The 72,089-nt window shown below is 43.5% G+C and overlaps 1 protein-coding gene across 1 annotated transcript; it reads left to right on the top strand.

Annotated features, from left to right (window-relative positions):
- Window positions 1–14,873: 14,873 nt before the first annotated feature.
- On the top strand, window positions 14,874–65,624 carry Kiaa1210 (KIAA1210 ortholog). Its single transcript, XM_037198799.1, has 13 exons — window positions 14,874–14,970; window positions 15,743–15,821; window positions 24,754–24,907; window positions 28,591–28,711; window positions 29,008–29,133; window positions 35,980–36,248; window positions 45,735–45,843; window positions 46,473–46,646; window positions 50,740–50,830; window positions 54,462–58,979; window positions 59,903–60,090; window positions 61,981–62,077; window positions 64,009–65,624. Exons 2-13 carry the CDS (start codon window positions 15,761–15,763, stop codon window positions 64,173–64,175), a joined length of 6,075 nt encoding a protein of 2,024 aa, XP_037054694.1. The 5' UTR covers window positions 14,874–14,970; window positions 15,743–15,760; the 3' UTR covers window positions 64,176–65,624.
- The last annotated feature ends 6,465 nt before the right edge of the window (window positions 65,625–72,089 follow it).

The raw sequence follows: 72,089 nt of genomic DNA, 5'->3' as shown, positions 1-72,089 counted from the left end.
CTGATATGGATGCTGGGAATCAAATCTGGGTCATATGTAAGAGCAGTAAGTGTTGTTAACCATGAAGTTGTCACTCCACCCACCATGGAGCTCTGCTTTATGGACATAGTCCAGTAGAACATTAGATTACGTCCACAATACCACTTCATAGCTTTATGGCCTTGGGTCTGCCACTTAAGCCATGTGAGTATCAGTTCCCCCATCTCTAAAACAGGAATTAGTCAAGGGACCCACTGTTGAGGCTTTTGAGTACCAGATGAAATGATGTATGAGATGACCATGTGTAGTACAGTGTCCAGTGCAGAGAGCTGTTGGATGTAATTGACAGAGATCTGTAATAGCGTTTAGCAGTTGGTATTATGTAAATGAAAGGCTTAAGAGCAAAATCTCCCCTGAGATATCATTTAAATGCTACTTTAGAAGCAGAGATCTGGCTTTTGGGCCTCACAACAACTCTAGAGGTCTTTAGACCTTGGTTGGTGCCTCTCTTTGTGGGAATAATGAACACTGATACTCACAGAAAGGCCATTTGCCCAGTGGTCCACCACTCAGAGTTGCAGGGAAGCGGAAGTGCCTCGCAGAGGGTCAAACCCTCTTTGAGTTTCAGGCTTATGCTGGGAGTTTGTGCACAACACTGCTGCCATGTTTCCGTGGCATTATCCTCAATCTGGTCCTCAGCCCTCAATAAGAATGTCTGAACTGGGAAGACGTGCTGGAGAGTAGCAGGAAGGCAGATGCTGCTCACAGTGCTGGCCTGGCAAGTAGTGTGTCAGGACAGCTCACACACCTGGTGTTTGGGGCTAGGAGACCAGAGCACTGTATGGACTGAAGGGATTCCAGGCTTCTAATGAAGAATTAAGACACCTGTCCCAAGGGAAGAAAAGAGGGCATCTCACAGCAGCTCCTTAGCTAGGGAACCACCATGCTGTCAAAGGCCATAACTACCCAAGAGCTCAGCCACCTATCTAAACCAAGAGACATTCACTTACACATGTACCTACTTACACATACCAAAGTATTTTGGCTTCATGCAGAGGAAGGAGCTTGAGACTCAGAGTCAGACTTGGGTTTGAGTTCACACAATGATACTCTTTAATGGCAGTGAGCAAATCCCTTGGCCTTTCGGGGGCCTTACTTTTCTTGTCTGTAAAATGAGGTGATTCTTACCTAATAGAGTCATCACAATGTTTAGATCAGATACCATAGGTTACCCTCCCCAGAGTTCCCTTGTCCCCTAATGTTGATGACCCATGAGCAATCACTAATGGATAAGTAATTCATGACCAGGCTCTGCTCCTTTGAGACAGGAAAAAAGAAATGCAAGTTTCTGCTACTGGCATGGGGCTTTTGTATAAAGAGAGTGGGGTGGCTGGCGATGTACTTCAATTGATAGAGTGTGTATATGTCATGCATGGACCCCTCGGTTTGATCTTACTGTATAAACTGGGCAAAACTGGGTCACACCTGTAATCCCAGCACTTGGGAGCTGAATGCAGAAAGACCAAAAGTTCAAGGTCATCCTCAGCTACTTGATGAGTTTAAGGCCAGCCTGAGATACATAAAACCCTGTCAGAGAAGAAGGAGGAGGAGACAGGGAGAGAAATCTCTTAGAAACAGACCAGGGTGAACTATACATCACAGAGCTTGGAAGTAGTTTCAAATGCCGCTTATGAGGATCCTCAGAAGCCTTTTTGGGCTTTTAAAGTTCCCTCCAAGAGATTATCTCAACTCTGTACATCAAAGACAAGCTTTCTAGAGAAAGTGGATTGCCCAGGATTCCACCATTGAAGCTTCAGCAATATCTGTGCTTTTGTGAATCACTTTTAGTGGCAGACAATGAACCAAGGGCATAGGCTGGATCCTGTTAGCTTTGCCCTCACTGATTCAGAAGCTTTCAACTAACCCTTTGGTTACCAGGCAGCTCCTGGTGAAGAGCTGTAAGATGTCACATACCTTACTTTGGAAAACCAATGAATAGAAGGGAAGGGAAGGGAAGGGAGGGGAGGGGAGGGGAGGGGGGAAGGGAAGGGAAAGGAAGGAAGGAAGGGAAGGGAAAGGGAAGGGAAGGGAAGGGAAGGGGAGAGAGGGAAGGGTGGGAAAGGAAGGGAAGGGAAGGAAGAGGAGAGGAGAGAAGAGGCATCATTTCTCCCATGAAGAGGGGGTCTTTGAATGGGGAAGCAGAGTCAACATGTATGGACTGTCACTATATTGTCCCCATGCTGAGATCTTCCCATATGCAGAGATTCATCAAAGGATTTGTGATAGAAAGGCCCTTCTCTATTTTGACACTGTTCTGAGTTTTTCTTAGTACATAGTAGGGATTCAAATTACTGTTATTAAGTAAATGAGCTGCCACCATTAGCCTATGATATAGGTACTAAATGGCTCCATTTAACAATTCAGGCCTCAGTTCAGTGTTTTGCACAAGATCATGATACACAAAAGTGATTGACAAGAGGCAGGATTCAAACCTAGATTTTTCCAACTTCATAGGTTTGCAAATGTGTTATACTTCCTCCCCCAAAGATCAATGTGTCTGATTTCTTTGTCTCTGAGAAACATCTTCCGAGAAGCTACTGGGTCAGGGAAGCAAGAGCACGGCCCAAAGATGTGATTTTATAATTTCCACACCTTCGTTCACCTACTCTCACCAGCTCCCAAACTCTCCTGCTAGACATGTCTATTTTATAGGACAGCAAACTGAGGTGTACAGAGATTGTTTGACTTGTCAGAGTCTACATCAGTGATTCTCAACCTTTCTAATGCTGCGACCCTTCAATGCAGTCCTCATGTCGTGGTGACCTCCAACCATAAACTTATTTTCTTTGCCACTTCATAACTGTAATTTTTGCCATTGTTATGACTAGTAAAGTAAATGTCTGACAGGCAGGATATGTTATATGCGACCCCAAAGGGACTGTGATCCACAGTTTGAGAAACACTGGCCTCCATCAACTGGAGCTTCTGATTGCTAAAAAGCCTTCAACTCTGTTAGGGAGACTTTCAGCCGAGGCTCGGTGGGGGAAAATCAGCAATAGACTTTGTATTGTTTGAGCCGTTAACAATTTTTGAAAGTAGAAACATAAAGTAGTTTATTCGTCAGATTTGAACTCAAGTATGAACACTCCGTGCTGAATTATCTGTAACAAACGATAGATTTAAACAACGGAACTCAGTTATTTGCTACAGCATGTAAGGGAGATGCTCCAAATGAGGGCTAGAAACACTAAGTAGCACAGTGAAGAGATAGGAGCATGGGAAAGTCTAGATATGGATAAAGAAAGAACAACGGTACCACAGAGTCATTGTTTTTCAGACGAAAATGACGTTACTGAAGACTGATTAAGTTGTGTTGTATTTGTATAGCCTTTGTTCCTTATTTCCCACAGTGTGGCCTTCATGGGCCAAAGAGCAGCTTTTTTTTTTTTTTTTTTTTTCCAACAAGCTGAGGGCATGGTGCTACTTCTGCATCCTTATTTGGATTTTGTTTTCCATAAACCTACCTGTCCTGGGAAAATGAAAAAATAAGTCAGAGGAAAACTCTGTGGAGACCCATGGGGGTGGTATGGAATGAGACTGTGACCCCAGGACTGTAGAGGTGGGGAAAGGGACCCGTGGGGTTCTCTGGCTAGATAGCCTAGCCTACCTGATCAGATCCAGGCTAGCAAGGGATTGTATTAGAAAACACTGGGGTGGTTCCTGAGGAAGAACGACATCTGTAGCTGTCCTCTGGCCACCATGTTAGAGTGCACCCACACACCACTGGATTAAAGAAAAAAACAAAATAAAGTCTCTTTAGAAGTAGAGGAAAGAGTTCGATGAATTTTTACCAAGTCTGCAACTCTATACATTTCTAAATGGATATAGTCACTTAAATTTCTGAACACCTGGAAAAAAAGGAGTTGTGCCGCAAATATAGCAGGCTATCAGAAGGCCCCCCCCCTCACTGTCAGGCCTGGCTGCTCAACTCGGGCAGAGCTGCTAGTGAAGCTGCAAGGTGGGACCTTGCTAAGAGGAACTGGGGGCTTGGGAAGAGAGTCCCAGCAACTACAGAATCCAGGTTGCCTGGATGAAAATGAACCCCAACCTCCAAAGCTAGCTCACCCTCTGAGCACTGAGAGGAGGAACCGAGGCCCGGGTTTTGAAAAGACTTGATTTCTTTAAATGTCTTCCAACTAATTGATGGCAGGGTTCAGGTTTGTGTTCTTCAAAACGTCCTGGAGTCCTCCCTGCAGACTCGAGTCTTACACATATTTTTTAAAATAACATTCTGCTGGGGCTTAGAGGTGGCTCCCTGATTAACAATGCCTGCTGCTCTTCCAGAGGATCCTAGTTAGGTCTGAAGCATCCCCTGGTTGGGCAGCTTACAATAGCTGTAACTCCAGCTTCGGGAGATCCATGTCCTCTTCTAGCCTCCACTGGTAACTGCATACACATGGCACACACACACACACACACACACACACACACACACACACACACACACACACACACCTACAAATAAATCTTTTAAAAAATACCACCCTTCTCCAAACCAAAAGCCATTTTCCCTTTTGGTCACAGTTATGTCTAAAGATCATTCAAATATATTTTCTTCACCTCTCTCGCCTTGTCACCTGTTTTCTTAGGACTTGTGATGTTTGCTGGTGATTTACAGGCTTCTCTTTGAACCCTGACTTCACACCACCTCCCTTATCTGCAGTCATAGTTTGGAAAACTCAGTGGAGTTCTTCTGTATGAGCACAGGCGACCATACACACATGATCGAATTTATTCCTCATGTGCTCCCTTCACTTGCAGTGGACCACACAGTAGTCTGGACTGGAGCAGGCCCATCATTCGAGTGTTGTTGCTGTGAACTATGAAGACAGTGGAGACTCTTCTTCCAGTGTGGCCTTTTTGTTACTCAGCCCCTAGTGACTAGGGATTCTTGAGCCTAAGACACACAACAGTTTTCAGCCCTCCTGCTTCTCATGACCACTTTTCCTTGAGGGAGTGTCTCCTAGTGGAAAGAGCTTTGCAAGTATCAGTGATTTCTTAGAGTGGCAGTCCATCCTGTTTCTTTTCTTGCTTAGGAATGGTGTGAAGTAAATTAGTATGAATTGGCATGCAGGCCCTTGGGTTGGGTGTTTTTGGGAGAAGGAAGAAACCAAGAAACTCCTTTCTGCTCTTGGCTTTGGGCTTTTCCTCCCTCCCTCCCTCCCTCCCTCCATTCCATCCTTCGTTCCATGTTTTGTTTTGTTTTTTAAACAGCATCTCACTATATAGCCCCAACAGGGCTGTATAGACAAGGCTGGCATCAAGAGCCACCTGCATCAGTCTCCTGAGTCCTGGGATTAAACACACAAGCTACTGTGCCTGGTTTTCTTCCTTTGTTCTAAAACAAGAATTCTCTATGTAGCTCACACTGGCTTTGAACATGAAATCCTCTGTCTTGCCTCAGCTTCCAGGGTGCTGGAATTACAGATACGTTACCATGTCTAGGGTTATGGGCCTTTCTCTCTTTTCTAGCTAGCTGCCCTATATCCTTGCCCAGTTCTAGGCCATGATTCAACTAAGACAGTTTTTCTATTTTGTCCTGTGGAGCCTTAGGGCCTCAGGACATTCCATTTCCCAATCCATTGCTCTGCTGCCTCCTTCTGTGCTCTGCCAATATTGTTCCAGAAGCTTTGAGATTTTGCTCCAGTCCCAGAACCAAAAGGTCTATCTCCTCCACCAGACCTTCTGACAAGTCCCTTTAGTACTGTTGCTTTAAAAGGTGGTTGGTTACCTTGAAAATACTCATGCCACTATTTAATGAGCGGGCACATCTTTCCTGGCTGGTTGATATTTTCACGCATAGGAATTGCATCTAGGAAGACCATCAATGACTTTTCTCCCCCAGCAGCCTGAATAACATCTGCCCCTGCTACAAAAAATAGCTAGTGAGGAAGAAGCTTCCAGATAAGTTGCAGCAACACAAGTGTGCATGCCTTCAACAACAGAATCTTACCATCCAGTTCTAGTGGCAGACCAAGAGCAATGAAAACGGATTGTATTGCTTTGGGTGTCCCAGGCCTGGCATTGGGATTTTTCTTAAAGAATACGGCTTCTGGGAGCAGTATGATCTACTCACACAGGGTGCACACTTCAATCTTTCTTTTTTTTTAAAGTTGCATTTTTAATTAGCTTACCAAAAGGTTTCCACATAGCTTTTTTCATACAAGTTTCACTTTGTTTAAACCTTCCCCCAGCTCCTTGTCTCCTCCAACACCCACTCCCCATCCTCACTTCAACCTTTCCAACACCATTATTCCATGATTTTACATTCATGTCACATATGTTCTACTGTCCTTCCCCCACTAAAGCCTCTCCTCCCCCCCCCCACCCCCGCCTACTGGTCCCTTTCTAACGTACTGGCCTACACAGGCATGCCAAGTTAAATACCCAAATTTAAAATTTAAAGCTGAGATTCACATGTGAGAGACAATATGGCCCGTTTGTCTTTTAGGGCCTGGGTTATTTCACTCGGTATTATATTTTCCAGTTCCATCCATTTATCTGAAAATTTCTCATTTTCATTTTTGTTTACAGCTGAATAAATTCCATTGTGCATATGTACCACATTTTTATTATCCATCCACCAGTTAACAGCCATCTTTGCTGACTCCATTTCATAGCTATTGCGAATAGAACAGCAATGATAATGGTTGTCCAAATATCTTTGTCATAGGATATAAAGTTCTTTGGGTATATGTATAAGAGTGGTACAGCTGGGACATGCATATGGTAGTTTTATTTTTAGCTTTTCCGAGATTTCCATGGTAGCTGAATCAGTTTAAACCTTCTTCAATAGTGAATAAGAGCTCTCCTTTCCCCACATCCTTGCAGAAAGTTCTTGTCACTCATTTCCTTTAGGGTAGACATCTAGGGTAGATTGAACTTCAAAGAAGTCTTGATTCTTAATTTAATAGACTCTGTATAATTCTGTATATTGTTTTGCCATTTCTAGTTTAGTAATTTCTAGGACTATCTTGTTTCTTTACACCTACCTCTTTTGTGTTTGGATTTTTTTCCAAGGACCTAAGGTGCATCTTTAAGTTGCTTATTTGAAACCTCCCTGAATTTTTGATTTAGGCACTTAGACCTATGGACTTATGTCTTAAGACTTCTTCCATTGTAACCCATAGACTTTGGTATTTTGTGTCTTAATTTTTATTCAGTTCTAGGAATTTTAAAATGTTCTTGACTTTTGCAGTGACTCATTCAACATTAAGTAGTACATTGTATAATCTCCATGATTTTGTTATTTTTTTTTTGTGGTTTCTCTTGCCTTTGATTTCTAGATGTAGTCCACTGTGATTAGATAGTATGCAGAATGTTATTTCAATTTTCCTGTATTTTTTTAGATTTTTTTTTTTTGTGGCCTGATACATGATGTATTTTAGAGAAACTTCCGTGGGCTACTGAGAAGAATCTGTATTGTGCAGTGTTTGGATAGAATGTTGTGTAGATATTGGTTAAGTCCATTTGATATGTGTCTTAGTGTTCTATTGCTATAAAGAGACACCATGACCAAGGCAACTCTTATAAAAGAAAGCATTTAATCGGGACTTCCTTACAGTTTTAGAGGTTAGTCCATTATCATGATGGTGGGAAGTGTGGCAGCAGGCAGGCATGGTGCTGGAGAAGTAGCTGAGAGCTTTGCATCCTGATCTGCAGGCAGAGAGAGACTGAGTCTGGTGTGATCTTTTGAAACCTCAAAGCCCATCTCCAGTGACACACCTCCTCCAACAAGGCCACACCTCCTAATCCTTCTCAAAACAGTTCTACTCTCTGGTGACTATGCATTCAAATATATGAGCATCTGTGGGGGCCATTCTCATCCAAACCACCACAATTTATATAATGCCATTTACCCCTGATATTTTTTCATTTTATTATCAGGGTGAACTTCCTCTTGGTTGAGAGTGGGATATTGAAATCACCCACTGTTTATGTACTATGATTAATGTGTAATTTTATTTATGAAATGTGGTGCACCTCTGTCAAATGAATATTTGTTCAGAATTGCAATGTCCTCTTGGTAGATTGTTCCCATAATTACTATGAAATGACCTTTCTGTCACTTCATCAGATTTGGTTTGCTATCTGTTTTGTGAGATATTAGATTAGTGACATCTGCTTGTTTCCCAGTTCCATTTGCTTGTAATAACCTTTTCCATCTTTGTAGCCTAAGGTAGCATCCATCTTTGAAAGCAAGATGTATTTATTAGAGGCAAGAAACAATAGATTCTGTTCTTTTTAAGTCCAATCTGCTAGTCTGTGTCTTTTGATTAGAAATTTGAGATCATTAGCATTCAGAATTATTATGGAAAAAATGTATATGATTTCTATCACCTTGTTGATTTTGTAGTGCTTGGTGTTTTTCTAATTCTCATTTGTTTAAACACTGTTGTCAAATATTTAATTTCATTTCTATAGGCTCTTGAATGTGTTTATCATTCTCTTCAATTCAAAGCCTCTGTAGAGGTGGCTTACTGTTTATAAGCTCCTTTAGTGTGCTTTGATTGTGGAACATTTTTATTTCTCCTTACATTATGGTAAATATTTTTGCTGACTCTAATAGCTTTGGTTGGCAGTGGTGACCTTTCAGAACTTGAAGTACATCTTTTCATGTCTTCCTGGCATTTATTTATTTATTTTTATGTCACTTGGCATGTTTTTTTTCATTTTTTAAATTTATTTATTAAATTTAATTTTACATATCAGCCACGGATTCCCTTGTTTTCCCCCTCCCATCCCCCACCCCCTGCCTTCCCCCCAGCTCACCCCCCATTCCCATCTCCTCCAGGGCAAAGACTCCCCCGAGGACTGAGATCGACTTGGTAGATTCAGTCCAGGCAGGTCCAGTCCCCTCCTCCCAGGCCGAGCCAAGTGTCCCTGCATAAGCCCCAGGTTCCAAACTACTTGGCATGTTTTTATTGCAGTTCTCAATGTGTTTTCTGTGTTCTTTTCTGTCCCTGCCTACTTGCTGTTCTATATGCCCCCTGTACTTGAACAGGCCTCTCTCTTCTCCTAGATATGGAGATTTTTTGAATTTTTTATTAATTAAAAATTTTCATTTACTTTACATCCTGATTGCAGTTTCCCTCTTCTCCTCCCGTTCTCGCCCTCGCCTTCCCTCTATCTCTGTTCAGAAAGGGACAGGCCCCCCATGATATGGGGAATTTTTTTTACTATGGTTGTAATGAAAATATTTTCTATGCCTTTTGCATGGAGCTCTCTGTGTCTAAAATTTGTTGATTTGGTCATTTCAAGGTGTCTCAAATATCTTTCATTTCCAATTCATATGTTTTAAAATATTTATTGTCAACTTGGATTGAGCGTACCAGTTCCTCTACCTTGTCTTCGTACTCTGATACTGTCACCCTTCACTCGTTCTCTTGGTGAGGCTTTCTATGGAGCATTTTGTTTGACTTACTAAAATTTTTATTTCCAGCATTGTTTCAGTTTCACTTTTTCCTCAGTATTTTTATCCTATTGTTGACTTCTGTTTTAATGTCCTGCATTGACTTTCTTATTTCATTCTGCTGTTCGTTTTCTCTTAAAATTCGTTCAACCATTTGTTTGTTTCTTTGAATATAGTTATCATTATTCATTTGAACCAAGTAGCTGGTCACATAACATCCATAATCAGAAAATATAGATGAACACACACATGCATGTTGCTCATTTTGCCTTTCCATTTCATACAGTTAGAGATCTTTTGCTCAGGGAATAGCCCTACCCACAGTTAAGATGGGTCTCTCTACATCAGTGACCATAATGAATGTAATCCCCCCCAGGAGTGCCCAGAGGTCCACCAGGCAATTCTAGAGTCGAAAGTTGAGAATCAACACTAGTAATCACAGGGAATATCTAGACTGCTTTCTATTTCCTTACTATCATGATTCCAGCGGCAATAAATATAGACATGCAAGTATCTCTGCAGTAAGATGTAGAATCTTTTGGGTATTTTTCAGGAGTAGTATAGCTGAGTGGAAAACTTAATGAATCAAATAAAACATACAGTGGAAACATCACAAATAGATTAGACCAAGCAGCAGAAAAAAAGATCAGACATTGAAGGTGGGCACTGAAGCACAGAAGGAATTTAGAGTCCCAGATAGATGTGCCCAGAGGAGAACCTCTCCCTAACTTAACATTGAAGTCAAGATGTCAAAGCCATGCAACAAAGAAATAATATTAGAAGCTGTAAGAGAAGAATGCCAAGCATTTGAAAAGATAGCAGATCGTCATCAGAGCATCCAGCAGAAAACTAAAAGCTGGAAACCCGTAGCATGGTAGATGTGAAAGCAAATAAGTGTTAGCCAAGGTTGTTAAATCCAGGAGTGCTGTCTTTGAGAATGTGTGGAGAGGGCTGGAGACATGGCTCATCACTTTAGAGGTCTCTAGTTTGAGTCCCAGCATATACATAGTGGCTCACAACAGCCTGTGACTCCGTTTCTAAGGGATTTGACACCCTCTTCTGGATCCAAGGGCACTGCATGCATATGGTGCCCAGATATTCATCCAGGATAAATACTCATACACATCAAATAACTTTAAAAAGATAAGTAAATAAATCTTAAAAAAAATTAAAAATGATGGAGAAATAAATACATTTCAAGACAAGTACAAAATAAAGCAATCCATGGTCACCATGCTAGTAAACAATAATCTCGGCAAGTCATGAGGCAAAAGGCAGTCAGCAGCACTTCTTCATGGTCTCTGCATCGGCTCCTGCCTCCAGGTTCCTGCCTTGAGTTCTTGCCCTGACTTCCCTCAGTCATGGAGTGTGGCCTGGGTGTTGTCAGCTGAAATTATCTCTTTTCTCTGCAAGTTGCTTTTGGCCATGGTGTTTAGAAAACAAATTAGAACAGGGTTTCCTAGAGACAGGGCATCACTATAAAGCCCAGAGGGTTCTGAAACCTACTCTGTAGCCTTGAACTCACAAACCTTCTGCGTCCACCTCCTTCTTACCAGGATCCCAGGCGTGTACCACTATGCCGTGCTCTCATGTGCTTTCTTTTCCTTTGTCATCAGGGAGTGGATCATTTTCTATAGCAGTCTGAAGTCCTAGGTTCTGCTCCTAACTTCGTAAGTTGTATGTGCCATATACTTACCATGTGAGCATGGGTAATTACTTAGCCTTTCAGCTTCCATATTCCTATGAATGAGGGGGTGAGAATAAATAGTACCTCCCTCACAGGAAAGCTCTGAGGATTCAGTGAGAAAGTTTCTGAGAAAAACCCTTCTGTGTCAGCACATACTCACTGTCCAGTAAACAGCAAACATACACTATTTTATTTTGCCATTGCCTCCATAGCATCTGAAACGGACCCGGGCATACACCATGCATTCACACAGAGTCAGGGTGTGGCTAAGGGGAGAGGCCCTGAGGAGTAATGTTCTGACTTGGTTGTATGGTTCAAGGTAATGGATCTAACAGTAGCTATTTCAGGTAAGGTAGACAGAAGGCAGAGCCATGGGTGGAGTAAAAGATGACATGAGGAGCCAGGGTACCTTCAGATGATTCTGCTCATATGTGAGGTAACAGCTGCTTCTTTTCACAGTTGAAGGGATGCCTGTGGATTTAAGATCTAAGGAAATTAGAGGTCCAAAAGGTTTGTAAGTATCACCCTAACTGAGAATCTTCAGGGATCTCTTTTCCTGGGAGGCATTGTTATTTCACTGGGTATGCACCCACCGGGGGAGAGAGAATCCCGGTTGAGAGGAATTTTATTCAGAGACCACTCTATTTCACACCAGACAGAACCGAGAGAACAAAGGGTATTTGTTGAAGCCATGGGGTGATCTGCAGACTGTGTCTTCCAACCCACACATTGTGGACCAAAGTGTCCCAAGATGAAACCCAAAAGTTACAAGTTGCCTTCACAAAGGTTAGATGATCCGGCATGAGAAGAGGGCATATTTTCAAGGCCTGGTTTCTCATCCTCCCATCCTCCTTATCCAAGGTCCAGGGAGTGCCATCCGGGTGCCTCCCCTCCCTAGTCCCTGTTGCTGACTCCCTGCTGGTGCCTCTGGAATTGTAAGGACAGGGAAGATCGGAGCCAAATCCCACAGATTCCAGCCAGCTAAGGGAAATTCAAATCCCACAGCAACATCCATTTCTGTTTCTTCTACTCTTGTTCCTGCTCCACTGTTTGAAGAGGGTCACTTCTCCCAACTAATGTATTATTGACTGTTAGGAACTGCAATAGCAGTAACCATGACAAAAATAATAAAAAAAATCTCAGGCACACCCTACTTGAAACGGAGGTGAAGACCAGGGGGGAGTTTGGGAATGGTACTCTTGACACATGCTCTCAGTAATACCCTCATCCAGACTTTGTCTCCAAATTTCAATCACCTCTCACTAATAGCATCAAATTACAAACCTGTCGGTGGGTGAATACATTTATTAGGTCAGAGCCCTTAAGTTCCACTTATTTATAGATAGGGTCTCTCTATGTAAACCTGGTACTCACTATGTAGACCAGGCTGGCCTTGAACTCACAGTAATCCCTCTGACTCTGTCTCCCAAGTGTTGGGATTGAAGGAGTGCGCCACCATGCCCAGCAAATCATCTCAATGATTATTTCTACCAGCTGGTCTTCAACAATGCCTTTGAAAGAACACTTCATATCCAAACTCTAACACTGAGGCTAGCCCAAACCCATGAGTTCAGGCCATCCTCCTGCCTCAGCCTTCTGAGTGCAGGGATTATAGGCATGTGCCACCATGACTACCTTTAAGGTCTCTGGTTTCTTGATGGCTGTCAACCAAAGGTTGCTCTCAGTTATAAGATGCTGCCCAGTGTTCTCTGCTTTTCTGGTCTTTACACCATGACAATTTGTTCTGACAAGGCCGTCAGAAAGCATCTGCTACAGCCTCAAATCGCTGACTTCCACATCTAACATCTAGACCCTCTTTTACTGGGCTCACACAATCAGATTAGGTCTATCCACCCCCAAGGGGAGGGAGCATATAGCGCAAGCATACTGGGAGTGAAAAGCTTGAGATCTGTTCATGAATTCTATCTACTGCTGACCCCAAGAAAATCATTTATCCTACCGAATGGGTTGTGGAATTTTTTTGTTGTTGTTAAGATTTCAGAATATAATTTAATTATTACATTTCTCCCTTCCCTTCTGTCCCTCCAAACCCCCCCTTATACCCCTTCCCACTCTCCTTCAAATTCATGGCCTGTTTTTTCTTTCACTAGTTGTTAAGGCATGCATATATGTGTGTGTATGTTCATACACATCCCTGAATATTACCCGCTGAGTTCATGGAATGTTACTTTTATACATGTTTTCAGCGCTGACTCTTTGGCACAGGACAACCAATTGGTGTGTTCTTCCCCGGAGAGACTATTGAATGGTTTTGAGAACACAGGGCTAACTGCTTCCTCAGCCGCATTCTCCATGCTGGAAAGGAGACAACGCTGGCAAGCAGTCTTCGGAATCCTCAACCTAGATAAGGCTGTGTGTAAACAACTTCATCAGCCCCAGAGTATGGCCTCTTGCCTTTGTTTTACCTTTGGACCCTTCATAGATTTTCAGCAAGACAGCAGGAAGGAGGAGGAGGCAGCTCTGGGGCGGCCCAGGGAAGCAAGCACTGCGTTTCCACTCTCATCCTTCTGTGTGTGCATGTGTGGTGCTACGATCAAACCCAGGGTTGCGTGCATGCTCCTCTTCTGACTGACATGTTTAAAGATGACTCAGTAATTCAACTTGATATTTCTGTGGGGCCAGCCTTGATGATGACCAGTTTACATGAAGGTCTCTGTATAAAAACATGTATTTTCTCATTCCTTAGTTGTCTTACCAGTTTTCCTCATAGGACTTCATGCAAAGAAGTCCTTTACTTGAAACATGTCTCAAACTGTTTCCATATATTTAAACAAGAGGACCACTTTCGTACTGACTCAGATTTTATGCTTCAGCACCCAGCTTTGTCTACTATTGCACCCACCCTTCTCAACCACACGTAGTAAGTACCTTGTGTGCTTAGTGATACTAGGTAATGATGCTACTTAGATAAGCAAAATGTTGTCCCTGCCCACCAGGTGATGCCACTTCTGCAAAGGGCCAAGAGCATGATAGGGGTAGACATGGGTGTTTGAGTCACGAAGAACAAGAGGGAACTAAGTGTATGGGCCTTTGGGAAGATGGCGTTCCAGACATAATGGACAGGCTGTGCACAGTTCAGATAGCAAAATAAAATAGTATGTTTATGGGATGGCTCATGATTCTAGGACACCACAGTGTGGGAATGAGAGTACAGGAGGCTGCTGGGAGACAGAGGGGAAAAGGAGCCCCCAAGTGTATAAAGAGGTAGAGTTTCAACCTTCAAGCAGCAGAAAGTTGGTGAGTAAGTTTGAGCAGAGAAAAGGGCTAATGTAACTGGTGTAACAGTTTAGTGTGACAAGAAAAATATAAAATATACTATTCACATTTTAGAATGATTCCATGTTGAAATAATATTTTATTTAAATCAGATTCAATAAAATACCTTATTAAAAATAATTTCACCGTTTTTCAAAGTTGCTCCTTTTTAAAGTGTTGCTGCTAGGGAATTTTCCTTTGTGCCTGTGGCTTACAATTGTGTGTCTGTTAACGTTTGCTGGGCCGGGACATTGTTGATAAAGAAGAGGGCCAAGGACAAAGGCCCGAATGCTATGTTTCAAAATCAGGGCTAGAAGAATGGGCCATTAGAGGAGCCTGAGAAGGACCAGCCAATAAAGAAAGAGGAAAATTTGGGGAGTGTGATGTTCTCATCAGGAACTGATACAAATGTTTTAAAAGGGAGAGTAGGAGAGAGAGAGACGCTGTGGGAAGGCTGGCTTTAGGCAGAGCAGTTCTGCTGTGAGGACCAAGCCAGGCGGTTCTGGAGCCCTCGCTGGGACAAGCACAGAGAATTCCAAGCGAAGTCACAGAATGAGTGAGTAGAGACAACTCGTGGATTTTGTGCTAACAAGCCCGAGAAGGATGAGGAAGTAACATGAAAGGATTTGCAGTGAAGGGGAGGTTTATTCATTTTGCTGTGATGGTGGGTTTGGTGAGGAGGGAGATGTTCCACAGGCCCCACCCGAGATGAGTGGTTGCTGGTGGTGATGTTCTCGGGGCATTTAGGATCAGTTGAGGGAAGGGGGGCATGTATTCCAGAGAAAATTTCTGACTGAACTCTGGGGTTAAATCAAATTCCTTCTGGTAGTGACAATGAGTTGCAGTGGTGTCCAAATACTCTTTTTTCTTCCTTTGTCTTTCATAAGTTTCTCTTTAGTGGTTCTCCTTCTACCACCGGCTATGGTGAGTCAAGGACGATGTGAGCCAAAGATGGCTGGGCATCATTTGGCTCCTTTGCCAGGGGTTTCTGAAGTTCAGACATAGTTTCTTTCCCTCTGTGAGGCATGAGTGCTGGGAAGGACTGCCATGTTCACTAAGATGGCCGTGAGTGTCACAGTGATTCCTCATCCATCACTTCCCCCTCCCCCAGCCATAGGCTGTATATCCATGTATTTGCCTCTTCTGGTCATTTCCTATTATTGGGATTACTGTCTTTTTAAGACATGATACCTAACCCTAGTCTCAATTGCATTTGTATGACTTTTCTTGAATAGTTTAAGAATATAACTTAAGGATAAGTAGCAAGGTGAAATGATTTTGTTGTCCTATATATTGAAGGAATCATCTTTTCCTCTTTTGTTCTGAAGGTTTTCAGTGAGTTTACCATGGCTGAGTCATTAAAGGAAGTGTCCAGCAGCATGGAAGCTTTGGAAGGCTCAGAGGAGGGTAAGTCACATGATCAAATCTCAATGACCAGTGCTAGATTTGCTGTGTACTGCCATCAGGAAAAAGAACGAGTCCTCTCAGAAAGGAGACCATTAGAGGGGGATAAAGGGAAAAGAGGTCTTAAAGGAGAAGTGAGGAATTAAAAATAAGTAATAGAATACACGTGACTCAAAAGCAAAATGGAGGCTACTAGGCCTAGGAAGTGGACCAGCAGGAGAAGATGGAGGGATGGAGGAGGGTGGGGCATGGGAGGGGAGGAGCAACAAGGCCTAAAATCTTTGCAGAAGCTTCTATTCACTACAGTAAAGTATTTCTGCTTAGTCATAAGTAATAACCAGAACTGAACCACAACATCATGAATTCCCCTAAGGTTTCATTGCAGATAGTAATTCAGATTCAACCAAGGGAGGGATTGGTAAAGGGGACAGAAACAAAAGAGGCCATCACAGGCATCTAAGTTCAGAGTATGAAACATCTCATATGCACATCCTAGCTTTGAATGTTTATGCATATGTAGGTGTGGTTGCAGAACAGGCAACCATGATGGCGGCGGGGAAGGGGTGCTGAGGAAGGGAGATCTCCAGAACACAGCAGCCATGATGGCGGCGGGGAAGGGGTGCTGAGGAAGGGAGGAGGTCTGCAGAACACAGCAGCCATGATGGGGCAGGGAAGGGGGGGGGGGGGGGGGGGGGGGGGGGGGGGTGCTGAGGAAGGGAGGAGATCTGCAGAACACAGCAGCCATGATGGGGGCAGGGAAGGGGTGCTGAGGAAGGGAGGAGATTACAGAACACAGCAGCCATGATGGGGCGGGGAAGGGGTGCTGAGGAAGGGAGGAGATCTGCAGAACACAGCAGCCATGATGGGGCGGGGAAGGGGTGCTGAGGAAGGGAGGAGATCTCCAGAACACAGCAGCCATGATGGGGCGGGGAAGGGGTGCTGAGGAAGGGAGGAGATCTCCAGAACACAGCAGCCATGATGGGGCGGGGAAGGGGTGCTGAGGAAGGGAGGAGATCTCCAGAACACAGCAGCCATGAGGGGCGGGGAAGGGGTGCTGAGGAAGGGAGGAGATCTCCAGAACACAGCAGCCATGATGGGGCGGGGAAGGGGTGCTGAGGAAGGGAGGAGATCTCCAGAACACAGCAGCCATGATGGGGCGGGGAAGGGGTGCTGAGGAAGGGAGGAGATCTCAGAACACAGCAGCCATGATGGGGCGGGGAAGGGGTGCTGAGGAAGGAGGAGAGAAGCAGATGCAATGCTGAGGAAGAGCAGCAGCAGCCATGATGGGGCGGGGAAGGGGTGCTGAGGAAGGGAGGAGATCTCCAGAACACAGCAGCCATGATGGGGGCAGGGAAGGGGTGCTGAGGAAGGGAGGAGATCTGCAGAACACAGAAGGAAGGGATAAGGAGGAATTGAGGAGACAGAACACAGAGCCATGATGGGGCGGGGAAGGGTGCAGGAGAACAGAACACAGCAGCCATGATGGGGCGAAGGGAAAAGGGACGTGCCTGAAGACGGCGAAGCAAGAAGAAAGATCTCCAGAAACAGCAGAAACCATGAAGGGCGGGGAAGGAAGGTGCTGAGCGAAGAGGAGGAGATCTCCGGAAACAAAGCAGCCATAGGCGGCGGGGAAGGAAGGTGCTGAGGAAGGGAGGAGATCTCCAGAACACAGCAGCCATGATGGCGGCGGGAGGGCAGTCTGAGAGAAGGACAGGAGATAACTGCAGAACACAGCAGCCCAGGGATGCGCGGATGGAAGGAAAGGTAATGTGAGAAGAAAAGGAGGAGAAACACAGAAACAACAGCAGCCATGAAATGGGGGGACGAAGGAAGGGTGAGAAGGGGTGCTGAGGAAGGGAGGAGCACTCACAGAACAGAACACAGCAGCCATGATGGGGCGGGGAAGGGGTGCTGAGGAAGGGAGGAGATCTCCAGAACACAGCAGCCATGATGGGGCGGGGAAGGGGTGCTGAGGAAGGGAGGAGATCTCCAGAACACAGCAGCCATGATGGGGCGGGGAAGGGGTGCTGAGGAAGGGAGGAGATCTGCAGAAACAGCAGCCATGATGGGGCGGGGGGGGGGGGGGGAGGGAGCGCAGCAGTGGGGGGGGGGGGTGGAGGAGGGAGGAGATCTCCAGAACACAGCAGCCATGATGGGGCGGGGAAGGGGTGCTGAGGAAGGGAGGAGATCTCCAGAACACAGCAGCCATGATGGGGCGGGGAAGGGGTGCTGAGGAAGGGAGGAGATCTCCAGAACACAGCAGCCATGATGGGGCGGGGAAGGGGTGCTGAGGAAGGGAGGAGATCTCCAGAACACAGCAGCCATGATGGCGGCGGGGAAGGGGTGCTGAGGAAGGGAGGAGATCTCCAGAACACAGCAGCCATGATGGGGCGGGGAAGGGGTGCTGAGGAAGGGAGGAGATCTGCAGAACACAGCAGCCATGATGGGGCGGGGAAGGGGTGCTGAGGAAGGGAGGAGCCCACAGAACACAGCAGCCATGATGGGGCGGGGAAGGGGTGCTGAGGAAGGGAGGAGGTCTGCAGAACACAGCAGCCATGATGGGGCGGGGAAGGGGTGCTGAGGAAGGGAGGAGATCTCCAGAACACAGCAGCCATGATGGGGCGGGGAAGGGGTGCTGAGGAAGGGAGGAGCCCACAGAACACAGCAGCCATGATGGGGCGGGGAAGGGGTGCTGAGGAAGGGAGGAGATCTGCAGAACACAGCAGCCATGATGGGGCGGGGAAGGGTGCTGAGGAAGGGAGGAGCTCAGAACACAGCAGCCATGATGGGGGGGAAGGTGCTGAGGAAGGGAGGAGATCTCCAGAACACAGCAGCCATGATGGGGCGGGAAGGGGTGCTGAGGAAGGGAGGAGATCTCCAGAACACAGCAGCCATGATGGGGCGGGGAAGGGGTGCTGAGGAAGGGAGGAGATCTGCAGAACACAGCAGCCATGATGGGGCGGGGAAGGGGTGCTGAGGAAGGGAGGAGATCTGCAGAACACAGCAGCCATGATGGGGCGGGAAGGGGTGCTGAGGAAGGGAGGAGCCCACAGAACACAGCAGCCATGATGGGGCGGGGAAGGGGTGCTGAGGAAGGGAGGAGATCTGCAGAACACAGCAGCCATGATGGGGCGGGGAAGGGGTGCTGAGGAAGGGAGGAGATCTCCAGAACACAGCAGCCATGATGGGGCGGGGACAACCGGATGGGGAGGTGAAATGGGAGGAGAATCAACAAGAAAATGTTATCTGAAAATGCCACAATGAAACGTAATACTTTGTATGCTAATAAATAAAAATATTAAATTAAAAAATAAAATAAATCTCATTTGCAAACCTTCTTCAAATACGTATTCATTAGCTAAATTGTGGCGCCATCTATGAGTGAGAGATGAACCTGAGAGGAATTCATAGAAATGGAGAGATAATTCACCAACACTGATTATATAAATAATGAGTTTAAACACTGAGTATAAAATAATGGGTTTCATTGTGAAATTGTAATATATGTGTGTAACTCAATTTTAATATGGTCACCCCATTACCATTTCTCTTCCCAAAGTATATTCAAAAGTGGATCTCTGAGGCACAAAGTGAAAATTGACTTTAAAGACAGAACCAAATGTAATAGCTAATTGGGTTGTTTTTTCATTGGTTTGCTGAGTTTTCTTCAGTCATGTATGGCTTAAAAGACTATCTAGGAAGCCCGAGAATAGACCCTCCAGAGAGTAATTGGGCACTGCAGAATATTCAAGAAATGGATGTGAATGAATGATGGATGGATGAACGAATGAATGAGTGAAATGACTCCTCACCAAAGCAGACCCAACAAAGCCATCAGCTGACTGAGCCTGATGCCTACAGAAGAGGGCAGCGGTGTGGTAATCTTGATGAAGGCTGGAGAGAGGGAAATGCTTTCGGTTTGTTCTCTAGAATGTTCAAAAGATCACATTTAAAAAAAATAAAATAAAATGGCTATTTGGTGATGGAAGGGAGGTAAAGGTTGTCATTTTATATTATGCATTTTAAAGCTAAATTCAATTCAGATGGAATGGACTGCCCATATGCATGATGGATAAGCAAACACAGGAAGAAGTAGCAACAATTTCTTCACTGGATTTAGTTGTGATTTCTTCGGCAGGTGGTGGGAGCAGCCTTTAAAGGGCTGTTTCGTAGCACGTGACACGCTCATTCGGGTTTTTGTTGAGTAATGATTTTGAAAGTTGCTTGCTGTTTGGAAATTGGTGTGGACACAGAAATCAATGGCTTTGTTCAAGAAAGCCACATAGCTGTCAGCAGTCAGCTGTCAGCGCTGTGCTCTCTGGCTTGTAACAGCGACACCTTGTGGTGACACGAGTTATAAGCCTACAGGTTACAGAAATACTGTTGGGTGTAACGTTTTTTACCCCTACCTGCCTAACTACCCTTTGTATTTTTAGTGGCTTTTGAAAACCAGCATTTTGTGGCTCATCTGCTGGCAATTTAAAAGCAACCCTTACAAAAAGAAACCCTGATAAGGCATATTTATATACTCATATCTGGCAAACATCTTTGATTGTACTAGGATTTCACAAATGTGCCTAGCAACTGGTTACTGTCTAAGGTGATGCCCTGCTTCCATGCCATGGCTCAGGATCACTGAGCATTCAACACAGTGTTTGCCAGTTTGGTCTTCTTGTGTTTTCCCAAATCCCTGCAAGCAAAGCTATGCAAACCCCATCCTCACAGCACTTAGCCCCCAAAGGCACAATGGAAGCATTCCTTGTCCTCTAGTGCCTCTGGTGGAAAGAGATATGCATCATTTCAAGTATTTTGCATCCTTCTGGGGAAATAACTTGTTCCTTCCCTTCAAAGAATGCAAAATGGGTGAGAAAAACTGAATCTGTGCATACTGAAATGCTAGCACACGAGTCATCTTGCTAATTGAGGAGGATAAAATGTGTGTGAGTGTGATTTTGTCTCCTCAGGTCAGGATTATGTGTGGTAAGTTTGGTTTTACAGCCTTATCAGTTTTTTTACCCAGCCATTCCATCTTTGCCGGTTGTGTTACAAATGGAGCTACCAGCTGCTGATGCGACTATCTTGTCTTTGCCGGTTTGTAAGAAGTGGGTTTGCAACTCCAAAACATCTAGCTTTGTTTTCCTGACACCCATTCCGGGATTTTGAAGCAAAGGGGGCAGGTAGGGTGGGGTGTTGGTGTAGGCCCTATATTTCTAAGCATGGTGAATGTTTATTAGGTCAATCCTGTTTTTCTTGTAATGGCTGAAATGTAGCAGGCTCTTTCCTGATTAGCCCAATTCTTCTCTGACGGCCTGCATTAGTGATCGGTGTGTTGGAGCTGGCTCAGACGGGCTCAGACTTGCTCAAACTGTCTCAAGCCGGTTTCAGAAACTGATTCAAAATGGCCACGGTAGGAGTGTTTCCACTGCACCAATAGGTGAAGAGTGTTGTAAACGGAGGCTTTTCTCTGTCTCACCCCACTTCCACATCATCATTCAGAGGCTTGTATTAATTATAAATATTTGGCCAATGGCTCAGGCTTATTACATTTAAATTAACCCATTTCTATTGATCTATGCATGGCCATGTGGCCCATGGCTTATTGGTCCTTTGGCATCTTGTTCCTTGGGCAGCTTGTTAGCATCTCCTCTGACTCCACTCTTCTTCTCCCTGTATCTCCATTTGGCTTTCCTGCCCAGCCTTATTATGCCTGGCTCTAGGCCCAATCAGCTTTTATTATCAACCAATGAGAGCAACATATATTCAGAGCATACAGAAGGGTCCTCCCACAGCAGAGTGCACACCAGGGCATTTCCCCACAAGGGGCTAACTGTGAAGCAAACTTTTCTGGCACAAAACTGCAATTATGACTGTAGCGATTAGCACTGCACCTGTAAACCTTAGTTCTATAGTCCCAGCACTCAGGGTAGAGGGCAGGAAGATTAAAGGTTCGAAGCTAGCCTCATCTATGAAGTGAGACCCTGTTTTTTTTTTTAACTCCACAATTACCTAGATTTAAGAAATTGGATGATTTTTAAAAAAGAAAGCCAAGCCTGGAGTGGTGGCACTCACCTGCATACCAGGATTCTTGGTGTCAAGGCAAGTGCATCAACAGTTTGAGGCGAGCCTAGGCTACATATCAAAACCTTTAAAAAAAAACAAAACAAAACAAAAAAAAAAACCAAACCTCACAGTTTCATAGATTTACAAAGTTAAAAGATTAAAAGATTGATGGCGCCGGCCTAGAATACCAGCACTTGGAGGTGGAGGCAGGAGGATGAAGAGTTTGGGGCCGGCTTCATCCACATAGTGAGACCCTGTTTTTTTTCCCCTCACAACTTTGATTTAAGAAATTAGACACTTAAAAAAGGACACCTGGCCTGGGTGGTGGCACAGGCCAGCAATTTCAGCACTCAGTGTGCGGAGACAGGAAGATTGTGAGTTCCAGGCCAACCTGGGCTTGGTTTTTAAACTCCCAAATTTTTTAAACTCCCAAACTCCAAATTTTTAATTTAAAAATTAAAAGACTAAAAGCGAAAGTCTAGGCTGCAGTGGAGGCCTACATCAACTAGGGTGTAGCCAAGCCTGGGGTGCTAGCAAAGTCCTACAATACAAACCCCAGGTGTGGAGGGAGAGAGATGAAGAGGTTGAAGATAGCCTGGGCTATAGAGTAAGACTCGGTTTTTTAACCACCACAGATTCCTAGATTAAAGAAATGAAAAGAGGGGCTGGAGAGATGGCTCAGAGGTTAAGAGCACTGACCGCTCTTCCAGAGGTCCTGAGTTCCATTCTCAGCAACCACGTGGTGGCTCACAACCATCTGTAATGAGATCTGACGCCCTCTTCTGGAGTGCAGGCATACATGCAGGCAGAGCACTGTATACATAATAAATAAATAAATAAATAAATAAATAAATAAATAAATAAATAAATAAATCTTGAAAGGAGTAAAAGATAAGGCCTGAGCTGGTACTACAGCTTGCTACACTGGCACTCTGGATGTGGAGGTAAGAGAATCCCAAATGAGAGGGCAGCCTGGACTGTAGTGCAAATTCTAATTGGTCTTAATAATAAAAACCCGGAGTCAGATATGGGGTAAATGCTGAAAGATCAGAGAAGCAAAGGAACCAGCCACTAGAAAGACCTCTTAACTCTACTGAATCCTCAGACCAAAAGAGGTTGAGCTCCTGTCTCCTCCCACCTTATATTACTGTCTCCACCTCCCTAGTGCTGGGATTAAAGGGATGAGCCTCCACTGCCTGGCTCTGTTTCTCTTTTAGACTGGATCAATCTTGTGTAGACCAAGGTGGTCTTGAACTCCTGATCCTCCTGCTTCCTCCTCCCAAGTGCTGGGATTACAGGTGTGTGCCACCACTGCCTGGCCTGTATGGTTAACTAGTGGCTGCTTCCACACTCTGATCTCCAGGCAAGCTTTATTTGTTAGAGCACAAACAAAATATCACAGCAAGACCCTGTTGTTTTAATACCCACACTTTCTTAGACTTAAGCATTTAAAAGGTTAAAAGAGATGGTCAAGCCTGGGGTGGTGGCATAGGCCTTCAACACCAGCCCTGAGCGTGTGGAAACCAGAGGATGGAATTTAAAGACACCTCTCATTTACACAGAGAGGCCGTTTTAGAAAGGAAACACACACAATGCCCTGGATTGAAGACATTAAAAGATTAAAAGTGAAGGTCAAGCCTTGGTAGGTGGCATAGGCCTGTAATAAAATCACTCGAGTTGTGGAGGCAGGAGGATCAAGAGTGTGTAGCCTGCTTAGGCTGCATATTGGGACCTTTCAAAAAAAAACCTCACAATTTCATATATTTAAAAAATAGAACAGTAAAAGAGAAGGCAAAGCCTGGATTGGGGGCACAGGTCTGCAGTAGCAGAACTTAAGTTTGGGACAGCAGGATCAAGTGTGTGAGGCTGGCCCCATTTTTCCAACCCCCTCAATTTTATAGATTGAAGAAATTCCAAAGTTTAAAAGAGAAGTCAATGCCTAGGTGGTGTTACAGGCCTGCGATTCCAATACTTGGGGTGTGGAGTCAGGAGAATTGAAAGCCTGAGGTCTGTTTTTTTCACCCCTAGAATATCCTACATTTACAACATTAAAACGTTAAAAGACAAAGTGAGGCCTGGGTGGTGGCGCAGGCCTGAAATAATGGCAGAGACAGGGGGACTGAGAGTTTGGGGCCAGCTTGAGCTACAGGGTTTTGTTTGTTTGTTTGCCTTTTGTTTTTGTTTTGGGTTTTTTTGCTGTTGTTTTGTTTTGTTTTTATCTCCCACACTTTCTGAGACTTAAGGAATTAAAACACAAGGCCAAATCCAGGGTGGTAGCGAAAGGTTGTAGTACCAGCCCTCTGGCTGCTCAGGCAGGAGGAACCCGAGTTTGAGGCCTTCCTGCTCTGCAGAATAAGACCTTGTGGGGTTTTTTTAAACCCCACAATTTCCTAGATTTGCAAAATTAAAAGAATAAAGATAAGGCCATATTTGGGGGTGAGTATCACAGGCCTGTAATATCAGCACTAGGGATGTTGAGGCAGGAAGATCATGATTTCAAAGCCAGCTGGTCTATTTATATATAGTGATATCCTGGGCCTTCTCTTCAACAACAACAAAAAGGTGAAGGCCAAAAAATAAAACGCAGATGGGCTTTCTCAGTCGTTGAAGTCATTGAAATTGACAAGCAAATGAGTACTTTATGAGTTTGGCCTAAATTGAGGTAGCCTCAAGACCCCAAACTATGACCTGGGTTGTTCCTTTCCACAACAATCCAGACACTTGCTTGCTGAGTTTTAAGGGTGTCACAAAGAAATGAGTGGTACAGTGGGGACCAGAGGTGAAATCTGCTCTCTTCCTGTCACTACAGCTCTGTCTCTCCGCCACCTTCACTTCCTCTCCCGCCCTCCGCCTCACAGCCATTTCTCACTTCCAGGAAAGAAGAAATCCAAGTTTAAAGCCTTTAGGAACTTTTTTGGCAAGAAGAAGAAGAAAGAGCCAGAAGGTGCCCCAGAAGGGAAAGAGCAAAAGCCGAGGTTTTCCAGCGGCAGTCTGAAGTCAGTGGCAGAAGTCCCAGCGGCGGAGCCCAAGTAAGCCGAGGGGGGGGAAAGGGCCGGGGCTGGAGCCGCATCCAGAACAGGCACCGCATCGAGAGCAGGTAGCACAATCAGGCTTCGAGCCGACTGCTCATGAGGAGCTCGTGGCCCGTTTCATAAAAGTCAGGACGGCCCATGTCATGTAGAGTTTTGGTCTTTGGGCCTGGTTTGCTTACCTCATCCCTAGGCTGCAGATCTGGAAAATGGAATCTAGATCTTTAAGGAATAAAATCTCAGGAAAAGGTACATTTTAGCATAGGGAGCTTAAGCATAATATCTTTTGTTGCTTTAAAGCACACAAACAAGCTAGCAAGTTCAATCCATCTTTCATTTCCCCTCGGGACACTGGGTGGTCACAGGTATTTGGGGAAGCTGTTTCTCAGCCACTCACTCATGCCCATTCACACTTCTAGATGTGGTGTTCCAATTTAAATATCATCTTTCTCTTTCCTTGGGATATCCTGCCTGTGCCTGCAGCTGTCCTTAGACCAATCAGATCTCCCTCTATGGAAGACTTTGGTCAATTCTCATGACGTTAAACTGCAGACATTTAGAGGTGCCACACAGAGTACACCATTGCCCCTAGCCATTCTCTGAGACTCTGCTGTGCTAAGATTCTCCCAATACTCCCCTCTCCTAAACACTTCCCATGACATTATGACATTAAAGTATCTATGGTTGTTTAATGAGTGTACCCACAATGAGGACTTTCAGATAGCTTTGCCAAGGGAAGGGTGTTGGACAAAAGGGCTTATTTCATACCTTACAAGCAATGCCATTGCAGAACATTGTCTCAGAGTTCAAAGTAAGACTAGAAGAAGCCTGTCTACACAACAGAGGGGTAGGGGATGGAGAGACTATCTGGTTTACCCTGCATTGTTTCTGCAAATTGGTAGTGGCTATTTCTACAAAAAATGGTAGCTTCTCACTCCAAAATGGTCTGTTTATTCTGCTGTATTTGCCACTGTCTTAGAGTTTCTATTGCCGTGAAGAGACACCATGACCATGCCAACTCTTATAAAGGAAAACATTTAATTGGGGCTGGCTTACAGTTTCAGAGGTTTAGTCCATTATCATCATGGTGGGACATGGCCGTTTGCAGGCAGACATGATGCCAGAGAAGGAGCTGAGAGTTAATGCATCTTGACCCACAGGCAACAGGAAGTGGTCTGATACTGTGTTGGCTTGAGCATGTATGAGACCTCAAATCCACCTCCACAGTGACACACTTCCTTCAACAAGACTATACCTACTCTAACAAAGCCACACCTCCAAACAGTGCCACTCCCTATGAGCTTATGGAGATCAACCACATTCAGACTACCACAGCCACACTAAGAAATGTTGAGAGAGACATAAGGGGGTTATTTTTGCAAGAAGTATAAATTAAATAAAGTATAACTGAAGAGCCTGAAGATCACTCCTGGCCTTTGTCCCTTGCTTAATGTGCTAGGACAAAAACCTTAGAGAACGCCACTCAAGTGTTTGGAAGAGAGATCAGGGTTTTCAGCCATGTAAACAGTCAGCCATAAAACTTATAGCCAGTTGGGTGTGGTAGCACAAGTTGCAATGCTCATACTCTGGAGGCAGAGGCAGGGCGATCTTTACGAGTTTGAGGCCAGGTTGATCTACATAACAAGTTCCAGGCTATCCAAGGTTACATAGTAAGATCCTGTCTCATGCAACAAACAAATAAAGAAAACCGAACATTTTAACACAGTACAACTCTAAGATATACTGGTTTGATATTTCCACGTTGAAGCACAATAGTATGAAAATATTGTCTTTCCTATAATCGAGCCATTGTGTTTCCATAAAAGTGGAAAACACTGTAAGTACAAGAAAAGCACTGCAACTCTTAGCATATACTAGTTTGGAATCTGAGCTGAGGTGTTTCAGTGTCCATTGGCCCTGGGTGACATGAGGAGTGTGAAGTGCATGTGTTGTGGGTTCAGAACCAAGGATGCAGCGAAAGCACACAACACAACAAGAATGAACATTGCCAGAAACACTCCAGATTCATCGTGCAGTTGATTCCGAATTAGTTTTCAATCATTGCACATCTCCAGTTATGTAAACCCAAATGGGATTGCAACTCACAGTTAAACAACAAAACAAAACAGGGCTTTACAGTCACCATTCCAGCATGGATAAAGGAGGGCATTCTGAGACTCTACCCCTAGTTGAGGATCTATTGGCAGTTGATGGCTACTAGAGAGTGTCAATTTTCTTAAGAGGGGTCGCCTTTGGTAGGTTTACACTGCCCCAATGAATGGCCCCACATGGGAAGCCCTAATTAGAGACAGTGAATTTAAAAAGGGGATGGAAGAGGAGAAGGAGAAGGGGCAGGTATAGGAGGAGTTGGAGGGGGTAGGGGAGTGAATACTATTTGGTTATTGAATCCCAAGTGGTCTGCCCTGAGAATATATGCAAATAAGCAACAGCGAATGGACTCAGCAGGCTATGCTAATATATTTATTCATATATTTATGTATATATGTAACAGTAATTAAATAAAAAGGTCCTGAATTTGAGAAGGAGGGAGGGGAGTATGGGAGGGGTTAGAGGGAAGAAGGGGGTGGGCAAAATGACATAATTATGTTTATGTGACTTCACCCAGAAACTGATGGAAACACACGCAGAGACCCACAGCCAAACATTAGGCAGAGCTCAGGGAATCCTGCAGAAGAGGGGGAGGAAGGAATGTAGAATTCAGTGGGGTCAAGGGCACCTCAAGAAAACTCATAGAACCAACTAATCTGGAGTTATAGGGGCTCACAGAGACTGAACCAACAACCAGGGAGCCTGCATGGGACTGACCTAGGCCTCTGCATATGTTACAGCTGTAATACTTGGTCTTTGTGTGAGATTCCTAACAGTGAGAGCAGGGGCTGTCTCTCACTCTGTTGCCTGCCTTCAGGACCTATTACTCCTTCCAGATTGCCTCATCCTGCTTTAATAGAAGAGGAGACGCCCACTCTCACTGCGACTTGATATCCTACAGCTGGCTGCTAGCCATGGGAGGCCCCCCTTTTCTGAAGAGAATCAGAGGAGGAGGAGTGGGGGAAGGTGGAGGTGAAGGGGGAGGGACTGGGAGGAGAGGAGGGAGGAGAAACTTTGGTTGGGATGTAAAAAAAAAATGAAAAAAAAAGAAGAAAAATCTTCAGGAAATTCTGTCACCAAAGAGGCCACCTCCAGAGAAGGCTATCCAGCTTTTATTTTGTGCGTGGATACTTAGGATTATTCCACATAAATATAATGCTGAGAGTTCTACATCTTGACTTGTAGGCAACCGGAAGTGAACACTGGGCATAGCTTGAGCAAAGGATACCTCAAAGCCCACGCTTCCTCCAACAAGGCCATACCTACTCTAATAAGGCCACACCTCCTAATAGTGCCACTCCCTTTGGGGGCCACTTTGTTTGAAACCACCGTATGTATGTATGTATGTATGTATGTATGTATGTATGTATGTACTATGTGTATAGACATTGCACATGTCCATACTTTTGATTTTGTGTTCTCACTCCACATCTCATAGACGGATTTCTGTTTCAGCACACATGCATCTCTGCCCTGCTTCCGAGCTGTCTCTGGTATCTATATCATGAACATACCTTGTCCTTTGATTCTTAATCCCTTGGACTGCTTTGAAAAGACTTTTCCTTTCCATGTAGGCCTAAGAGCACCATGGGCGCCAAGGCCATATCCCACGATAGTGTCTTCTGTTTGGAGCCGGAAGCATCAGCAAGCAAAGCACGCTCTTCTCCAGACTCCCAGAGAGGCAGATCACAGAAGGTAACAATGACTTGACCTCAGTCCAACTAGACACTATTCTATCTGACCCCTCCTCAAAGGAGGGACGAATTTGATCCTGATTATCAGCTCATTCTACTTCACAGCAGTATCTTAAACATGAAATAGTACAATATGTAAATAGGTGGGTAACTGTGCAGGGTGGCCGACACAGTGTTGACTGCTGTTGGTGTGCTTACTTGACACACTCTAAGGATGCCATCATTATGTTGATAGTGGAGAGTTCACGATTTCTGTGCTAGCATACCAATCCCCAAGCTTTTCTCTCTCTCCCACAGAGATCTCTTATCTCCAGATCTCTGACGAAAGTCGCAGGAACTGATGCCCTTGGAGCTTCGAGTGCATCTGTGAGCCACTATGAACCCAGAAGTGAACTCTGGGGCCCAGGTTTCAAGATTTCTGAGGTAACACCATGGAAACGTGTGGCGCATGGGCAGCTAAGCCAGAGAGACTGTCTTAGTCAGGGTTTCTACTGCTGTGAAGAGACAGCATGACTATGGCAACTCTTATAAAGGGAAACATTTAATTGGGGCTGGCTTACAGTGTCAGAGCTTTAGTCCATTATTGTCATGGAGGACAAACATGGCAGTGTGCAGGCAGACATGGTGCTGGAGAAGGAGCTGAGAGGTCTACATCTTGATCTGCAGGCAGCAGAAGGACAGATGGTGTGCCACACTGGTTATAGCTTGAACATATCAGACCACAAAGCCTGCCCCCATAGGGACACACTTCCTCCAAAAAGGCCACATATACTTCAACAAGGCCATACCTCCTAATACTGCTACTCCCTATGTGCCACATTCTACTCCCTGGCCCCCATACACTCGTGTCCCTGTCATAGTCCAACTTCAAAAGTCCCTGTAGTCTATTGCAGTATCAGCACTGTGTAAAAGTCAAAAGTTCAAAGTCTCTGCTGAGACTCATGCAATCTATTAACTATAATCCCTTATAAAATCAAAATGAAAAAGCAGATCACATACTTCCAATGTATAATGGCACAGGGCATACAGTTTCAAAACACAGGCAATGAAACATAAATGAGTAAATACTGGATCAAAGCAAGACCAAAAACCAGGTGGGCAAACTTCAAACTCTGCATCTCCATGTCTGATGCCCAAGTGCTCTTCAGATCTGCAACTCTTTTCAGCTTTGTTGACTGTAACACACTTCTTTCCCTTGGACTGTTTCTACTCCGTTAGCAGCTCTGCTTGGCAGGTATCCCATGGCTCTGGCATCTCCAAGATTTGGAGGTCTCCAAGGCAATCCAGGTTTCACCTTCATAGCTTCACACAATGGCCTCTCTAGGCCTCTATGCAGTGATACCCTGCCACACACTTGGCCTCAGCAGCTTTCTTTAGTTGTGGAGGGAGATTCCATAACCCCTTTCTTCTATTCTTGACTCTAAAGCCAGAACAATGTGGCTGAAGCTGCCAAGTTTTGCTACTTTGGGGCTGGAACATGGCACCATTGTTCAAATACATTTTCACCAGCTTTCTGTTTTCAATGGTTTCCTTCACAGCCTAAGCTTGGCTGTCCTGGAAGTAGCTCTGTAGACCAGGCTGGCCTCAAACTCACAGAGATCTGCCTGCCTCTGCCTCCCAAGTGCTGGGATTAAAGGCGCACGACACCACTGCCCAGCCCATAATTCTTTAATTTAGCCTTCAGGCAGATTTTTTTTTGTACAAGGGCAGAAAACAGCCACATTCTTCACTAAAATATCATAAGAATGATCTCTAGGCAACATACTAATATTCTACTCCTCTGAACCTTCTTGAGCCAGGCCCCACAGTTCAAATCACCCTCAGCACCACTGTCTTTCATGCTCCTACTAACATGGCCCATTAAAGCCCACTTAAAGCATTCAGGTACTTTTTAAATCCAAAGTCTCAAAGCTCACAATCCTCCAAACAAAAACATTGTCAGGCCTATCACAACAACACCCCAGTTCTTGGTACCAACTTCTGTCTTAGGGTTTCTATTGCTGTGAAGAGGCGCCATGATCATGACAATTCTTACAAGGGAAAACATTTTATTGGGGCTGGCTTACAGTTCAGAAGTTTAGTCCATTGTCAGCATGGTAGCATGTAGGCAAATAGGGCACTAGAGAGGGAATTGAGAGTTCAACATCTGGATTGACAGGCAGCAGGAGGAGAGAGTGACACTGGGCCTGTCTTGAGCATCTGAAACCTCAAAGCCTATCCCCAATGACATACTTCCTCCAATTAAGCCATACTTCCTCCAACAAGGCTATACCTATTCCAACAAGGCCACACCTCCTAATAGTGCCACTCCATATGAACCTTTGGGGGCCATTTTCATTCAAATCACTATACAGATCTATGCTTGAATTCTTGCCCTGAAACTTAATTGCTGTGGCTGTAGAACCACAGCCTTCCTCTGAGCCTTCCTTTCCTCATCTACATTGTACAGTATTAATAGCCTCCTCAAAAATTTGCTTATGGGGATTGAGTGAAGACTCTGAAAGGTTAAAGAAGTCATTCAAGGGACTAGAGAGATGTCTCAGTGGTTAAAAGCACTGAATGTTCTTCTGTCTGTACCCTGAAGCACTGCCCCTAGTAGGCAGAAGGTAACTGCTAGGTACCTGCCCAATACCCGGGGCGTGGCCGAGACAGGGACCCCTTAAGACCTGGGATGAGATGTGCTCACTCTCTCTTGGCTACCTCGTGATCTTGGATGCTGGATGCTGGATGCTGGATGCTGGATGCTGGTGCTGCGTAGCAAGGTAGAGTTCTCCAGAGAACCACGTTGGACCAACCCCCCCTGCCCTGGGGGGTAGGTACCTAGCAGTTACCTGCTACCTACTAGGGGCGGTGCTTCAGGGCACAGACAACCACCCCTACACAGAGGACCCAAGTTTGATTTCCAGCACCCCATGATAGCTTGCAATTATCTGTAACTCCAGTTCCAGGGGATCCAATACCTTCCTCTGGCCTCCATGGGCATCTGGCACAGGGTGCACATGCAGGCAAAATGCTCACATACATAAAATGAATGTAAATACAACTAATAAATATTTTTAAGAGAAATGATTCAGGACCACCCAGCTAGTACATTGTTGACTTAGAAATGTGTTCATGTGTGTTAACCTCAACCATGGGCTTCCTATACCCCACTTCCTAAGATTCTCTAATTCTTCATATCTGCCCAGATATGGCAGCTCTCTTATGGTCCCCACAAAATGTATCATTTACATAGGACAGCCCCTTACCTCCAGCTAATCCTAAACTTGTAAGATACATCCATTCTTCAGCCAGACACTTGTAGAACTCTGATCCAGGAGTGCTCTTCATGGAGCTGGTGTAAATGCCAGGGCATCAGTGTTTTAGCGGCTTGTCTCTCATCTACTGGTGGGTTTCTGCCTGAGCATCCCTGTGAACCTGGGGAAGCTGCACAAGGAGACCACCCCCCACTGGAAAGCTGTTTTGTTTTGTTTTCATTTGATTTTGTATTTGGCACAAAATCAGTTGAGTTTATTTCTGACACATCTGTTTGAGGTTTCAGGCGACTGACTCTGGTTTATGAAGCTTGTGCAAATCCTGCTGGGTGCATTAATCTTGAAGGGTGGGGAAGACAGCACTGAGGTATTCAGAGGAGGGCATAGCTCTCTGGTGGCAGTCCCTGGTGCCACTGGACTGTTGCCTTCTTGCAGCCCATTAGGGAAAGCATATTCTCCTGTACTTTCCAATACTCAGCCTGAAATAGCAACACCAGCTTTTGCATACCCATAGTTACACCCTCTACCCCCTCATGGCCATCCCAAGTGTCACAGACTGTTTCTTATATTTGGAATGGAGCAGCCTAGTTCCTAGTCTCTGTACTCTTTCCCTCTTCTCTTAGTCCCCAGAACAGAGAAACTTCTGTAGTAGAGTTTCGGACATTAACTGTACAGACATTCATTCAAAAACAAGAGCTACTTTTTGAGAGGATTGCAAGGAAGTAGTATTCTAGGGGCGTTATTTCTCATGATGAAGGGGATGGGAAAAACCACAAGAGTTCAAAGGCAAGTTTTCTTAAACGACCAGTGTGGGCCTACGTCTCATACACTGATTGGGCATGCCTGATCCTTTAGGCCTCCTCCTGTGAAACATGCCCAGGGACAGCAGAGGGCGCTGCATTAGTTTTTTTCCCTAGTGCTGTGATTAAAGGCAATGATCAAAAGCAACTTGGGGAGGAAAGGGTTTATTTCATCTTACACTTCCAGGTGAACAATCCATCACTGAGGGAAGTCAGGACAGGAACTCAAGGCAGGAACATGGGGGCAGGAACTGAAGCAGAGGACACGGAGGAACATTGGTTACTGGCTAGCTCCTCATGGCTTGCTCAGCCTGCTTTCTTATACCACTCAGGACCACCTGCCCAGGGATGGCACCACCCACAATGGGCTGGGCCCTCCTCTATCAAGCAGTGATCAAGAAAATCCCCCAAAGAGTTGTCTACAGGCAATCTGATGAAGCATTTTCTCAATTGAGATTTCTCTTTCCAGATAACTCTGACTTGTGTCAAGTTGGTGGGGGAAGCTAACCAGGATAGGTGATAATATGTCGTAAATGACCATTTTAACCACTGGGTAGAAAACTCCCTTCAAGTGCCAAGATGACAGCACTACATGAAGGTTAATTGATGGCAAGGGTCCCAGACGCCAGGTGGCTGGCATTTTCCTGTAATATAAGCATTTATGGTGCTGAGGCAGGAGGCCCTTCAGTTCAAGACTTGTTTCTTCTCCATAGTGAATTCCCGATTCCCCTGTTTTGAGGCCTTGTCTCAAAACACCAAACACACATACATACACAAAACCAAATGAATCAAGGCTCCTTACATTCAGTGGTCCATAGATCCTGGTGGAAGTATAGAATTGTCCAGTGCCTGCATCCCTTGAAGAGTTTGGGTTCATTTTTAAATAAAAAAAAAATCTATATGTGTGTGGGGTGGGGGTATGTGCACATGAGTGCAGGTTCCCACAGAGGTCAGAGGTGTTGAGTTCCTCTGGAACTGGAGTTACAGGCTATTGTGAGCTGCCTGATGTAGTACATGCTCCTAACCACTGAGCAATCCCTCCAGTCCCAGGGCAGGGCTCTTAGTGGATCATAAATGACCTTCATAGCACTTAAACATTGTGAGGGAGGAAATCCAGGTCTTCACTTGTGTCTGAAATGCTAAGATGGAGCCAATTTTATTCCTTTTCAGACCTTCACCTGATGTCCTCTCTGATGTGTTGGGAACATATGTGCTTAGACGAGGCTTTCTTTATTTGATTACAGTTAAGATATGAGAGTGTATTATTAGCACCTTCCTACTGTAAAATTCATCATTTAAAAAAAGGCCTGTAAAAAGCACTTTTCTTGCCACTCTCAGGCCCAACTCTCATTCTTCAGTTCTTCGTAAGGAGCAATAGACCATCGGCTCTGATTGTTGCCTGCCTGCTTCCTAATCATGGCCTTCAGTATGGGACCTCCATCCCAGGCACTTACTACTCACGAGGAAACAAGAGTGCACAGTGGTTAAGGACACAAGCTATCAATTGCCTTGCAACTGGTAGAATTCTGAGCAGTTACATCATCTCTCAAATCTCATTTTCTCCATATAGATAATGGAGAGCATTACTAGTAAACATTTGTGAGAACAGTGCTGTTTAAATGAGATACATCGGTGGAGTTTTCTCACTGCCTGGCATTTTATAACCCACTAGTGAAAGGTATCTGTCATTGTTTGTAATAATTATCATTAGACCTGGGCTTAGGGATGGTTGATTGTAGCAATAGTTGATTCAGGCTCAGTCCCTAAGTTCCCAATAGAGACTGGTAGCAATAAGGGAGCACTAGAAACCCTGGCCAGGAGTTATCCAGGAGTAAAATCTCGGCAAACTTCCACTGTGTCCATTTTTCTTTGGCTAGTGTCTGGAGGCTCTATGTCTTGAGCTATGCAGAACCTTAGACAGAAGCAAGCAATGTTAGTTCTAGAGAAGAAATAACCCACATTTCATGAATTATTGTAGGCCCAGTTCATAGGACTGGGCATGGCAAACTGTAGATGGTACAGTCTTGCTGAGCAGGAATTTCTAGATTTTTCTTCAACATTCCCAGAAAAATCAACCTTAATGATATGAAGACAAGAAATGAATACTGTCAAGATCCGGCCCAGACAATTCTTGGAGCAAAAAGACTAGAGATTGTAGTGTGGAAGCCAATCTCAGATCATAATCTCAAGATTTCGCTTTTGTAAGCACCAGGCTCCAAAGACATAGCCAAAATTCAAAGAAAGATAAAAAATGAAGCAAGATTTCTAGATAGAATCCAGAATGGGCTAAAACCAAGACTCTGGCTTTAATCAAATAAGAAATTAGGAGTTTCTGACTTTGTTTGGGGATTGGCAAAACTATGCAGAAACCCAGAGGCAAAAACCAAGACTGTTGGCCTTTGATTTCAGTAGGTATTAGACATGAAGGCAAGGAGGCAGGAGATTACTTCCTGAGCCTATTTTTCAGTTGTTATTTTATGTACATACATATGTAAAAGCGTACATACATACATACATACATACACACAGGCACATTCGTGTGTGTGTGTGTGTGTGTGTGTGTGTGTGTGTGTATGTGTGTGTATTCCCTGATGAATTAGCATTCAAATATATGAGTCCGTGGGGGCCATTCTCATTCAAAATACCATACAGCACTTTCAGCTTAGACTTTGATCTATGGAGGCGTCATGGGCATTGTACACACACACACACACACACACACACACACACACACACACACACACACTCAAGGCACATTTGTAGAAGTCAGAGGACAAACTCACAACCTCAGGTGTTTATTTTTACCTTTCAACCTCCTTTGTTTCAGCCAGGGTCTCTTGGCTGTTTTTCTGCTGTATCCATCAGGCCATCTGGCCTGCAACTTCCCAGAGAGTCTCCTGTCTCTGACTCCCATCTCGCCATCGAGCCAGTGGCATTACAGATGCTACTCACCCTAATTTTACATGAGTTCTAGGGATCTGAACTCAGATCCTCATCTTTGCATGGTAGGCACTTTCGCCTACAGAGCCATCTCCCAGACCTTATTAGCAATTTTTCATTTTACATAATGCTAGACTTCATTACGACTTTTTAATATATGTCCGTTTTTTTCTTTTTTTGGCTCATCAGTCTTTCACCAGTTAAGGAACAAAAGAACACCAGTAGCCTGGGAGAAACACCCAAGTTTGAACCTATTCCATTCTCCCTCTTAACAGATCCCACCTCTGCGCTTACGGAAACTTAGTATCAGCCCGAGTACTATCCGATCCCCGAAAGTCTCTAGGGACTCCAGCATAGCCTTTTCTGATGACAAGACACTCAAGAGCTGCAAAAAGAAGATTTCATCACACCATTCACCACCACCAAGAAAGGTGACTATTAGTTCTACTCTCAGGGACTGGTTCAAGGATGGCTGCCCATCAAAGACCTCATGTCTTGTTCTATTTTCTCTTGCCAAGCCCAACTCCAGGGACAGACCAGAGTGGTACTTTGTTTGGAAAAGAAATCGCCACTCTTGGCTTTTGCATAATGGTCTACTTTTTTCATTTAGTTTTACAAACCAGATAATCACCAGTTTAACTCATAAACAATGAAAGACATGGTTTCTGAAATACACAATAGTTTGTGATACGTTCAGTTATTTTATGAAAACTAAAATAGAGCTTTTTTAACAAAAGCAAACACTGTACACTTTTATTTTATTAAGAAGTCTTTTATTCATTTTGCATACCAACCACAAAAAAGTCAGAGGTTAGGTAATATAATATTATTTCCCAATTGTCTACTGAAATAAAAGGCAGTTGGCACACGAGTGGGAGTGTGCGTATGTGTTTTGTATGTTTAGATCTGCCAACCAAATAGTATCCATTAACAATTGGCAAATTAGTAGATTGTACTCATATTGACAGCTCCATTTTCAAATTAATTTGTGTTTATCTTAATTGGTGGTTGTGAACTTACTTGGATTTAGAATTTGGAGCCATTAGTACTGGGAACTAAAAGTAAACAGAAACACAATTTATACCAAAAATAACTGTTGGAACAAAACTATTTTGTTGTTAAAATTCTGTAAAGGCATCTGGGGTTATAGCCCAGTGACATTGTACTTGGTTAGCATTTGCAAGGCTCCAACTTAAAAAACAGTTTACATGAAGAAAAGCAGCCTTTGGTTAGAGCAAAGTTAAAGCACAGACTGATAGTAAGGGGATGGGAATCATTCATTTATGGAATTGGGTTATGACTATTTTCTGCAGAGCACCACTAAATCAGATGGATTGGAATAGGCAGTCTGAGTTGGTGGGAAGATTGAATTAGATACCATTTTTTATTGTGGGAAAATGTGGTTAACATAAAATTAATCATGAAAACTATTTTTAGAGTACAGTTCAGTGGGATTACATATACCCATCATCACTATCTAGGTCCAGAGTTTGTTTGATTCTCCTAAACGGAAACCCAGTACCTGTGAAGCAGTGACTCCTCTTTTCTATCTTCTGTCAACCACTGACAACACTAATTCAGTTTCTCTGTCTTTATTTTCATATTTGATATAAATGGAACGAATAATATGAGGACTTTATAGATAGCTTCTTTCACTTAGCATATTGGTTTTGAAGTTCACCCATGTTGCAGCATGTATCAGAGCCTCATTCCTGTTCATAGCTGAGTAACTGTCCTTTGTAGGTATCACACTCTGTTTAGTCATTCATCCTTTGATGGATATTTGTGCCTCAAAAACAGAACAGCCTCTCAGATCGAACTGAGTTGAGTCAGGTTAATATAAAGCAGAAGTTGAGTCTTTGGGATTACAGTGTAATTGTTCATCATCCCCAGACATTAGTGTCTGTGCTCTTTCGGCCATGATTCCAGATTTATCACTTTACTATGGTGAATCCAGGGGGCACTCAGTTGGCAGCACACAGTTCTAAGGAAGCGACTTTCATTGGCATCCCGTAGACAAACTGGCCTGGGTAGATGATTCTTTAAGCAGATAGGTGGCTCAGTTTACCCATTCTGGCCCCTAACTCTTATCCCCAAATGCTTCCCCACAAACCCAGTTCCCATTGTCTTCTCACCGAACAACAAGAAGGAAACTAAGCAGAATAGAAAACATCCAGATAGGTCAGAGTAAACAATGACTACATCTCTACGTTTTGGGAGCAATTTGCAGGTTTTTCCTTCTCTCAGCTGCTTCCCTCTACTGGCAGAAGGGGGAAATGCATGCCATCAATTACTGCCGTAGGTGCTCAGGCTTGCTTTCTCAGAGTCCCCTGGGGTTGGAATTGGGAGGCTTACTTAAGCAGTTGCCACCACAGTCTCTTTCTTCCACAAGTCCTTAGGTGGAGAGTGGGATTCTGGGATGTTTCAGTTTCAGTCTGAAAAGTACGTGGCTTTCTCCTAGATAACTCTCCCTCCTGCTGATTTAGACCTCTAATCTAGTACAGGGGCTCCACTTCTTTACATTAGGCAAGAAAGGCAGAGAGCATGAGTAGTTATCTCTGCACATCACATATGACATGTGACTCTGTGTCTGATCTCAGTGTTTGTCATGCAGAGGAATCCAAATATCCCCTAGTAGATAGTTGAACTGAGCAGGGTGTAATTCCCCTCACACTTTAACCAGGGGATCTCCTTGCCTAATGCTTCCCAGTACCCCATTATCCTCATAACTTTGGTCATCTTTAGCCACAAGGCAGTGATGGAACTCTTTTTTCAGTATTGTGTTTAAGAGGAAAAAATAATTGTATGGGAAAGAAGTCACACACACAGGACCAAGTAAATCTTCTCCCTTGTGAACAGGGTGGCCCAGGTTAAAGTCACAGCTGATTAAATACCCCATCTTAGTGGGGTTAGGTTCTTTACAGTTCTTCCATTATGTTGGCTAATGGAGTTCATTTAGGTCGCCGCACAGCTGCTTCTTTCAATCACGATTCTTGTGTTAGTTTTGGTGGCTTTCCTCATAATTAATTCACTCTTCATGTTTATAAGTAAGTCTCTGAAACTCAGAGCATCCTTTGTTAAATTCATGTGATAAATCAGAGGGGAGTGGAATAACACCTTCCAGTTATCATGTGGAAATTGGCAGTGTACAGAGCACTTGGTTTTCTCTCTAAGATTTTAAGATAGAAAAGGAAAGATACTAGCTGTCCATTTTAGGTGAAACAAGTGACTCAGAGAGGTGAAAGAATTTGGACAAGGCCACAGAGCTGATCAGAGATAAAGCTGAAACTTGAACCCGGGATCCCTACCCATGGTCCATAGCACTTTTCACTGAGCTATGTGACTTTTAGCAGCCCTACAAATTCTAACTGTCGATCAATGTGTGACAGTTGCAATGACATTGTTTATTATTAGCTAATACAACGGGGAAGCTGACACCTACCTCACCACCACCATATTAAATGTGGGCTACCCTATAGGAGGTGTTTCCTGGGGGAAAGGCATTGTGTTAAACACTTCTCATGTGTCGTCTTAGTTGATCTTTGCCAACAGCACAGCAACGCCTCTATTATTGACTGAGACTTAAAGGGGTTAAGAAACTTGAGTCAGGAAATGGTATGGCCAGAACCTCAAATTAAGTGCTATTTAATTTCACACAGGAGGAAACCCAGGGCCTCATGTTCCCGGAGAACATGCTTTACCCTGTGTGCACTCAGCCGCCATGCAGCATGTTCTGATTTTTAAGTGATTAAATGAAAAAGAAATGAAGTGATTGTGCTAGGCTACATCTGCACTTCCACCTCCTAGAATGTTGAAGTTGGAAAGGGCTGGCCTCAGCACTTTTTATGTACCAAGGATTTGAGCGAATCGGTAGCTGAGTGGGCACCATCAGGAATGGGGACATAGACTTCTTTAGCACATCCAGGGAATACACAGCAACAACAAAAACCTACCGGTAATAAGAACTCTTACAACCTGTGCCAGCATCTCTTAGCACAAACACCTTTTACTGGGAACAGTTTTTCCACCAAGATCTGTGATTCCTCTGGAGACATTACTAAGGCAGTGTACTTTACAGCCTCGGCTCACACAGACCCAGGCTCCACAGCATCTCAGTGTCAGATCCTCCTGGACACCTACAGAAATATTCGCCAACCTTCCCCAAAATATTTGATGAAACCTGGGCCTAATAGTCCCTAGGTTTCCAATTTTTAAAGGTTGGCTCTCACCATATAGCTAGCCTAGGCTGGCCATGCACTCCAAAACCTGCTGCAGCCTCTCAATTGCTGGGCTTCCAGACTGTGCCAAAGCACATGACTACTATTCTTACTTAACACAAGAGAAGAATTTTCTCTGTCCTGAGAAGCCAACCCATACTGTTCTCTATCTGTTAATCCCAAAGATGGGAAGAGAAAGACCATCGACTCAAATCACCATGGTCAAATTAGTTAAAGCAAGTTTTTGTATTCATGTACATGGGCTGCCTTCCCATAAGGCAAGGTGCAAGAGGTCAGCATTGGATGTAAGGAAGACAAGGCTTTTTTTTTTATAGCTGAGGGGTAGGGGTTACAGGAGTAGAATATAAGCATAACAAGTTAGTCCTAACAACCACCTGAAACAAAGACATGATTGCAAGATGGCATAACAAGGTAGTCATAACAACAGGTGGTCATATGACCTTTGGAAACAAATGCAGGTTGCAAGATGTTTTTGAAACAAAGACATGATTGCCATTCCTGGAACAGACAGTACAGAACCATTTGTAGTTAAGGTTACAGGTGGGGCATAATCCAACCCTTGAGAAACCGAGGTTTAATTATAAACAGGAATGAACCCAGTGTGTCTTTACTGTAAAATGGCGTTTTTTAAATTTTATTTTACAATACCATTCAGTTCTACATATCAGCCACGGGTTCCCCTATTCTCCCCCATCCCACCCCTTCCCCTTACCCCCAGCCTACCCACCATTCCCACCTCCTCCAGGGCAAATCCTCCCCCGAGGACTGCAATCAACTTGGTAGACTCAGTCCAGGCAGGTCCAGTCCCTTCCTCCCAGACTGAGCCAAGTGTCCCTGCATAAGCTCCAGGTTTCAAACAGCCAATTCATGCAATGAGCACAGGATTTGGTCCCACTGCCTAGTTGCCTCCCAAACTGATCAAGCCAATCAACTGTCTCACCTATTCAGAGGGCCTGATCCAGCTGGGGGCCCTCAGCCTTTGGTTCATAGTTCATGTGTTTCCATTCATTTGGCTATTTTTTTCAATAATTGAGTAAAACCGAAATTTATTATCAGCCACAGTCGTCCTAGGGACCTCCATGCTATATATATAGCCTCCATGGTTCTATGGGTTGTGGTCTGATTGTTCTTTATTTTATATCTAGAATCCACTTATGAGTGAGTACATACCATGACTGTCTTTCTGGGTTTGGGTTAGCTCACTCAGGATGATTTTTTCTAGTTCCATCCATTTGCCTGCAAATTTCATGCTTTCATTGTTTTTCTCTGCTGAGTAGTACTCCATTGTGTATATGTACCACATTTTTTTTCATCCATTCTTCCGTTGATGGACATCTAGGTTGTTTCCAGGTTCTGGCTATTACAAATAGTGCTGCTATGAACATAGCTGAGCATGTATCTTTATGGTATGAATCATCATTCCTTGGGTATATGCCCAAGAGTGGGATGGCTGGGTCTTGAGGTAGTTCGATCCCTAATTTTCTGAGAAACTGCCATACTGATTTCCACAGTGGTTGTACAAGTTGTAAAATGGCTTTTAAGCCTACTATGGAGGCAGGCTGGTTCTTCATATCCCTTCACCAGTATCTTATCAACTACAAAGAAAGAAAGGGAAGCCTAACACAGAGAGAAAAAGATGCAATCATTAAAAGGATGACCTAAGGGTGCATTTTTGACTGAGCTGCTTCCTGCTAGGTCTAAATACTTGATAGGAGGGAAAATAGAACTGAAATGTGTTTTAAGTTTTCAAAGCACCTCCATTAACCTAGCTAATAGTAAGAGTGTCTAGTCCAATCCCTACCAACCAGTACTGAGAGATCCCCTTGCTTTGCCCAAATCCCCAATCAGCTTTCTTTCCCAGGAAGGATGTCCATATATTCAATCCTCTCTTACACACAGAAGAGGGGAAAACACCTCCATCTTCCTTAACACTGTGCACATGGGTACAGATAGTGTGAGTTTGTCTGAGTTCAGATGGAGGAGCTGGGAAAAGAGATCTAGAGAAAGGAGTCCCTTTCCCTTTCCTCGCTTTTCCTTTCAGAGTCCTGCCAGAAGGGCATTTGATTTAGTGTTCCTAGGTAACTCATACTATCTTAGGATTGACTCCCTTGGTAAGTGTTCTAGGGAGATACTAAACAATATGGCTGAAAGAAGAGATGAGGCATAAGAAGGAACCAGAAAAAATCCATAGATTCCTCTAAGACAATTAATGGGATTATTTATGAACTCCATATGCTTTCATTTGAAAATGTGCTAGATCAGTTGTCAGTTCTTATTCTCTACTCTGGCCCTAAAATACCTAAAATAACAATCTGAAAGTCTGCCAAGCCATTCCCAGGCTCTTCTGATATTTTTATGCTCCAGCTTTGAATACTAGGGATTGAACTCAGGGTCTTTCACATGCTGAACACATGCTCTACCACTGAGCCATACCTCCAGTTACTGTCAGGTCTCACTTCTGGATGATTTTAATATGGGGCTCCCTGAATCCTATGTTAAGAAATACTGTTCAGAGCTCTAGAGTATATACAGTTTGTTTATCCCACTGGCAGATTATAGGAAATATGTAAATCCAAAGATACTCCATTTCCACATAACTTACTGTGAGCCGACAACAGAGCCTCTGGGGCTAGTTTGAACCGTATGTCTGAGTGCAAAGCCCCATAGGTGATTTTTCTGTGTAGTTTTTAGTTCAGATTGGAGGGTAGATGTAGGTCAGTGCTTGATCAATGAGAGTTGAACTGGTACAAGAAGACTAGCAGTTGAAGTTAAGTTTGATGGCTTCTTGGCTGTGACTGTGATGGGAATGAATTAACTCCCTCTTCTACACACCCAACCTGGAAATTGACAGGTTCTTGTTTAGACTGATCTTTCTGTGACACTGTAGAATAGTCACTGGAGCAAAAACTGCTATTATGTAGTGTTCATACTTGCAAGGTTTGGGAGGTCAATCAAATTAAAATTGCTCTTTTTTTTTGCCATTTTGGCATCGTATGTTGGCTTTTATACAAGACAAGTTGCATGGTATCGTTTTAGGGTTTCCACATCTAGATCTGTTTCATTTAACTGGAAATAGTGAGGTCTTAGATAAAATGACTAAAATGACACGGAAAACACAGGAGCTTGCTTGGCCAACATTTAGACCAGCAAATCTGGTAGAAGCTTTTAACGCAATTAATTCACCAGTTAAAATCATTGCTAAACAACAACTATACACACACACACACACACACACACACACACAGTGTATATAAAGAGTATACTCAGTCTAAAGAGGCAAAGCAAGGAAAGGGTAGGCACATTCAGTTGGCACATTTCCGGTCTTGTAATCACAAGGACTTGAGTTTGACCCTCAGAATTCACTTTAAAAAAGACAAAAGAAAATGCCAGGTATGGTGGCATTTACTTATAATCTTAGCACTGAAGAGGTGGAGACAAGTAGATCCCTGAAGCTTGCCAGCGACCCAAAATAGCCTACATCGTGAGTTCTAGGCCAATGAGAGACCCTTTCTCAAAGGGAAACGGCAGCTAGCACCTGAGCAGCAACATCTGAACTTGTCCTCCGGCCTCTGTGTGCATGCTTGTGCACACAGATGCACAGAACAAACAGACAAACTGAAAACATGAAATTTCTTCTTTATGGAGCTCAAACTGCAATGGAAAATATGGACAATGAAAGAGATTATGAGAGACAGTGATGAAAGTGTTAGGGGGAAAATGATGAAAGAAAGAGGTGGAGCTGGGGAGATGGTTCAGTGGGTAAAGCGCTTGCTGTACAAGCATGAGAACCTGAACTCAGAGCCTATGGAAAAACCAGTTGTGGCAGATCCAGGGGGAGGGGGCAAAGACAGATGGATCCCAGGGCCTCACCAGCCAGTCTAGCCAAAATGGCAAGTTCTAAGTTCATTGAGAGACCTTGTCTCAAGAAATAAGGTGGAGTGTAGCTGTTTTTTTTCTCGTTGGGGGCCTGCCACCCAGCTCCCAAATAAACACACGGAGACTTATTCCTACTTATGAATGCCTGGCCTTAGCTTGGCTTGTTTCTTGCCAACTTTTCTCAACTGTAAATTATCCCCATTTACCTTTTGCCTCTGGGCTTTTATCTTTTTCTTAGTTCTGTATTTCTTACTTTCACTCTTACTCCATGGCTGGCTGTGTGGCTGGGCAGCTGGCCCCTTATGTCCTCTTCCTTCTCTGGTTACTTCTTTTCCTCCCACATTTCTCCTATTTATTCTCTCTGCCTGCCAGCCCCACCTATCCTTTCTCTTGCCTTGCTATTGGCTGTTCAGCTCTTTATTAGACCAATTAGATGTTTTAGATAGACATAGTAACACAGCTTCACAGAGTTAAACAAATGCAAGATAAAATAATGCCACACATCTTTGCATCATTAAACAAATGTTACACAGTATAAACAAATGTAACACATTTTAAAATAATATTCCACGAGCCAGGGTGGTGGTGGCGCACGCCTTTAATCCCAGCACTCGGGAGGCAGAGGTAGGAGGATCTCTGTGAGTTCGAGGCCAGCCTGAGCTACAGAGCGAGTTCCAGGACAGGCTCCAAAGCTACACAGAGAAACCCTGTCTTGAAAAACAAAAACAAAAACAAAAACAAAACAAACAACTAATATTCCACAACAGTGGAGAGTGATAGAGGAAGACATCTGATATGTTGACCTCTGGCCTTCATGGGTGCACAAATGGGCAAGGCCACCTGCATACACATGCACAGCACACGGTACACACACACACACACACACACACACACACACACACACACACACACACACACACACCAATGATAAGTAGTTTGGCTTTGGAAGGCTTCCATGAGAAGACAGATTCTGAGCAGAGACCACACGTAAGTGAGGGAGCTTACATACATGAACATGGTAGATAACATGCCTATCAGTACAAAAGCCTCTGGAGAGCATGTTTAGACTGCAGAGCAGCAAATCAACAGTGTTTCTGGATCAGCAAATGGTAGAAAGTTTAGGACAGAGAAACAAGAAAGAGACACAGTCATGTGAGGTTGACTGGGGCATAGATCTTACCATATACTCCTAAGAGGCCAGAACCATAAGATGATCTTTACAAAGCTCAGAACAATAAAACAAGGGATGTCATTCCATGTGTTGAGCAGTCAATTAGTAATTGTAAGTGATGACACAAGCCAAATAAATTATCCTGGGAAGAGGTGTTTATAAATTAATGGATGACAGCTGCATAAAGAAGTTAAGAAAAGCCAGGCGGTGATGGCGCACACCTTTAATCCCAGCACTCGGGAGGCAGAGGCAGGCAGATCTCAGAATTTGAGGCCAGCCTGGTCTACAGAGTGAGTTCCAGGACAGCCGGGGCTACACAAAAATCCATGTGTCGAAAAACAAACAAACAAACAACAACAACAACAACAAGTTAAGAAAAGCTTGGGGCCTCTGGCTAGTGCTGTGTGGTTGACCCCTACAAAACAGCTGCAGTATCCCTTTAGATTAGAGGTGAAACCAGAAAGGTGATCTCTGTTAATCAGTACCCCAACCCATTAGCACTGCTTAGTTCCCTACACTGAAATTGCAGACCATAAAAGGATCATATTTAGGGCCATGATAAGCAGCTGAGGTTATCCCTGTATCAGCATACAGTGTTCATAGGTAATGTGGGACCATGTGAACTCTGCCTCTTGCCAAGGGGTCTCTGACACCATGCAACACTACTTTAAAAAGGACTTAGTGGCGTCATGTGTCCAGGAGTGAGATGACACATCACCTGCTATTCAATGTGACTTCTTTGCAGGTACTTAGGAGTAGGTGAGCTCTGGTATGTCTCTTGCCGGTGGAGCAAATGTTGTGCCCATAATCCCCCAGGGGACTATTTCAAAGTTCCCACCAAGGAATGGAACCAGGTATCCCAGAACCAAGTAGTTTGGGGAGATGGAGCCAACCATAGTGAGGACTAGGTTATAGCATCTGTCTATTCTTCATTTGAGGTGGAAAAAGTCAGTTCCCAGAGTCTTCCTATCAGCTTTGGATCCATGAACAGTATATATAAAGTTAGTGGGCTCTCTATGAAAACACAGCTTGCACATAGGCCTTCTTTCAACTGGATTTTCTCTCTGCACTTAAATCTCCAATACATCAGCCCTGAAACCCCATAGACTTTCATTCATACAAGGATGCACCTCGCTCCCTAGCCAGATGTCTTCTTGTCACTAATAAGTAAAGATGGGACACAAGAACAAACAAACATTCCACCTTGTAAACTCCACTACATGCTTGTGTTCTAATTGTGAGGGCAACAGGACACCCCTGGTTGCTTCCTGAGTGAGGGGGCACCCCAAATTTCTTCATATTTCTTGCTTTTCTTTACAAAGGAACCAAAGTGTGGCATTTATACAGAAAGGGGAAAGAAAGAGAGCAGTCATCCATGAAAGGTTTTCTTAGGCATTCCTTAGCAAGGGAGAAGCATTTTCGGCTTCAAGGGCAGTGGCAGCATCTGCATAGATTGATTCATGTATTTTTTTCCACACTACAGAGCGTCTCGGAAATGTCCTCAGATCTATCACAATCCTCTCAAAGCAGCACGCAGCAGCTCTTGGGGTTCAGTGCCCCAGCCACTTCACAAGGCTGTTTGGATTCTTCAGCTGCTAAATACAAGATAACTTTAAGTCCCCGGAAACTGAAGAGGAAGAAGACAATTTCCTTGTCTGTAAGTCTCTCAAGAGATTCTGCATCAAACTGTGAGAAAAGATGAGTTCTGGCCTGTGCCCACTGCAGTTAGGAAACTGTATGTGTATAGATGTGTCTGCCCTTCAGACCCTGGGCCATGGCATTGTTACCTACAAAGTTTATGCTTCAGAACCATGCAACTGAATTTTAAAAAAAAAAGATGCCCAAAATATCTCATCATGCTTTAAGTTTGTGGTTTTGTGTTGGGCCACATTCAGAGATATCCCTGGCCAAGTGTGGCCATGTGCTGCCTGAGGGCTACAGGCTGGACACAGCTGATGGGTGACACAGTAGGAATAGTAATGTTTATACCACATTGTCTTGACCTTGATGCATGTAGTGGGTGAGAAAGACTGTGTTGGTTGCATGAAATATCCTGTCTATTCGACACTTCTATAAAAGGGAAAACAGAAGCAGAGTTAACCCTATACAACCTACTTATTGGTCTAGTGCCTGGAAATCCCCTCAGTCCTCTCTGCAGAGGGTATTCAAGCCTAGTCTGGATGAAGACTCACTTATGTATTTATTTACTGATCATATGAGACCCATAAACTGCTGTGTTTCTCCACTCATTTTGAGACCAGGCTTTCAGCAACTCCAGTCATTCAGAATTCAGGTGATAACTGTTCCAAAGACCTCCACACGTTGCCACAGAGTTCTGTATGAGTTACTAGCAAGCAGAGCTATATTTAGGCAAAGCTAGGAAGTTAGAATCATGGCAGTGGGGTTTGGAGAGATAGCTCAACGGTTGATAGCTCATATGCTCTCAGTACCCATGTCAGGTGACTTACAGTTCCCTGTAACTTCAGGTTCAGTAATCCAATGTCCTCTTCTGGACTCTTTAGGTACCTGCAGCTACACATGCACAGACCCACACAAAGGCACATAATTAAAATAAAAGCATATTTTAAAAATATTTTCTTAAATATCACCTGTGTTCAAGGCTATTCCTCACTTTCTCTTCTATCAGGTTCAGTGTATCTGGTTTTATATTGAGGTCTTTGATCCACTTGGACTTTTTTGTTCAGGGTGATAAATATGGATCTATTTCTATTCTTTTACATGTGGACATTCAGTTTGACCAGCTTTCTTTTTTCCATTGTATAATTTTGCTTTTTTGTTGAAAATCATGTATTCATAGGTGTGTGGATTTACTTCTAGGTCTTCGATTTGATTCCATTGATTAACCTGTCTGTTTTTAAGCAATTTTAATTATTATTTCTCTGTAGTACAGCTCAAAATCAGAGATGGTGATTTTTCAGAAGTTCTTTTATTGTATAGGATTATTTTAGCTATCCCTGTTTTTTTGTTTTTCCATATGAAGTTGAGTATTATTCTTTCAAGGTCTGTAAAGGATTGTTGTTGTTGTTGTTGTTGTTTGCTTTTGCTCTTTTGGGGGGCCTGCCACTCAGCTCCCAAATAAATCACACACAGAGGCATATTATTACTTATAAATGCCTGGCCTTAGCTTGACTTGTTTCTTGCCAACTTTTCTTAACTGTAAATTATTCCAACTACCTTTTGCCCCTGGGCTTTTACCTTTTTTTTAGTTCTGTAATTCTTACTTTCACTCTTACTCCATGGCTGGCTGTGTAGCTGGGTGGCTGGACCCTTGCCTCCTCCTTCTTCTCTAGCTACTTCTTTTCCTCCCAGATCTCTCCTATTTATTCTCTCTGCCTGCCAGCCCCACCTATCCTTTCTCCTGCCTCACTATTGGCCATTCAGCTCTTTATTAGACCATCAGGTGTTTTAGACAGGCATGTAACACAACCTTGCAGAGTTAAACAAATGCAAGATAAAATAATGTGGCACATCTTTGCATTATTAAACAAATGATTCCATAGCATACAGAAGTAACACATCTTAAAATAATATTGTACAACAAATTGTGTTGTGATTTTAATGGAGAGTGCATTGAATCTGTAGATTGCTTTTGGTAAGATGACCATTTTTATTACGTTAATCCTACCTATCCATCAGAATGTGAGGTCTTTCCATCTTCTGATGTCTTCTTCAGTTTCTTTCTCAGAGACATGAGGTTCTCGTCATACAGGTCATTCACTTGCTTGGTTAGAGTTTCCCCAAGATATTTTATATTATTTGTGGCTATTGTGAAGGGTGTTGTTTCTCTGATTTCTTTCTCAGCCCATGTATTATTTGCTGAAGATGTTTATCAGCTATAGGAGTTCCCTGGTAGAATTTTTTGGGTCTCTTATGTATACTATTATATCATCTGCAAATAATGATACTTTAACTTCTTTTTTCCAATTCATAACTTTGATCTCCTTTAGTTGTCTTATTGCTTTAACTAAAACTTCAAGTACTATATTGAATAAATATAGAGAGAATGGACTGCTTTGTCTTGCCCCTGATTTTAGTGGAATTGCTTTGAGTTTCTCTTCATTTGATTTGATGTTTGCTGTAGGCTTGCTGTATATTGCTTTTATTGTGTTTAGGTATGTCCTTTGTATTCCTGATCTCTCCAAGACTTTTATTATGAGGGGTGTTGGATTTTGTCAAAGGATTTTTCAGTATCTAGCAAGATCATCATGTGGGTTTTTTTTCAGTTTGTTTATATGCTGGATCACATGACAGATTTTCATATGTTGAACCATCCCTGCATCTCTGGGATGAAGACCACTTGATTATGGTGGATGAATTTTTTGATGTGGTCTTGGATTTGGTTTGTGAGTATTTTTGCATCGGGCTTACAGAGACTAAACTGACAACCAGGGAGCCTGCATGGGATTGACCTAAGCTCTCTGCATATATGTTATGGTTGTGTAACTTGGTGTTCTTGTGGAACTCCTAACTGTGTGAGTGGGGGCTGTCCCGAATGCTTTGGCTCATTCTTGGGACCCTACACCTTATCTAGGTTGGCTTGCCCAGCCTTAATACATGGGGGAGGTTCTTAGTTTCACTGCAACTTGATATACCATGTTTTGTTGATATCCATGGGAAGCCTGCACTTTTCTGAATAGAAATGGAGGAGTGGATGCTGGGGGTGGGAGTGGAATAGAGGAGGCAGGGTTGTAGGGACTGGGAAGAGAGGAGGGAGGGGAAACTGTGTTTGGGGTGTAGAATGAATATATATAGATAAAATCACATGCATAAGGACCTAAGTTTGATCCCCAATACCCATATAAAAAGATGGGTACAAGGAAAGATTAGCCTCCTGCATGTTGTCCTCTGGTCTCCACACACTCTCTGTGGCACATACACATACATTTGTACATGAGTGTGCACACACAAACACACATAAATAAATGAATGTAATAAAAAACCTTTAAAAAAGAAAACAAAGAACTAATGCTTTTGTAAGAGATTTCCAATTAAAGTTAAGAAATCAAAGATACTGGTGTTTAAAAGGATGTGTCAGCAAAAACAATTTTGCCATTCAAATACCCAATTAATTCTTTGGGTATTCTAGACTAAAATAGATGGAAGAGACCCAAAGATTGGCTAGCACAAGTATTTTATAGGGAGAGCATGAAAGTACAAATAATGCAGGTACTCATCCAAAGTTGCCTCTGTCTTTCAGACGCTATACCTATGAAGTCTCACTATCATGACAGCCTAAACATGGGCTGAACAATGACACATTCATAGATAAGCCAAAGTGACTGAGAGAAACCCCATGAGGGCCCAACCCTACACAAAGAACTACAGGCAACTAAGGAATACTAAGATCGGGAGAAATAGTCTTCCTTGGGGAAAAGCATATCAATTGATTTATCAATACCAAATGGTCAACCCTGAAAACATACATAGAAGTAACATTATATATAATAATAATAATAATTAATATAAAATAGGCCATGAATTTGAAAGAGAACAAGAAGGAATATGTGGACGTATTTGGAGGGAAGAGAAAGAAGGGGCCAAGGCCTATATAGGTATTGGGTCCCTGGACACCTCACCACAACCCAGGAAGGCAGGCTCTCCATTATGGTAGACGACCTGTGACCCTTCTGACATTCTGCCTTCTGCCTAGCTCACTGGAATAAAGGTCTGAGAAGCATGCCAGTAGAATGATGTTCTTTGTTTTTTTTTTTTTTTAAACTTTGTTTCAGGCCAAAGAAAAGCAGGAAGAGTATCCTTTGCTGGGGACTAAAGAAAAGGCTAAACAAGCAGACGAAAAGGAGCAGAAGACGGACAACACAGGTTAGCATACCTTCACTGCCAGCCTGTGGATCTCTCTGGCTTTGATGCACAGTACAGTGTGGTGGGAGCTATAAACAAAAATGTTACCCTGGGTCCTCTTGGGATTTTCAATGTCCTGTGTACACAAGTGAGCTGGAGAGAGGGTTCTGCAGCTAAGAGCATATTCTGCCCTTTCAGAGGACCTCAGTTTGGTTCTCAGCACTCAAAAAAGGCAGCTCACAACTGTGTGTAACTCCAGCCCCAGGGGAATCTGACAGTGTGACTTCTGTGGGCACCTACTTGCACATACCCATAGACTTAATTAAAAAAATAATGAAAGCTTATGCATGCATTAGGCCCCAAGACACCCACCACAACCAGGGAAGCAGGATCTCCACTGTGGGACACTTTTTGTGTGATTCTCTGTCCTTCTGCTTTCTGCCTAGGTTACTAGTGAAAAGAGCTGAGGACCTTTTCTGAGGTAGATACCCATACACGAAGCTTTTAATTAAAAAAGAGGTTCATGCAAGCACAGTCCAAGATTCTCCAGCTAAACTGGCAAAAACGATGTTTGTACAGGCTTTGTGGAAAGGATTGCACATGGTTTTCTATCCGATCTAAGTGAATTTCCAACTGGAGAGGCACGTTCTTTGTAAATGTGGTCAATTCTTTCAAGTGAATATGCTTGCTGAGTGAGTAGAGCTCGTGACGGCCTCTTCAGTATTCTTCCCCAACAACATAAGAAGATAGGGACAACTGAACTGAACTGGCTCTCCCAAATCATTCTCCTAGGAATCACCTTTCTCTTCCAGTATAGAGGAGAAGGTTTGCTGTGCACAATGGCTTCACATATCCATGGCTACTAGAGCTCGTCTGCAGTTGCAGCCAATTTTCCTTGGCAGCCATCACCTGATCAATTTCCAAACGAATACCACCCCAGTGAAAACTCTGTGCATGTGTGTTTGCATGTGTACATGGATGGAGTTTAGCTTTAGCTAGATGGCAAGCTAATTTTGTGCAGTGTTTGACAAAATTAAATTTCAGTTCCATCACTTAAATTGAATGGTTGTCAGGGTTTTCTATAAGTGACTTCACAAGTGGTTTCAAAGATAGGGCTTAAGGCGTGTCCCAGACAAACAAAACACTAAAAAAGTCTTTCAAAGAAGGACAAGAGGGAGGAAGAAAGGGACATGGATTAAGAGCGTAATCTCATTTTTCACCCATGGAGGTAGATCTGAGTCAATATCCCTGGTCTACCTTGGTTGCTGTTGCACAGGAAAGACCTAATCCAGAAAGAGCAGAAGCTCTTCTTTGTGCTGTATGCTGCATATGCAACTACTAGGTGTCACGACAGACTCAATGTCTGTGAAGAAGGAGGACCCACAACTGGGTCCTTTACCACCTAGATCAAACTGCACAGAAAAAAATCCTGAAAAAAGCACTTGTATTCAGAAGGTTTCTCAGGTCCCACCTGGCCCCCTTGGACCTGCAGCTGCTTATAAAATAACCACGCAGAGGCCATTAGCTGAAACTTATTACTGACTAGCTCTCACACTTAAATTAGCCCATAATTCTTATCTATATTTAGTCACATGGCTTGTTACCTTTTCTCAATTCTGCCTTGTCATCTTGCTTTTTCTGTGTCTGGCTGGTGACTCCTCCTCTGCCCTTCCTGTTCCCAGCATTCTCCTCTTCTGCTTGTCCTACATATACTTCCTGCCTGGTTACTGGCCAATCAGCATTTTATTAAACCAATGTACAAGAGTATTATCTTACAGCATTTCCCCTTTTCTGTCTAATCAAAAAGGAAGGGTTTAAATTTATTATAGTAAAATTACATATAACAAAACAGTTATCAAGCAAGAATTACAATTACAGTATCTAGTCTATTTGTATTTGGCAAATTTAAAGAAAATATTCTGCCATCTATCCTATTTTGCGAGTCTAAAGTTTTATATCTAATTTATCTTTTATCATAACCAAGGAAAATTATAATTATAACTATCTCGTCTTCAACTACATCAAAGACCCTAGAAAGATATAATATTACCTAAGTAAACAGGAAGGGCATTGTAAGCAACTTCCAAAAGTCTAGAATTATGGAGACAGCTGGCTACCTGGACAGTCCCTCAAAGTTCCTCTGCAACGTTGGTTCATCCATCTTCAGCCTACAGGCCTAGTCTCTCAGTCATTTTTCCTGTGTCCTGTAGAATGTTTGGCAGTCTCCTCTGCAAAGCAGGAACCTAAAGAACCATTTTACCTTGTTTTGGCAAATTCAGTGGTCATTTTCCTATGGGTCCTGTATGTCCAGTTTATACAACATATTATCAGCAGTCCAGGCAAGAGCAGCCTCTTGCCTAATGGCTATTTTTGCCAAGAAGAAGATAAACTCCATATGGAGTGTCTTTGATGCCCATCATCTTCCTTGAAGTAATTGGTGCTGCCAGGAGCAGACGTGTCTCATTGTTCAGAAAAGTCTAAGTTTTTTAAAACATTTTAAATGCCATATTCTGTAAGTGTTTGAAGATTACCTACCTAATTGAAATATATCTTTATATACCTAAAAACTTAACTAATGTGACTATAAGTTTGATTGTCATAGCTAACTAGTTATTAATCAGTATTTCTTAATTATACATTACAATTTTAAATGAGTTGCATGAACATAATACCTGAAACAAGAGCAGAAATATATATAGTATAACAAAATTAACTTTAAATTTGTATCAATAAACTAAAATCCATAGCAATGTAAAATACTTAAAACAAGTTGTTGCTCTTTAAAAGTTGATTAAATAATCTACCCTTTCATCTTATCATATCTATATCAGAGCACTTACACAGATGCAATTGCTGAGGTGTGGGGAGTTCTGCGTTGAGGGTATTCAAAGAACTGCTTTACACGTGTGTTACACAGGACTGTCTTAAGGCAAGGAGGTAGAAAACAGAAGAAAAGGGGGCCATCATCTTAACCTCTCAAATAATTCCTTTGACATTTTTCTGAAAAAAAATCCATGAATCCATATAATACAGAATTTCAAGAAGTTTGAATAAGTACTATATAGAAAATAAGAATATTAATCAGAAAGTAAAAATTTCCCCTTGCTGGGCTGGAGAGACAGATCAGATGTTAAGAGCAATTGCTGCCCTTTCAGAGGACCCAGGTTCGTTTCCCTACTTGGAGGCTCACCAACATCTGTAACTCTAGTTCCAGTGGATCTGAGGCCCTCTTTTGGCCTCTCCAGACACCAGGCACATATGTGGTGCACAGACATACATGCAGGCAAAACATCCACATACATAAAATAATAATACGAAAGTCATTTTAAAAGAATTCTCCTTGCTCCTGCTCCAGTCATATTTCTCAAATGTAAACAGTGTTACAAAAAATACAATTTGCCTCTTTTTGAATCTCACACCTAATGGACAATCAGACTACTGATGAAGTGCTATCTCCTCATAGGATTGAAATTTCCCTTTGATATAAACATTTCCCATAACTTAAAGCTAATCGTGAACAGGAGAATGTCTTCTGCATAGTTACATCTTCATATCAGGGGATTTAGTAGTAAACATAGGCAGGGAGGAGTAGTATTCTTTTAGGAAGTTGAAAGCACACACATCTCTCCTTTCCTTTTTACATTTGGTACAGGGCCCACAAGCCAGGAGCAGAGCTACAGAACCGAAACTCAGGATAAGACAAGAGAGCAGGCTCCAAGTACCGATGGTGCCTCAAGCACAGGATACTCGACTTCAGGATCCCAACCAAGAAGACGTAGAAGAAGGGCCAAAAGTGAGTGGGGGATCATCGAAAGAAGCCTTGCACAGTGCACTCAAGACGGTGACGCGAGCAGCAGAGCTGATTCCTCACCTAACGAAGAGTTGGTCAGCAGGGACCACGCTTTCTTGAAGCTCTTCCTGGAGAAGCAAGGCAAAGAGCATACTACAACTGCAGAAATGCAAGTCACTACTCCTCAGGAGATGTCTGTAGATAGAAGGAATGTGAAGGGGGAAATGGCTGCCATGAAAGTTGAAGTCCAGAGAACAGCAGCACGACAACCTACACCTACAAATGTGGCAGAGTCCATGGCTGGCGGTCTGCCACTCAGCCGTGAAGACGACTCTTCTGAAGGCAGGCAGAAAAGGGATAGAGCTGTTTTGTTTTCACGGCTAAACAAATCTTCCACAAGCCAAGAAGAGGCCACTGCCTCGAGGACAATAGAGGTCCAGGCATGTGTACATCATTCTCAAGTCCGTGGAGAAAAGGAAGAAGTATCCAGCCTTGGTTTGCAAAAGTTTCAACCCAAAATGGAGAGCATAGCTTACCACAGAGAGAGGCATGCCAGAAGTTCTCTTCAGGCTTTTTCAAGCGCTAAGGCAGAAGATACTGTTCCTATGCAGAGATTGCCTCTTCCTTTCAGAAGGTGGCCAACTGAAAGGGAAATCTCCTCTGATACGAAGAGTTCTTCAGAGTATGAGAGTAGCTCTGAAGTGCAACCGGGTCCCACACATTCTTTTCAGCTTGCATGGAACCCTCAAGATGATGACGATGTCTTCCTCAAATCAGAAAATGTAGGTGCAGAACTGAGCAAGGTGGAGCGGCAGCCCCCTCTAGGCTATTGCTCCCAGTCATTTGGAAACCCCAAAGCTAGAGAAGTCTCCTTAGACCTAGACAGTTCAGAAGATCAGAGAAGCTGTGAGGAGATGACATCTGCCCACTCTTCCCAGTCCTTGGGGGAGTTTGAAGAATGCTCAGAATCAAGAAGTTTTATCATAGATTCAATCTCTCAAGAGCAGTTAGCTCCCAGGAGACATTCCCAGGCCTTGCAGGGGTCTGAAGAAAAGGAAGTCTCCACAGAGTCAAGTAGTTACGTTGAGAAGTACCACAGTTCTGAGGATCTTAGTAGCAGCACGGAGGAAGAGCAGCCTCCCGAATGTTCTAAACAGACCCGGGGTCAGTTCAGAGACCAGCAAGAAGTGCCTCCAGTTTCAAAGAGTGCTCCAAAAGAGTTGAGTGTTTCTGCTAAGCCACTGCGCCTCATGCACACATCTCTACCCATTGTGAGCCCTATTATTCAGCAGCAAACCCCCATTTCAATGAACATTTCTGTAGGACAGAACAGATCTGTGGCACCGCTGCCTCTCAGCCACACTGTCAAGCCGTGGGTGAGCCCTCAGTCTGAGCATCAAATGTTTGCAGGTCCAGAGGGCATTGCTGCTGACTGGGACAAATATATGCAGTCACCGTCCCCTAGAAAGGCTTTGATGCACCCAATGGGGTACAATGTTGAGCAAAATGTACCCTCGAGTACAGACATTTCGACCATGGGAGAGGTGGCTCCTATGGAGGCCCTGGTTCTCAGACACCATTCTCAGGCCCCAATCAGACAAGTACTTGAGAAAAATGTTTCTGCAGGCCCAGAGCTTGCTGTTTTTAAAGATCGTATTGCTTCACAGCCTCTCAGATACTCTTCCCAGCCCTTGGTGAGATCAAACATCAAGAAGGAAATACCACTGGGTGCAGAAAGTGCTGCATTTGAGGGAAGCCGTTTTATGGAGCCCCCGCCTCCTCAGCATCATTCTCAGCCCCTGTTGAAACCCTTCATCAAGCACCAGGCTTCTGCTTTTGAAAGAGGTGTTTCTATGGATCCAAGGCTTCGGGCACACCCTTTCCAGCCATGGACAAAGTTTCAAGGGAAGCGATCATTTTCAACTCCAGAGAGCACAGCTTTTGAAGGGAACCCTTCTACGGAGCATGGGCGTCCTACCCTTGCCCAGCCTGTGCAGCAGCCTTATCAAAATGTGCCTTTAGAATCTGAAGCTGTTGGTGCAAAGATAATTTCAATGGGCCCACTGCACACCAAATATTCTGCTCCGTCTTCACCAAATCCTCAAAGTCATCCAGCCTCAGAAAGTACCTCTGTAGAAGGTGCCACTTTGGTGGAGCTACTGCCTCCTCAGCCTTCAGTAAAGCCCAAATTCCAGCCACAGATGACCCGAGATCCAGTGAGCGCTTCCACTCAATGGGGCAGCCCTATGGAGCCAGTATCTGTTCAACGTATCTTCCAAACACAGGCTAGCCCTAAATTTAAGCAAGTGCCTACAGGTCTAGATAGCCCTGAAGCCCAAGGGAGCATCTCTGTGCAGCCAGGTTCCCCCAGATGCCCTTCCCAGTCATGGTTGACTCCTAGCTTTGAGCAAATGTCTGTATCCCCTGGCAATGTTCCTTCTGCATGGTCCACTCATAGTTATCCAACAGCTCCCAGAATGCCTTCTCAGCCCTTGATGGGGTCAGTAGTCCAACAACCAGTTTCCCCAGGATCCATGAACCCATCTGTACAACAGATCATCACTGTAGAGCCAATGTCTTCTAGACACCCTTTGCAGCCATGGCCGACTTCTCCATTTGAACAAGTCACTGTGCCCTCAGACAGTGCTCCAGTGGCAGCCTGGAGCATTCCTGTTGATCCACCAGCTACCAGAATGCTTTCTCAGCCCTTGATGGGGTCAGTGGTCAAACAACCAGTCTCCACTGAGTTAGTGAGCATTTCTGCACCACAGAGCAGCTCCATGGAGCTAATTCCTTCTAGATTCCCTTTCCAGCCAAGAGTAGATCCAGAGAGTTATACAGCAGAGGAGGGAGTTTCTGTAATGATGAGGCCTAGAAGACGTCATTCTCAGCCCCCAATAAGCACAGGATCCAAGGAAGAAATTTCCCCAGATTCAGTCAGAACTTCTGGAGAATGGGGCATTCCTATCAAGCCAATGCCTTCCAAATTTGCTACTCAGCCATGGCTGGGCCCTGCATTTGAGCAACAAACCTCAAATCTAGAAGGTTTTGCCAAAGAGGAGGAGGTTTCCAAGGAGGCATGGCTTTCCAGAAATCCTTCCCAAGTCCTCATCAAACAGCAAGTCCCGAAAACACCCTCAAGTTTTGAGAGTACCTCGGCTGAGGGAGGCGTTCCTTGGAAGTCACTGCCTCTCAAAGGTCCCACCCCATTCTTAATGAGACCGAAAATTCAGGAAATGTCCTCCAGCCTAGAGAGTGTTACTACTCAAGACAGCTCTAAGAAAGCACAGGATAGCAGTTCTTCTTCCCAGTCATTTGTGAAGTTTATGGCAGAGCAAATCTTTTCAGGGAGCTCTGCTAGTGAGGCGGACATTTATACGAAGCCTATGCTGCAGAGCCGAAGCCGCCCTTCCAGATCCTTATTGAAGCCTAAACTCGAGGAGCAAACTTTCTTATACAAGTGGGATGATGAACCCAAGGAAGACCCCGCTTTGAAGGCTCTGCCCGTGAAGCCGCCTTCACAGTCACTCGGAAGGCCTGAAGAGTCACAGGAAATCCTGTCATATTCTGAGGGTGCCCCTCCGAAGTGGAGCGGTTCTGCGGTGGATGTCTCTCAGCCCCTCGGAAAGCTTGAGTATGGCCAGAAACTCTCAGTTTCTGTCACTTTTCCCAAAGAGTGGGTGAGGTCTGAAGAACAGCTGCCTTCCACACAGCCTTCTCAGGCCTTCAATGCAGCTGGGCTGCAGCCACCGGTTTTATCAACAGGCTCTGCAAATGTTCCTGTGGACTGGAGCTATCCCGAGGGGCAGTGGGCTCCCGGTCAGCCTACTCAGGCTTTCTTGATCACTGACTATCAGCAACAAGTTTATTTAAGCTCTGCTAATGCTGCTGCCGAAGGGACCATTTCTCAAAATACTGGCAGCTGGTCTTGCCCAGATTCTCCAAAGAAAACCACGAAATACACACAAGGCTATGGGGACCTCATTCAAAGCACCCCAACTTCTGTTACCAAACCTGGAAAGCTCACTACTGGTCCTGCCCAGAAAGCATTTGTTTGCACAGGCACTTACTCCAAGGAGGAAGTTCCTCAGGGTCCTGATGGAAACGAGAGCCCTCCGATCGTATCCACCAGCAAGGCTGATGTCGAAAATGTTTTTGGAGTGCGACTTCGAAGAATTTCACAGAAGAGTGGGACTGAGAATCTAGATCCTTGCACACCGGTTGTCCCAGCAAGCAAAGAATGGATGGACAAAGGAGCTCCCCAGGGCTTCAGTGGAAGCCTAGGGAATTTCAGCCCAATACTTAGCTTTGCAGAAAAACGAGGGAGCAGGCCCAGATATGAAGGCCCTTTCAAGAAGCCAGCAGTTTACAGGCCTCCAGGTGAGAGTTTTGTCTTTCCAGGTAGAGGAAAGACCTGCAAGGCAAAGCCTTGGATGGATGGACTGTGAACTCTCTAGCCTCTAGGCTTCGTACTGTACTGTTGCTTTGACAGGACTAGTTGTGGGTTTAGAGGTAGGGCAGTGCCCCATCCTGGATGAATAGATTCAGAAGGAACTTCTTTGTAGTCTTCCAAGGATGCAGCAGTTCCAACATCCATGCACATTTCATTAATATACTCATAATCACCTCTTCTTCCTTCTCCATCTAACTCATGTATAGTATTCTTTGGGCAGACTCCTATGAGTTTCTAAAAAATAATAATAATAACTTTAATACACCATGTCACTTTAATCTGCTAAACAGATCTCCAAAACTCAGTTCATTGAGAGCAATATGTTTACACTCTTACCCTGAAATCATCTTAATTTAATCCAGATCAAGGTGACCTTCTGAGTCCTACTTTTTTCCAAAAACGTTGTGCCCTCGGTATCACCTGTGCCTAGTCTTGTCTCTGCCTCTGGTCACAGCTATTTCACCATGGCACAAGGGACAAAGAAGTGACAGACTATAAGAAGATGTTTCTTAGAGTTTGGGGGATTATATCAATGGTCTGAGTCTCTGGCATCTTGAGAATTTTCTCAGCCTACCTGTCAACCATTGTCTTGCCCTGATTTGGGATTGTGAAGAGGGATAGCTAAAGGAAAGAAAGGGTCCAGTAAGGGATCCACAACTATTTAACTATTTAATCTTGCCTTCCCAGTTTTTAGGAAGGGTACAAAAGAGAATGGCCCTTCTCTGCATCCTATCTATTTTTGTTTGACAACCAGAAAGGATCCCACTTGGAACACTATTGTGGGCAACCTCGCCCAGACTGATGACCCTCTGCCTAGCTTCTGTTCTAATTCTTTTCATTTCTTTTTCAGGAAAGACCTCTAATTGGAAGGCAGATTACACTACAGAACCAGCTTGGATCAATGTGGCAAAACAGAGGCAAAAGGGCTTTGTATCACACTTTCTCAAAAAAACAAAGACCAGAGTTGAAAATAGGGGTGAGACCAAGGAACCAAGATATGAGTCAAATTATGAGTCAGACTTGGAAGTTCCAGTAAAGGTTAGTGGAGCCACCGACTAAGCTTGCACTGGGAATTATGTCAGACATGCAGTGACCATCTCTTATTGGGAGCATTAATCAAGAACAGTTCTTTTTAAGAGTCTTTATTTGTATTCACACAAATATGACAGCCTTGGTGCTCTTGAAGCATTTATGAAAAGTATTGAATATGAAGATAGTCTATAAATCAAGCCTTGCCCTAAATATTCTAAAGCAGGTTTCCATGAAATTGGTTGCATAAAAAAGTAGTTAAAACAACAACAGCCCTATCACTACAAACAACAATAAAACAGAGATAACCAATAGGGTAAAAACTGAGCAACTATATATTACACCTTTAAGTACATGCATATGATTTTCATAAATGAGAATCAAACTATAAACACAGTAGGCCCCTTTCCCCACAGAGAATACATTATAAGAGTCTCTGTGGATGCCTGGAGCTGCACATAGTAAAGAGCCCTGTAAGTGAATGCCCTTTTCATTTTAACTCATTACTTACACGTTGTGACTATTAACTTTAAAAATTTGAGCTCAAAGCTAGCATTCCTCCCAATTTCAAAATCAGATCCTAGCATGTGTAAACACATTGATTCAGAACAGTTGTGTAGAGATCAACTTTAAAGGCCTAATCAATACAGTTACACCATTCCCTAGTGGAAAAAACACTTCTAGTCATATACCAACTAGTCTGGGAAGGTAGAAAATTGTATAGTGCTCACTGAAACCAACTGAGCAGATTTGTTTGTAACCATCACATTCTGTTAGCTCACAGCTAAGAGGTGGTACATGCTATAGAGAAGGTTGTTCTCCCATCCAAGTAATAACCAGGTCTTGCACTACTTAGCTTCTGAAAGCAGTGGAGATTGGGCACAGTTATGGACATAGATAAGAGAGAAGTTATTCTCCTATCAGTCTGTTCACACTATTTGTGTGACTAGATAGCTTTTATTCCTGATCTGAAAGGCAGCAAACTTGAGTCAGCTTGGGTATTTGTTAATAATTTAAGTTCTGGGACTGGAGAGATTACTCAGTGGCTATGAGGATTTAGTGCTCTTACAGAGGACATGGGTTCAGTTCCCAGCACCCTCATAGCGGCTCATGACCATCCATACCTCCAGTTCCAGGGATGCAATATTCTCTTCTGGCCTCAGGGGCAGTGCCTGTGGTGTACACACATATATGCAGCAGAATACTTGAACACACAAAATAGAAACCAATACATCATTAAGTAATACATATTCCAAATAAATCATTAAATATGTATGTATGTATGTATGTAGGTATTTATTTATTCTAAGCCCAAGGAGCTTTGTGCTATCTTTTGTTATTGATGTATATAATCAATTTCTATAGTTATATATTTCTATCTAGATGTATACTTCCGAATCAATATCTCTATCCTCTATCTCTTTTTTTCTGATTATTGTTGAACTTATAGCACCCCGACAGGGCTTACTGAAAGGATGATAATCGGCGCTGGTGGCAGCACTGGTTGTGGCGTGTGGTGCTGGTTACCACATGGAAAGGTCATGGTCACGACAGAACCCAATGTTAGTTTTCAGAGCTTTTTAGGAGGGAAGCGGGGAAGGGGGGAAGAGGGGAGCCAGGCCTGGAGAGAGAGAAAGATGGTGGGGGGAGGGGAGGGACCAGAGCAGAGCAGAGAGCAGAGAGAGAGGGTCAGCATCAGGTTTTTAAGCATCAGATTGTGTGACCATGCTGTATCGTACATAGTGGCGAGCACCCCCTGATGACATAAGACACAAGACCCTGAGCTGCACATGTGTAGGAGTGAGGGCAGGATCCTAACACACCATGTGATCCTCTGAGTAGTTTGCTGTCGTTATTGTCAGGACTTACAAAGGTTTTGTTTTCATTTTGGTATTACAGGAACATGAACCCATAGCTGATAGCCCGTCAAGAATGACTTTTTCCTCCACTGTTCCCAGACAGGAGATGTCAAAGCTGTATAAGTCTACAAAAACAGGTGAAAGCACACATTCTGATCTGTCAAAACTAGCCATGGAGGAATGTGGTGAAATGTTTTGCAATTTCAAGTTCACTCAATGTATTTCTCTTATTAATCAAATCAGCTTCATGATTCTTTCTTGTCTCTTCCATGGAATGCAACAGATTTACTTTAAGAAAGTCCAATTGTTATATCTGAGTGCAGTGTACAATTTCCATAGCCCTTTCTAGTCTCTCACCTCACTGAAGAAGCTGGCAAGGCAAGGCACAAAACGTTCTTGTGCTAGGTAGGAGAGGAAAGCACCAAGTCATTTTCTAGGTGTAGCAAAGCAATGTTTCTTCACCTGTTCTAACCTCAATGAAACTGTTGATAATCCACTGTAAAGGCCCAGTAGCACTGATTCATTGAAAAGGCTCACTTCATACACTCTATATTCTGACTAGCGGTGTGAGACATGGGGATATGTTGAATGCTGCAGATAAATGTGACAGGAAATGATAGACTGTGACCTCATCAGTGAGAGTTATGTACCAGAGGGATTTCCTCAGCAGGAGCTGGAGGAGAGGAGGATGGATATTTTTAAAGTAACATAAATCTTTTTTGATTCTTTAGGAATTTCACATCACACACCCCAATCCCACTCACCTCCAAGTCCCTCCACATCCTCCCCTCAGCCCTGCAGCATCCACCCAAAGAACACCCCCCCAAAATTTAATTAAAAACAAAAAAAAAGCAAAGAACCACACTTCACTCCTCTGTCGTTACCACCTCTCCAACACCTCTTCATTCATTTTAGTGACATTGAGAGCTGCAGTGTGTCACACAGTATATATACCCTTTTGTCCAATCAACCTCATCTGCAAATGTTCATTGCAACGAATCATTGGTCTGGTTCAAGGCCTCTGGCCTCTGGTACACCATCATCCCTGGACTCTTACTGAAACTGGAGAGGAGGATGGACTTACATTCAACTCAGGAACCCATTATTTCACTGTGAAAATAGCAGTCATCAGATTGATGCATGTCTTATGAGCTGTATATTCCTGAAATGTGGTTCTCAGCTCCCCTGAAGAGTAGATCCACCAGGAAGCTTGTTAAATGATAGATAGTCCTAACTGCTTCCCTACTGATTCAGTTGGTTCAAGAAATTGCATGGACACTGACAGTTTTTGTGTTCTCTTTTTTGTTTTTTGTTTGTTTTGTTTTTGTTTTTGTTTTCTGTTATTGTGGTTGTCATTTGATTTCAGTGATATAGCCCAAGCTAGAGCATCAAACTCCTAGTCTTCCTGACTCAGCCTCCCAAATGCTGGGATTACAGGCATGTCCTATCACACCCAGATACTCTGGCATTTAAAAAACATTCCTAGATGATTCCAATGTGTAGTTAGAATTGAGAACCACTTGTTTAGTTGAAGCTTTTAAGCTGTAGAGCAGGACAAGGGAGGGAGTGGAGTTGGGAAACAGAGCAGTCTGTCTGGCCACAGTAGTTGGCAGAGTATTATTTCTCTGGCTCTTATTACATAGATCTATTGATCCATCAGTTATTTAATTTCACAATGTTAGTGACTAGTGAAAAGAGATCTGAAATTTTAAAAAAAGGAATAGGTATAATATGTTTCCCTTTGGGTGTGAGTTCAAAAGTATAACAGAGTCAAATAGTAAATGTCAAAAGATTGGCTGCAAGAATCACCTCACATGCCTTGCCATGGCTATAATCCTATAGCCATTTCCAACTTGATGCTGCCCCCCTGGACATACATAACTACTGCACCATTCACCCAAGCTCTGATTTTAGAAGTCTAACTTCCAAGAGAACAATGGTTGGAAAGTACTAAGAACTGGGTGATCATAGAAAACGTGCAAGGATGGTGCATTTCACTTCATCTTTAAATATATTCCAGTGTCTCTGGGATTTCTGACTATTTGTATGTTGTTTGTTGTGATTCCAGTTGCATTTGATGATCAGAACTTGCCTCATCCATATATCAGTGAAAGAGAAACCAGACGCTCTTCAAGTCTGCCACCCAAATTTTCACCACCTGAGGAGCCTGTGTGGTTCGCAATGGCCAAGAAGAAATCTCAAGCATGGAGCCAAATGTCAGAGATCATGAAATAAATAGCTCCTGGACAGAGCATCAGCATTTTCAGTAATAATTGCCAGTAGCTGTGGTAATTTCATATAACATTTTTACTAGGGCTAGTTTTTATTAAGAAAAATAACATTAGAAATAGAAATTAACATTTTAATTGAGTGAAATAAATGCTACTAATGTCTAACCCTCAGTAAGTCACTACCAATATCCCCAAATCCAGCATGTTCTCCAGAAAAGTTATGCTATAGAATTGCAAAACATTGTACCTTAGAAGAAAGAAAACAGCTGCATTTTGCTCCAGCAGCTAAAAGATTGCTATTTCTTTCAACCAAATAATTTCAGTGGAAAGATTCAGGTAATTTAGCCCAGGGAATGGATGTACTTTCAACCAAGAAGATGGCAAGCCCACTAGTTAGACTGTGTCTGGGTCCTCTGGAGAGTGTCCTGCCTCTCCGGCTCCAGGCTTAAGGCAAAGAACTCTGTGTAACTCAGCATCTTAGTTACTTTTCCTATTGCTGTAATAAATTCTCTGATAAGATCTAGCTAAAGGAGAAAGGGCTTATTTTGGCTTAGAGTTCGAGTGTGCAGCCCATTGTAGCAGGGAATTCTCAGCAGCAGGAACTTGAGGAAGTTGGTCACATTGCTTTCCAGTCAAGATATGGAAAGTAGTGAATTACTGTGTTCAATTCACTTTCTGGAATGTATATATATTCCAGGATCCAAAGCCTATGGAATGGTGTCACGTATGGCAGGTGGGTTTTCCCCACCTAATTAACTTTTTCATGTTCAGTTTCTCCACATTTATTCTATCTCTCAAGTTTAGCAAACATTATGAGAGATCTACGTTTAGATGCCTTAACAGTAAACCTAGCTCCAAAGGACATCCTAATTCCAAAGGACATCTACTTTTGTCACATTGTGCTTACTTTGCTTAAACAGACATGCAGCTTTGACCATCTATGTTGGATGCTTCCCCATTCAAAACCAAGTTTAGAGAGGCAATGAGATTCTATAGCTAACTTAAATAATTGGTGCTGGGTTTTGCTGATGATGGTAAAATGACATGCTCTACAACATCATGCTGGATTTTTCATTTAATTTATAAGACATCTCCTTATTTTGATTCTCTAGTTTTGCTCTTTTGATAATGTTAAGTTTTTGATTGACTGGATTTCATTTCATTTATATTCCTATAGTGAATAGTTTATTTAAACCAATGCCTTTAACATAGGTAGTCCTGGTATATTAACTCTAACACTTCCCTTCCCCATTTTGCCTATGCCTTCATTACATCATCCTCACTATGAGAAGTCCCCTTTAATGATATCTCCCCAAGTACTAACAGACCTCAGTTTTTAATCATGAGCTTAAGTTTTTCAGTGCCTAGAAATGTATTCTGATAAGTTTACTTGTTTCTTTTAGCTTTCTTTCTTTTTTTATTAATTCAAAGCAAATAAATTCAATAAAGCTTGTTCTGTAGTCCATTTCTGTCTGGGGAATAAGGAAGGAAGGGCAATAGAATACTGACAACAGAGACTGAAGATTTTCAATGGACCAAACTATTTTAAGAGGTTGCCTTGTGTAGAAGTAGTCTCCACACTGATGTGTCCGACCAAGCCGATGGTCTCCAAGTGGGCCTTGGTGGGGCGGCAGAAGGGACACGGCCCATGGTGTCCAGGCAGCTTGAGGACTGCATCTAAATCGTACACAAAGATAAGCTTACAAACCAGTCATTTTCAAAATCATGGAGCCACTGAGCGCATGCAAAACTGTGTGGTGCACAATAAAGGAGGAAAAGGAGTTACAACATCAACTATTTATTTAGTCTGGCTAGCGAGACCATTAGCTGAGTTTCAGAATGGGAGCTCAGTTGGAGAAATCCACATTTGAGACAACCAATAAAACATGTTTTATATGATGGTTTATCTTTTTTCATGTATGTTAATAATGACTAGAGAGACTAGAATGGATTTGAGAACATTCAAACTACTAAAGACCTAACCAATGTTGTGGCCCTTACTTCCTACTCCTGTTCCCCCTCTAGGCCCTGGCCTATCCCCTAGACCAAGCCCCAGGTCCTATGCTAGCTCTGGGAGCCTATACCTTGATAGGACAGTCAGATTTACCAAGGCTGGCCCATCCCAAGGGCAGAGTGCCACTGCTAGAAGCAGACTGGAAAATAGTCAGAGATATTAACTACATGGGGCATATTCTAGCAGGATTAGGAGATCTTGCTTTCATAAGTTTCTGGCCCTCTATAGAGGAACAAGACAGTAAGATGGCCAAGGTGTGACTTAAGAAATATGGAGGTCAGGAAATGCATCCTTTATAATTAGATCTAAGAGCAATGTTATTTTAACAGCTCATACAACATAAATAATAACAAATCCTAACCAGCTTGGTGCACCAAACTACACTTTGTGAATACCCATATATTGGCCCACTTTGCCCTTTCAGTTTAAGTAATAGGGACAAGAGTTTCTGTGCTTCTGCTTCATTATGGAGTTCTAGCCATAAATAATACAATATGATGGACATTTTAAACATCAATATTGATGTTAATAAGATGGATTATAGAATAGTCAAGTCTACTTCACCATAATGGGTACTAAGACAGTATCTATTTAATGTAAAAATCAATGCCTAGAGCTTTGGGAGGGTAAGATAAATAAAACCATTTAATAGACCCGTAATGTTCAATGAGATTAAAGCTGTGATTAAGACTCCCCACAAGGAAACCCACAATCAGATGTATTCACTGCCAAAGTATAGTGACTTTTTGAAGAGCTAATATCAATGCTTCTCAAACTTTCCCACAAGTTGAAAAGAAAAAGATACCCACTAACATGCTGTATGAAGCCAGTATTACACTGGTGTGAAAACCAAAAAGAAAACTGTAGACCACTTTCCCTGATGGTCATAAGTGCAAAATTTCTTTTAAAAAATTCTTTCTCGCCGGGCGGTGGTGGCGCACGCCTTTAATCCCAGCACTCGGGAGGCAGAGCCAGGTGGATCTCTGTGAGTTCGAGGCCAGCCTGGGCTACCAAGTGATTTCCAGGAAAGGCACAAAGCTACACAGAGAAACCAAAAAAAAAAAAATCTTTCGAAGTAAAGAGGAAATAGATTTGAAAGGGGATAAGGAGGAGTATATGAAAGGATTTGGATGCAGGAAATGAAAGGGGGGAGTGATATAATTATAATCTCAAAAAATTAAAGAAATATATTTTTACATCGTTACTAGTTATAGAATACATTAAGAAGATTGTACATCAAGTCAACCAAGTTGGTTTCCTTCCATAGTTACAGGATTGGCACAACATTTTGTGTGTGTGTGTGTGTGTGTGTGTGTGTGTGTGTGTGTGTGTGTGTATTGATAGCATAGATACACTTAAGGACAGAAGTCACACAATCATCACAGAAAAAGCCTTTTCCAAAGTTGAATATCCCATTATGATACAGAGTCTGAAGAAAAGAGTAGAAGGAAAATATCTCAACATAATAAAGGTGACATGATAAACCTATAATAAACATTATGCTAAATGTGGAATAAAAATGAAATTGTTTTTCTAAAATCAGGAATAATGACAAGAGTGCATGTCTTAGTCAGTGTTCTATTGCTGTGAAGAGACACCATGATTCCAGCAACTCTTATAAAAGAAAACATTTAATTGGAGCTTGCTTGCAGTTTCAGAAGTTTAGTCCATTATCATAGTGGCAGGAGTATGGTGGCCTGCAGGCAGACATGGTGCTGGAGAAAAAGCTGAGAGTTCTACATTTGGATACACAGGCAGTGAGAAGGGAGACATGCTGGGATTGGTTTGGGGTTTTGAAACCTCAAAGCCTACCCCAAGTGACACACTTCCTTCAACAAAGCCACATCTACCCCAACAAGGCCGCACCTCTTAGTCCTTCTCAAGTAGTGCCACTCCCCAAAGATTAAGCACTCAAATACAGGAGCCTATGGGGGCCATTCTTATTCAAACCTCCACAGTACCCATTCACAACATTCTTGTTTCATATAGTGCTCAAACTTTTAGTTAAAACCGTAATAATGAGATCAACATAAAATGATATAAATATGTAAAATAGAACAAGGTTAAGACTGAAGCAGCGTGCATAGGGCCTGCGCAGATCTATACCAGGTCCTCTGCATATATATTATTGCTTTCAGTTTAGTGTTTGTGTGATTCTTGAGTGTATGAACAAGTGGATCTCTGATTCTTGTGCTTTCCTTTGGGCTCCTTTCCTTTGGTTGGTTTATCTTGCTTAACTTCAGTGTGATAGATTTTATTTTATCTTATGATATTTTATTTTGTTATATGTTATTATTATCTCTTAGGAGACTTCTTTTTTAATAGAGACAGAAATAGAGTAGATCCAGGTCAGAGAGAAGGTGAGAAGGAACTGGAAGGAGTAGGGGGGTAGAAATAATCAGGATATATTATGTGATAAAAGAATGTATTTTGAACAAAAGGAAATAAAATAGTGACACTACCATCTTTTTAAACAATTATTCATTACTCTCTATCTACTTTAATTACATTCCTTATTGGGGGAAGTGCCAAATTTCTCTTTTATGATGAAATCATAAAGAAAAATAAACAAGTTTCTCACGTATTGCTGAAAAAAGGGATCAATTATCAGACACTGATTTAGTGATTTATTTAGAGCACTGATTGTACTGCCTGTTTGCCAAGCATGATTTCACTTGCTGCCTGGAACAGAATGACCTGGAGGAATAGCTAAAATAACAGGTTGTTGCTCTTAACAACCTGCTGACTGCTACATACCTTATATAAAAATCTCTCTTGCTTGCCCACCCCACCTTATGGTTTTAGAGTATAAAACGAGACTGTAAACTGGACCCTGGACTAAGGCCTTTCAGGAGCTATCTTGGCTTCAGTCTACTAGTGACATGTCCTCTCTTCTGCTTTTATTGGTATTGAAGTGCTTATTCCAGAAAGAGTCCTGTAACATTTCTGGAGGTCCCAGTGAGATCTCCTTCACCAGGACCCCAGTTGATAGAAAAATGTTGCTGTTTCCAGGCCTCTCAGCTCACTGAAGGTCTTTGGAATATAGAAGTATACACCCTTAACTGGATTCTGGGATCTCATTCCAGTGGCCAAGGAAACTGAATGTGAGACCCAAGAGTGGAAAAAAATAAGACTAGACTGGAATTCAGACCAGGTAAGGACACCTGGGGAGATAGGCAGGAAAGCCAGATGGGCTTAATCACCCAACAGGCGATTGCATCTGAAGCCTCAGTAGGATACTAAGGAGGTAGTGGTCTCCAGGGTATCAAAGGGATACCAAGGCACTGATATTGATCTTCAGAGAAATAGATAGACTGGGAATTTAAAATGGGACTTCTGAATGGATAGTGAATGAGTTGTGTGAATGTTTGTAATGGTTCCACAGTGCTGTGGCTACTGGGTCTGATTGGGGCTCAACCTGAGGTTCTGCTGAGTTTGTTTCAATTGAATGGGCATTCACCTCCCATATAAGGAGGTGACTGAGCCTGGGCCTATACATGTAAAGTATAGGAAAGACCTCTAAGTCACTGTGAGGCAACCAATCAGGCAGTCAGCCTCTTGAGGGAGAAGGTGATCTTCCCCATCTCACAGGGCTAGGCACATATAAACCCCCCAACTCCTGGTTAGAGATCTCTGGTCATGGGATCAACAGTCCCAATGTGAGACCCACACAGTCCTGCAACAATTGTTAAGGCTGAAGACACCAAGGAAGCACTGCTATTAACTTCCCTAGAGGATAAAATTTTGCCCATGATGCTGTCCTCTACTGGCTCCAACTGCCAACACCTCACACTGCAGAGTCAGTTGATTCCATCCTTCCATTGGCATCTGTCTGGCACAATGCACACCAACTTGTCCTGCCAGCCAACCGTCAGTCTCAACGACTACATGGGGATGCTCACTGGATTCCAGAAGGCTGCATTCCAGGGATGAGTGGGTTCCAGTATGTCCACTAAGGGAAAATCCAGATCTTTTCCTCATTAAACAAGATGACAGGTATGTTATCCAGTCACATGCTTGCCTGAAAAGGGGAGAAAGTCCCGCCATGATTTCAGAGAAAGGACAAAAGAAGTTTTCTCCTCATGGCCGGACTTAAAAGGACGGACCACTCACCAGTTCAGATATGGAACCTTTTACTGATGGGAGCTGAAGCCTGCAAAAAGGGGATGGACCCTCACATCAAGATGCTCAACATGGTAGAGCTCGTCCCATTTCTCATCTGTCTTGTGGTGGCACAGGGAGGGGAAAGATGCTCTTCTCCCCACCACACCCATCAATACCTGAGGCAGGTGGGCAAGCTGGCCCTGTGCCACAAGAGTGAGAGAGCCATCCCTGCCTCCTACCAGCTGCAACACTCAGTTGGAGGAGGTGTGGGTAAACCAGCCCTGAAGCTGTAAGCATGGGAGAGCTGTCCCTACTACTCATCTGTCATACAGCAGCGTGGGTGGAGGAGAGATGCCCCTCCTTACCCCTCGTTCCTTACCCCCCTGCAACAGATGATGGAGCTGACTCTTCCCATTACCAGGTGCAGCACTAAGGAAAGTGGGCCCTGCTCCTGGCCTAGGCAGCATAGCAGAGCTGGCCCTGTTGTCGGAGGAGGTGTGGATGACCCAGCTCCAATGTCGTGAGCAGGAGGAGGACTGTCCCCATTACTCATCTGACACGTGGTGGCATGGGTTGAGGAGAGGTGCTCCCCTGCCCACTGACACCTGGGACAGGTGGAAGAGATGGCTCTGGGGTCATGGGAGGAAGAGGGCTGTCCTGGCCCCTCACCAGCTGCAGCACTCGGGACAGTGGCCCTACACCTCACCTGGGCAACAGAGTAGAGCTGGCCCTGATGGTGTAGGTGTGGGAGAGCCGACCCTGAGGGCATGAAGCCAAGAGAACTGGTCCCACCCCTCACTCATTGCTGCAATGGGTGAATCAGCTGCAGCAGTGATGGAGAGCTCACCCTGGTGGTGAGGGCAGGGAAGAACTGATGGGCTGAACAACCCTGCAGCTGCCCAGGCCCAGAACCAGGGTTATGACTTCGCCTGCCCCAACATCCACCTCATCTGTGAACTGCTGGAGCCCGTGAAAGGGCCAGACCTGCAGACCCAAAGCTGCAGGATCTCCACGACACAGGGCAAGGACAGGATATCCAAGAGGAGTCCCAGTGAGGGCCCAGCATCGAGAGTGCAGCAGAAGCCAGAGGCCTCGTACCAGACCAATGACTCTTTGCAATGAACACTTGCAATTAAAGATAAATGGACAAAAAGCTATTTACTCACTGTGTCACACTACAGCTTCCACGATGAGATTTTAATTTTTTCCTTTTCTTCCTTTTAAATTTTGTTTTATTTGGGGGGGGGTTGCAGTGATGGAGGGCAGATGAGAAGGGACAGGGAATGAATGGGATTGAGATACATGATGTGAAAGATACACAGAATAAATAAAAAGAAAGTAAAAAAGATACTCAACATAGCAATATACAGAGAAAGAGAAATGCTTACCTTAGGGGGTAAAGAAATTTAAAAAGAGAACAAATCCTCCATCTCCTAGAAGCTGGCTGGCTATGGCAGTGGTACACTGCTAGACTCACACAGGGTCACCGTCAAGTGAGTCAGGGAAACCAACTGGCAGACCAGGCGGCCAAACAGGCTGGCCTCCATGAAGACAAAGTCCCCCAGTCTCCTCTTATTATCCCTTAACAACTGATGAAGGAGCTGCTAAAAATCAGAAGGACTGGCTGATTGTGACAGATAGGAAAATCATTCCCGGGATGACAGCTCCCAGTGTAATCCTGAAAGCTAATGAAGCAACCCATCTGGATATAAAATTGCCCTACAAGAATTATTGCAAAGATATTTGGTAGCGCCAAGGTTGCCAACACTGAGAGCTAGCAAAGCCTGTCAGTGTGTTCCT

Source organism: Peromyscus leucopus, chromosome X (assembly GCF_004664715.2).
Source record: "Peromyscus leucopus breed LL Stock chromosome X, UCI_PerLeu_2.1, whole genome shotgun sequence".
NCBI lineage: Eukaryota > Metazoa > Chordata > Mammalia > Rodentia > Cricetidae > Peromyscus > Peromyscus leucopus.
Note: the sequence above shows the minus strand (reverse complement) of the source record. Positions and strands in the feature narration are given on the sequence as shown.

Excerpts from the sequence above, each read along its gene's own strand:
- Kiaa1210 (XM_037198799.1), top strand. The coding sequence starts at position 15,761 with ATGGCTGAGTCATTAAAGGAAGTGTCCAGCAGCATGGAAGCTTTGGAA. Across the intron at positions 60,091-61,980 it reads ACTTGGAAGTTCCAGTAAAG|GAACATGAACCCATAGCTGA; the intron begins GTTAGTGGAGCC and ends TTGGTATTACAG. Across the intron at positions 62,078-64,008 it reads GTATAAGTCTACAAAAACAG|TTGCATTTGATGATCAGAAC; the intron begins GTGAAAGCACAC and ends TTGTGATTCCAG.